The sequence below is a fragment of the Nicotiana sylvestris genome, chromosome 3, assembly GCF_000393655.2.
Source record: "Nicotiana sylvestris chromosome 3, ASM39365v2, whole genome shotgun sequence".
Lineage (NCBI taxonomy): Eukaryota > Viridiplantae > Streptophyta > Magnoliopsida > Solanales > Solanaceae > Nicotiana > Nicotiana sylvestris.
The window spans coordinates 208,890,273-208,962,361 of record NC_091059.1 but is presented as its reverse complement, the minus strand read 5'-3'; the positions used below and the strand labels follow the sequence as shown (position 1 = coordinate 208,962,361).

At 36.3% G+C, this 72,089-nt stretch overlaps 2 protein-coding genes, 2 long non-coding RNA genes and 1 pseudogene across 8 annotated transcripts in view; 3 read left to right on the top strand and 2 right to left on the bottom strand.

The window, feature by feature from the left end:
* Window positions 1–19,886: 19,886 nt before the first annotated feature.
* Window positions 19,887–25,508, bottom strand: LOC104219150 (uncharacterized; annotated as a pseudogene).
* Window positions 25,509–35,318: 9,810 nt separating this feature from the next.
* Window positions 35,319–38,937, top strand: LOC138888782 (uncharacterized). The gene is made up of 2 exons (XR_011406338.1): window positions 35,319–35,702; window positions 38,791–38,937. It is a non-coding gene; the product is annotated as an uncharacterized lncRNA (long non-coding RNA).
* Window positions 38,938–42,325: 3,388 nt separating this feature from the next.
* Window positions 42,326–42,852, top strand: LOC104219151 (uncharacterized). The gene is made up of 2 exons (XM_009769789.2): window positions 42,326–42,466; window positions 42,520–42,852. Exons 1-2 carry the CDS (start codon window positions 42,326–42,328, stop codon window positions 42,850–42,852), a joined length of 474 nt encoding a protein of 157 aa, XP_009768091.2.
* Window positions 42,853–56,246: 13,394 nt separating this feature from the next.
* LOC104218652 (uncharacterized) lies at window positions 56,247–59,205 on the top strand. Of its 4 annotated transcripts, none has more exons than XR_011405937.1 (5): window positions 56,247–56,683; window positions 57,148–57,264; window positions 57,485–58,487; window positions 58,605–58,767; window positions 59,007–59,205. It is a non-coding gene; the product is annotated as an uncharacterized lncRNA (long non-coding RNA). The 4 variants fall into 4 exon arrangements; XR_011405938.1 differs by having other exon boundaries at window positions 56,249–56,683; window positions 57,148–57,662; window positions 58,380–58,487; XR_709039.2 differs by having other exon boundaries at window positions 57,148–58,487.
* A 12,850-nt stretch (window positions 59,206–72,055) lies between these two features.
* The window catches only part of LOC104218653 (coiled-coil domain-containing protein SCD2-like), a 12,211-nt gene continuing 12,177 nt past the window's right edge, over window positions 72,056–72,089 (bottom strand). For both annotated transcript variants that reach the window (XM_009769193.2, XM_009769194.2), the window contains exon 17: window positions 72,056–72,089. This exon is cut by the window's right edge and continues 390 nt beyond it. The gene's annotated coding sequence lies outside the window, so the exon portion shown is untranslated.

Below are 72,089 nucleotides of genomic sequence, written 5' to 3'. Positions count from 1 at the left end.
TCATATACTCAATTTGTAGACCAAGACAAAATTTTGTCTTTCCAAGATCTTTCATTTCAAATTCTTTCTTTAAACAGTCTACTGCTTTAGGAAGCTGCCTGGGAGTTGTAATGATATTTGAATCATCAACATACACATAGATTATAACAAATTCAAATCCAGGTCTTTTTATAAAGATACAAGGACAAATTGAATCATTCTTGTACCCTTTTTTCAATAGGTACTCACACAGGCGATTATACCACATGCGCCCTGATTGTTTTAATCCATATAAGGATTTTTGAATCTTTATTTAATAAATTTTTTGGAAACATTAATATGCTTCAGAACAATTTAATCCTTTAATGATTTTCATTATATGCATATCAAGTTTTCATGTATTGCCAGATTAAAACCTGAAATGATTATATCCACCATAAGAAAACATGTCTCCATATAATTAATGTGAGGATATGTACTAATTTTCTTGTGTCACAAGTCGTCTTTATGTCTATCGACTTGAACTTTTTGCACAAGAACACATTTATACCTCCATTGGCTTTATACTTTCAGGTGTTGGGACTATCCGCCCAACTTCACATTTTTAAAGTGAAGTCAATTTTCATTGCGTATTTTTCATTTGGCCAATCATTTATCTGTCCAAATTTCATGACAGATTTGAGCTCAAGATCCTCGTCAATATTAATAATATTGAGCGCTACATTATGTTAACAATATCGTCGACGATCATTTTATATCGGTTCAATTATTACACAATAAAGACATAACTTATTGAGATCTCTTTATCTCATTATTTTCAGGTACCTGAGCCTCTCACATGAGGTCTTATGAAGTGTTATGTCGTGGTGCTCTTCTAGAGCACTTGCCTCCTTATTATGACCATTTTGAATATTTGTCCCTCTCCTTCTTCAAGGAGTTTTATCTTTGGAATCGATTGGTCCGTTATGCTTCATGCGTGCCATAAACTCTGTCCCTCATGGACTTTATTCTATTTGGAGCATTAGCAGCTGAAATATGACATTTAGCTTTGGTCAGCAAATGCGTCTGGCAATAATTTGTAAATGAATTATCACTTGAACTTCAAGTTCATATTTTCTTGTACGAGGATCTATATGTATTCATAATAATTCATTTCACTTATCACTTTCTTAGCTGCCCATTTTCTCCCCTAATGTTGGGATCACCAACACATTTCCCAACCTTTTTTGGGAACTCATCTTTGTGTATTTTGGTGGCATAATTAAATCATATAACACATCCATATTTCTATATAGAATTTATTTGGTTCCTGACCCTGAACCGATTGTGATAGGGAAATTTTTTTATAACTTGGCTAGATGCGTACAAGTGTTGTTGTATATTAAAAAATACATCTCATACCAAATTTCGTTTTTGGGAGTTTTGTTCTCATAACCAATGATTTAGCTATAATTGGAGGCATACAATTTCTGCTAAACCAACTTGGATTTAAACCAGTATTATTAAGATAAATTATCATAATTTATATTCTAGAACTGTGCTCTAATAACTTGAGCAACAATCTTGCAAAAACCAAACTGCAAGTTGATAACAAATGCACATGTGACCATAAAATAGATACATCTATTAAAATCATATAATAGTAAACGGTCTGCATGGCAGGTGACTGTGTCCATATATTTATCACCTTTTATTTGTTCCAGAAATCAAGTGATTCAATCCCAACCTTAACTGGTATATCATGAGAATAAGCAACACAAGATAATTCTTGAAGAATCTTCTATTCTTCAATATATGCCAATGTAATTCTCAATTAATTTTTCGCATCATAATTGAACCAGGATGGTCAACCGGTTATGCCAACTAATATTTGTTTTAGCAAACCTCTAGTTTACTCGTAGCATATGATTCCATCATAATGCTTATATTTGTGTAGTACAAATAGAAGAAAATCGAATAACCTTTCATATTTACCCGGTATGATTATAGAAATATGAAGATATTCAATCTTCCTTTCATTTATAGTCTCAATATGCCAACCACTTTGACTTATACATTTGAAACTCAAAAATTTTCTTTTGAGACTTTACAATATCAATGTCATGAATAATTCTATTCATCCGCGTAGTGACAAATTAGTTTTTCCGAAGCTCTTAACAACTTTTGTACTACAAGATCTTTTATCATACCATTCATATCATATGGTAAATGTCTCCTTCACTGAGAAAATTATATCATAATAAATTGTCATGGTCAAAATTATCATAAGCAAAATCATTTCTTGCTTTAATTTTGCCTTTAATAATTTTTATAAGGCATGCCAAAATATTTTGGCGTATCACATGTACGAGACCAATGACATATTCATGTAACCACACAATAATATTTATTCTCTTTATTTCACTCAAACCTCCCTCAAATGTGAGTTGTGTGCTATTCATCCAATCATGCCTTGCATGTCTTTATTCATTACTTTTATCACATACTACCACATTCACCTTTAGGAATGAGTCTGCATTCTCAATGCTTATCACAAGTCACATTCTCTTCAAGGAATGAATCATAATCAACGATGTGCTTCTGTCACGACCCCAGTTCGCCCTCCGTGAACTGTCGCGACGGCACCTAGTCTCTACGACTAGGTAAGCCTAACAAATGCGGAACATAAACAAAACTTGCGGAGGAAAATAACCAAAAACCAAAAGTAATTGAATGGAACAATAGTTATAATGCCGCTCAGCATATACAACACAACATTCTCAAAACCAAGTACACTATCCCAAAACCCGGAAACTCATGGAAACACAAGCCTTTGGATTTTCTAACAGTCTAACTCTAGAATATCTAACAAGAAAGAAAAATACAGAAGGGCAATGTTTAACAGCTAGAATAGAAAGGGACTTCTCGGTTTGCGGACGCGGCAGATGTACCTCAAAGTCTCTAGAGTAGTCGCCTCCCTTAAGGATGGTAGGCCTGAGTAGCGGTACCTGGATCTGCACATGAAAAACATGCACAGAAAGAGCATGAGTACACCACAGCGGTACTCAGTAAGTGACAAGCCTAACCTCGGTTGGGTAGTGACGAGGAAGGTCAGGGCCCTACTGAGGTTAAAGAAAATATAAACATCAACAGTAAAGAACAGAACAGTATAAATAAGTATGGTAGTAAAATAACACAGGATGTACAGGACAGCAACAACTACACAGAAACAAGGTAAATATGGAAAGGAAATACAACTCAACACCAATAATAACAATCGGGGATCTCCCAGGATACCGTCCTGTAGTCCCTTATGTACATATCCAGTGGAGCTCCCGCGATCCCGTCCCGTAGTCCAACTCATAGTGCGCGGGGATCTACCGGAATCCCGTTCCGTAGTCCCAAATGTAAATACTCAGTACTGAGGGAATCTACCGGGTACATTTCCGTAGTTTCATATAATTGTGCAGGGGGATCTACCAGAATTCCACATCCGTAGTCCTAAATTAAATAGACAAGGCGGAGCTACCGGAATCCCACATTCGTAGTCCCAAAATAAACAGACAAGGGGGAGCTACCGGAATCCCACATCCGTAGTCCCAAAATAAATACACAGCAACAACAGAAAAATATACAGAAATGGCAAGACTTCATATTAAGGCAACAAGTGATTCTAGCCTAGCATGCTGCACAGAATTCAAGTAAGGCAGGTTGAACAAATAAAGCAATTAAGTCACTTAGACATGTTTTCCTAAGCTAATAACAGGCTTAATAGTGCAAGTAATAGAGACAGGAAAACAAACATACTAGTAATTACTTAAAGAAAATTGAATTTCCAACAATTAGCACAAGTACGCACCGCCAGCTCACGTACAAGGCATTTCAATTACCAAATATACCAATCCTAAGGGAAAGGTCCCCCACATAAGGTTAGACAAGCCACTTAACTCTAACCGGCTCAAAATCAATCCGAAACCACGTTCTTGCCACGAGTACTCAACTCCAAATGACCCAAATCTATTCAATTCAATTTCATAATGTAAATAACACTTCAAGTAACTGATTCTACGGTTAAATTCTAAGCTAATACGCGAAATTATGTAAAATGACCAAACTGACCCCCGGGCCCACATCTCGGAATTGGGTGAAATTTATATTTTCAGAAACCTAATACTCTCACGAGTCTATACATAGCAAGAACACTGAAATCGGAGTCCAAATGACCCCTCAAATCCTCCTTCAAAAGTCTCTTAAACTCAAGCCCTAATTACCCTTTTTCACCACTAATTAGGTCCTTAATCACATAAAAATGAGTTACGAAGTCAAGGATGTTACCTCCAAGTGATTCCCCTTTGTTTTCCTCAAAAATCTCTCTTAAAAGCTTCAAACCCAGATGAAAATGGTGAAAGAATCGCTCAAATTCGCGAAGGCAACTATTTATATGTTCTGCCCAGGGATTTCTGCATCTGCGGTCCCGCTTTTGCTGACCAAAGGTCGTACCTGCGACTTTCACTTGAAGACCAGAAACCGCATCTGCGATTACCCTTTCGCAGATGTGCCACCGCTTTTGCAGTATTCCTTCCGCAACTGCGGAACCTAAAGACCCTCCACAGATCCGCTTCTGCAATGGCTCCGTCGCTTCTGCGGCTCCGCACCTGCGGAACCCAAACCGCAGGTGCGGTTATGACAGAAGACCAGTTGCTGCAGCAAAACTTCAAACTCCAAATCTTTCCGTCAACCATCCGAATTCACTCTGAGGCCCCCGGGACCTCAACCAAAGGCATCAACAAGTCACAAACCACTATCCAAACTAGTACCAATCCTTAAAACACCTAAAACAACATTGAAACCTCGAATTAACCATGAATTTAAGCCTAAGAACTCCAAATTTCTCAAAATACGCTTTCGATCAAAAAGTCTATCAAACCTCGTCCGAATGACCTGAAATTTTGCACACACGTCACATTCAACACTACAGAGCTACTCCAACTTCCGAAATTTCATTCCGACCCTCGGATCAAAATCTCACTATCGGACCGGAAACTTCAAAAATTCAACTTTCGGCATTTCAAGCCTAAATTAGCTACGGATCTCCAAAACACAATCCGAACACACCCCTAAGCCCAAAATCACCTAACGGAGCTAACAGAACCATCGGATTTCCTTTCCGAGGCCGTCTTCACACTATTCTAACTACGGTCAACTTTCCAACACTTAAGCTCTCATTTAGGGACCAAGTGTCCCAGAACTCTCCGAAACTCAAAACCGAACATCCTGGCAAATCAAAATAGCATAATTAAACTTGGAAAAACAGTTAATAGGGGATTAGGGCGTTAATTCTTAAGACGACCGGCCGAGTCGTCACAGCTTCATACCAATTTGATGGTAAACATTGTCTTCACATTTCGAAGGACTATTTTGAGAACCCTTATTGTTCTTATTTTATAATCATAGTGATGATTATTATTATTTTGATCATTGGAACACCCACGTTTATTGTTCAACCACACGTCTTCATTTAAACTTATTACGCACTGCTACCACATTCACTTCAAGAATGGAGCAAATCAAGTGGGACACTCTTCATGCCTTTAATGAAAAATATATTATTTTCTTTAGTCATCATTATATCATCAATATGGTATAGTGGGACTCAAACCCAATGTCTTACCAATATAAAGACATGTTAGGCCATAATAAATTGGGACTCAAACCCAACTCTTAACATTATGGAGCATCAGGACTTGATCCCGATGTCTTACCCTCAATCAATGGCATAATAGGCAAACAATATTGAGATTCATTCTCAAGCCTTATTTTCAATCACATGCCAAAAAAGTTGTACATAGCTAATTTGCAACTTAGCAAATCAAATTTGTTTTCTTAAATAAGTGTACAAATCTCAAATCATCATAAAGCTTTATCAATTATTTGTAACATCTATATGAAATACAACCGTTTTTAGTCAGAATATTTCTTCTAAATTCTATTAGAGTTTAAATGGATCATAAAATCATTGTCATAATATTTATTGAGCTTCCCTCAAAAATATTGTTGTTTTCGGAGTATACCCTACCTATTGGATTTGATTTAACGCCATGACTTTTCTTCACTCAATTCAATCAAGAAATTAGTGAATAAATTTATCAAAAGTACAACATATAGGTAACAACACATATATAGTACTAATACATAAATTCAACATTTATATTACCCGAAAAGTGGCATTATAGATAACAACTTACTAGTTCTAGCTTATGCATCATTCATATAAAATACTTGAAAATGGTAAGTCAATAGCAAGCATCAAGTAGATCATGGATACTCGAAAATACTTTTTCTAGTAGTCATACTAATCACTGTTTTCTTTCAAATGATACAATTATAAATTATGTAGTATACTTTCTCAATAGCTGGTTTGTTTTCCAAATTACAAAGAAGTAATTAATCAACCTATATAAAGATGTGAAGTATTTCTTGTTTTCTTCAAGATGATTTATGCTTCTAATCAGTATCACCAATTTTTTTTATTCCTTTTTTTGTTCTATATGCAAGTGCAAAAACCCAAAAGGAAAAAATATTCATCCAAGTTAAAGAAAATATTAAAAGCGGCAGGACAAATTGAAGATAGTTAACACACAAATATGCATAAGATAACTTATATAACATATCATTGGTTACCATGGCATGCATCATATCAACAATTAACTGCTACTATGATTTTTACATATAGAACTTCGAAATTCATTCCATTCATGTGATATAAAAGATGTAATATTAATATGTGCTTATGTAATACAAGTGTAGTATGAAGTTGTGTGTGTATGAGATTTTAAAGGAATGGCAAGTATAAGATAAGCATACCTTCTTACATTTCATTACATATCATATGTAGTTTCTCTTTACATTTAATCATGTGATGATATGTATATGAAACAAGAAAATAAAAGCAATTTAGTAAAATATGAACAATAAATAGAGATAGAGAGAAGGAAGAGATTTTCTTCTTCAATTGTGTGTATTTTCCTATCTATTACAAGGCCTTTATATAGGCTTGAAAAATGAAGAAAATATGTCATGGAATATATCATTAAACATAAAAAATATGTCATTGAATATGTCATTAAGCATTTGACATGAAGATCATGGAGGAAGAGTAGACATCCACCAGATATTTATTATAACAAAATATATGTACTCCTTGGTAACAGATAGAGTGCACAAACAACCAATCTAGCTTAACCTTTATATTAATCTGCCAAACAACTGTTGCCCCTCATACTAGGTAAGGTGAGCTGGTTGAGGCCGTGGACACGTCTAACATCGTTCCTGAGAATCTACAATCTCAAGGAGTGGCCAAGTTACGAAGCGGGTCCTCGCTGGCAGCGAACAACAACTTGAGGGAGTTTCTGACACCATCAATACTTTTTGACTTTATATTATTTTTATGATAGCGCGTAATTGAGGACAATGCACATCTTAATTGAGGTCACGATTTCTATAATCATCTAGGTTTGAAAATCGGACTCCTAATTTACTTAGCTAATGTAATTCTTGAGCTTCTTCTTCCCTCTAATCCTTTAAGTAGGCTTAAGATTTTTCCAATCTACGGCTCAGGGTATTAGCTATTATGGGACGAAGATATTTTTTCGTTGTAGTACTTAGTGGAGACCCTTTGACTATTGTAGAACTGAAAGCTTATTACATCGTATATCCGACGGAATTTTCGAAGTTCTTACTCACTTATTACATGGTTTCATTTGACTCTTTACTTGTTATTTTGTCATACATATATATAATGGTACGAGTTTATTGTAGGTGTCTTGTCTTAGCCTCGTCACTACCTCCTCGAGGTTAGGCTCAACACTTACAGAGTACATTGGGCCAGTTGTACTCATGCTACACTTCTGCACTTCTTGTGTAGATCCCAGTGTTGGTCCTAGCGGTGCATAAAGGAGATTGCTCGGATTTGATCTATCCTGGAGACTTGAGGTAGAAATGCACAACGTTCGTAGTCACTAGTCCTCTTCTATCTTGTTTTACTGTTTATCTTATTTCAAACAGTTGTATTTCATTTCAGACTATATTCGTAGTATTCTAGCCGCTCATGTACTTGTAACCCCGGATTTTCGGGATTATTTTAGATTGCTTTATTTATGGATTCATTATATGTATTTTAGAGGATTTCAGTCACTAATTAATAATATTCTACCTTTAATTTGTTAAAATTGATTAATTCTTTAGCTAATGTTGGCTTGCCTAGCAAGTGGATGTTAGGCGTCATCACGGCCCCGTGGTTGGGATTTCGAGTCGTGACAATTTGGTATCAGAGCACTAGGTTGCCTAGGTCTCACGAGTCATGAGCAATCTTAGTAGATTTTTGAGGATCGATACAGAGACGTCTGCACTTATCTTCAGGCTATAAGGCTTTTACAAAGTTTCACTTCTTTCTTTCTCTATCGATTTTTGAGGCTTTTATATAGACGTCTATATCGATTTTTGAGGATCAATACGGAGCCCCAGGTTGCAGCCACTATCAGGGGTAGGGGCCGAGGTAGAGGCAGAGGCAGAGCTCAGCCATAGAGCACACACAACAACACCTAATGCAGATCCTCATATCAAGCAGGGGGAGGAGATCCCAGTTCCGGCCATTCCAATTGGACCAACTCAGGTCCTAGAGGGGTTCATTACTACCCCAGTACTTTAGAATGCCTTGGTTTGTGTGGTAGGCCTTATTTATAGAGAGTGTGGCCTAGGCCGACGTATTTCCAATAGCATCAGCCGTCTATCAGGATGAGGGAGGAGACCATAGAAGTGCTAAATTTCACTTAAGATAATCTTCACTTCCAATATCAAGTTTCATATGTTTCTTTCATCAATTATGTGACAAACATTTAGACATGCAAAACGACAGAAACCATATCATAATCAAGTTATCTTCCATAATTTCCAGATATATACATATATATATATATATATACATATATATATATATATATATATATATATATATATATATATATATATGTGTATATATATATATATATATATATATATATATATATATGTGTGTATATATATATATAGCCTTAAAACAATCTAACAAACGATAACAAAATATCTCCCCCTTTCAACTGCTACCTTGTAATCTTTCATTCCAACATCATAAGTTCACAACCAACATATAACTAACCTTAAACACAACCGAAAGGATGTTAAACATACTTACATAGTAGATACAATTCTAATCCTAAACTTAACTTAGCTAACTATCATACTTATTCACATCACAATACCATAGAAGGGTTATTCTTCACTTTTGGCTAATTTTAATGTTGGGCTATGGTGTATTTTGTTTTGTAATTTGTTTGGAGACTTCGGGAACTGTTTAGGATGGTTTGGAGAGTATGAGGATAGAAGGAGGTCAAAAAACGAGCAAAGATCATCCCAAAAATAAGATAAAAATATGTGAATATCGGCCATCGAACAAGTGGGTCCCACAAGGACTGCTTGTGCAGTCTCACAAAAACACAAATATCTCTATACTCTGATGTTGTATTGACCAACGGTGTAATGTGTTGGAAACTAGGTTCGTAAATTTTTAATTTTATGGGTGGATAACCTCGTAAATCTAAGTATATGGGAGAAAATCTTAGTGATATTAGACCCAAATATCAGTAAAACTTAGGAACGTAACTTGTGTCGACTTTCATCGACTTTTGTTCCAAAACTCACTTGATTTCAAAAACTAGCACATGACTATCATACGACTAAAGTAACTGATAAAATAACATTTTTATCATGTTAAGTACCCTAGTCTCACCCCAAAAGTATGGGTTATAATATTCCCAACTTGTCAACTTTCGACGAAATTTATTTTCTTCAATTCGTTTAGCTTCTAAACCTTCCAATCCACTTGGTACGTGTTGTTCATAATCTTAAATATTTTGTAACCTCCAAGGTAACATGATTAACTTATTTTATAAACTTTCAAAGATGATCTCATTTTCGAGCTTACATCAGTTGACTTACGATGTACTTTTATGTACGAAAACATGGGGTGTATCAATAGGGCTTTAGGAAACCTTTCCTTTTGTTGATTTCTTATCGTGCGACTTTATCTCGGCTCGAAACCTTTATATCCAGTTCCTTACTACCCATTGTATGTGATTTTGATTACTTGACATCAGTTGGGCACCGACGACGTGTGATGATATACAGATGCAACATAAAAAATATGCGGATGAGTTGTCGTCTATTGCGGACCTAATATTGGTGTTGACCATGGGTTTGGGGCCTTAGACATTGTATTTTGATGGTTTACGTATTGGTCTTGACGTTGTGTGGGAGCAGACTATAAGGTGATTACTTAAGTTTGCAGCCATAGCAACCATTAGGAGGATTACTTGGTTCACGATTTAGAGTTTGGCATTTGTTCCATCGAAGGTGAGGCATTTGGGCTATGGATGTTCAGGCATTTGTTCCATCGAAGTGTCTCAAAGCTTTTGAGGAATTGAAAGAAAAGCTCACCACGACACCTATTATTGTTACACATGATTGGTCCCTTCTATTTAAACTCATGTGTGACACCAGTGGTGTAGTTGTTGGGGTGGTACTGGGTCAACGGCATAACAAGATCCTTCATCCTATCTACTATGCAAGCAAGACACTCAATGGAGCACAAATGAATTACATTGTGACTGAGCAATAGTTGTTTGCCATTGTCTATGCTTTTGAAAAATTTTGGGCCTATTTGTTGGGATCAAAAGTGATAGTTTACACCGATCATGCTACTCTCTGCTATCTTATGGAGAAGAAGGATGCTAAACCAAGATTGATTAGGTGGGTCCTTTTGTTGCAAGAGTTCGACTTTGAAGTCAAGTATCAGAATGAGACAGAAAATCAAGTTGGGGATCACCTATCTAGGCTTGAAGAGGTAGGGAAACCAAAAGAAGACCTTGAAATTAATGATGCCTTTTCAGATGAGCACATATTGGCATTGTCTAGCACATTCACTCATTGGTATGCCGACATCGCTAACGTTTTGGTTAGTGACCTTGTTCCTGACGGATTAGAAGCTTATCAAAAGAAAAGGTTCTTGCAGGAGTGTAGGCAATACTATTGGGAGGAACCTTTTCTGTTCCATATTTGTGCCGACAACATCATTCGGCGGTGTGTTTTAGAAGATGAGGTAATACCAATTCTCCAGGAATGCCATGGCTACTATTGGCCATCTATCTACCAAGACGTAAATCAAATGGTCAAGGCATGTGATCAATGTCAAAGACAAGGATCAATTTCTATAAGACATGAGTGCCTATGAACTTTGTAATGGAGGTTGAGATCTTTGATATGTGGGGGATAGACTTCATGGGTCCCTTCGTGAGCTCTTATGGCATGACATATATCCCGGTGGCTGTGGACTATGTCTCCAAATGGGTTGAGGAAATTGCCTTGCCTAATAATGAGGCAAGGAGTGTGACCGTTTTCTTGAAGAAGAACATATTCACGCGGTTTGGTACACCCAGGGCCATCCTTAGCGATGGTGATTCTCACTTTTGCAACAAGGCCTTCATCGGGCTGCTTGAAAAGTATGGAGTCAAGCACAAGGTGGCCACACCTTATCATCCACAGTCGAGTGGCCAAGTTGAAGTTTCCAACAGGGAGATCAAAAACATCTGATAGGTTACAAGTACTTTGGGCATAAGTACTTTACTTTATGTTTTAATGATCTAACAAACTTACCATCCAGAACCAGATAAGGAACCTGTTACATATTTACAGGACCTTGAGATCACAAAGTTCCAGGTTGGCATCCAGCGTGGGATATAACTCAACTCTTCAGAATGGAAGGAACAGCTGAGGGAACAGGTCCCTATCAGTTCCTGAGGAGACTGTATGAAGTCAACTCTCCAGTTGGAAAGTTGTTGCCTGCACACGCTACTGTACAGGAATAGTGCAGCAGTCAACTTTCTGTGGAAGGCTTTTTACCTACCTTGCTTACATCATTGTAAGTGATGTCACACATGTATAAATACAATTAAGGAAGGTAAAACAACTTACTTCATGAGAGAACAAGATAAGGAATCTGATACAATTAAGTTCCCTTACATCCCGAATAACTAGTCAAGATGTCTGGTTCAATTCTCAATGAAATCAGATAAGGAAACAATAGATGGACCAGATAGGGATCAGTTTCCCTCATCATTGTACAGTCAACTCTACAGCTGTAAAAGTTGTTGCACTGTACCGTCTGGCAGTAGTACAGCAGTACAACTGTATCTTGCTAAGGCCAAACTAAAGGACACTTTATTGCATCATCCTTGATGACATCACACACATATTATTAACATAAGGCAAGGGATTTCATCTCTCCAACACTTGCAAAATCAAAATAAAATATTCTCTCAAGTGCCAGACACAACCTCTCTCAAAAACAAAGTTGTTGAAACCTCAAGGACCAAATCCAAGATTGAAGATATCTTAAGTACTTAGGTTTGTTGAGTCTTTGTTATTTGTTCTTCATTTGTAACTCCTAATTAGCTTAGTTAGAAGCATTGTATAGGTAACCCTTTGTAAAACTATAAACTTTCTGAGTTTGTATTGTAACTAGAGTTAGTCATAAGTTAAAGTTGTTGTAACTAGTGAGTGACAAAGTAGCTTGTGGTAAGAGTATCATAAGTTAGTTGAGTTGAAGTCTTTGTAATAGATTTATTACAAAGTGGCTTGTAATAGTGTTGTTACAAGTTAGTGAGTGATTAAGTCTTTGTAATAGAGTTCTTACCAAGTGGCTTGTAATAGTGTAGCTACAAGTTAGTAAGGGATTAAAAGGTTAATTCCTAGGTTACAATAGGTTGTAATCTAAGGATTGCTCAGTAGTGAAGTTGAAATCCTACAAGGATAGGTCGTGGTTTTTAATCCTGTTGAGCTGGGAGTTCTCCACGTAAAAATTCCTCTGTGTTCTTTATTTACTGCCGATTTACTATAGGAACAAATAGAGAACCCGATTCCCTATACTGACAGTCTGTCGCTTACAGTAGAAATTGATAGAGAACCTGGTTCTCTATCAGTTTGGTGGACGCTTAGTTTCTATCAACATCCTAGAAAAAACGGTTAATGTAAATAGGACTGACTGGTCAAGGAATCTAGATGATGCATTGTGGACATATCACACAACATTTAAGACTCTCAATGGCACCTCACCGTACCTTGGTCTTTGGTAAGGCATGTCACTTGCTAGTGGAGCTTGAACATAAAGCCACGTGGGCATTGAAAAAGTTGAATCTTGATTGGGCCGAAGCTGCTAACCTATGAATGATACAACTCAATGAGATGGAAGAATTCCATTTTCATGCCTATGAGAGTGCAGCCATGTACAAGGAGAGAATGAAATTTTTTCATGAAAAGAAGATTTTGAAGCGGGAATTCAAATCAGGTGACTTGGTCTTACTCTTCAACTCAATACTCAAGTTATTTTCGGGAAAACTCAAATCCAAATGGCCTGGCCCATTCAAATATGTGAATATGTCCCACTATAGTGCTATTGAATTGCAGTTGGAGGACGGAACTCAAACTTTTAAAGTAAATGGCTAACGGGTCAAGCATTACCTCGGTACCACAGGAGAAAGGTACTTGGTAGAACAATTTGCTCTCAAGGATAATCCTACACCAGCCCCCCACCATTGAGTAGCCCAAATGTTGCGACGTTAAATCAAGCGCTTCTTGGAAGATAACCCATGTGTGGTAACAATATTTTGCTAGATTTTAATTTCCGTAGGTTTAGTTGTTAGTCTTGAGCAGTTTGACGTGTGTTAAAATACAGGTAGCTCAAAATACAATGAAGCATGATGCAAGGACTGAGGAGAATGAAAAAAAGAAGGACCCGTGATCTATGGCAGCTATTCGATCGCATAATGGCTTTGGACCACATAGTGGTCACAAACACAGTCAGAAAAAAATGCAAGTTTGGTCCTCAAAAATGCGGTGGCATCTCTATTTTTGCGGCCCGCATAATAGTTATATGACTGCAGAATGCATCGCTAAGGGAAGTTGAGTGACCCAACCATTAAGTGTTTTGCAATCCACTTGTCCTCCGCAAAATGCACAGGTATTAAACCCTAATCCTTTCGCATATCAGTCGCGCACCCTCACTCTCACTCACACACAAGCACTGCACAACACAAATAAAATCTAAAACACAAAAAAAGGAGAAGAACAAGAAAAGACATTGGATTAAACACACAAAATCACAAAAAAGATCAGAATTGTAGAAAGAACTCACCTGGTTCACATCTCAGAATAACTTCTTCAATTGCTCATACATCTGGTATGTAATTTCCCTCCCTCTCTTTCTTAATTACGTTGAATAAGGTCATATGTTTGCACCTCTTTCTTTCCCCTTCTTCTCAATTCTTTGTTGTGGGGATCGATACGTGCATAATTGATTCGAATCATTTTTTTGGGGGGGCACACTAATGCTGGGGGTAGAATAGGTTGAGAGACCTAATACACAAGCTAGGAGTAAAGACCAGGGGGTTGGGTAATTTTTCCATGGGATGAGTTTGTAGAGAGTTTGTAAGAAAAAGGGTCGACCATTTGAGTGAGGGAGACGGTCTTTGCGATCCGTATAACAGGTTCGCGGTCCGCAAAGTCGTCACATATTGGTGCCCTAGGTGGCCTGTTGAGAAGGACTTCTGCGGTTGAGTTTGCAATCGCAGACTCATTTTTCGGACTGCAAAATTTTCGCAAACCGAGGTAGATAAATTGCCCCATATATTGAGCAAAAATACGACCACTCTACGGTCGCATAGCCTGTTTTCCGGTCCTTTTTGCGATCGCATAATTGCGTTGGCCCCTTAATGATTTTACTGAGCTATGGGTTTTGCGGTACGCATAGTTATTATGTGATCACATAACTCATCGCAATTGCTCTTGCTTCCTTCATACTCTCTCAATATGTTTCTCATGCTGTATCAACCACTCAACCATTGTTTCATTGACAGGAATGGCACAAAAGATGTCTCTCGCAATGCGATCACCGCCCGCTAGACGAAAAGAATGGGCTGCTACCCTGAACCAACAAGCACAAAAATCCAAATGCCCAAGGCTTGAAACACCTGAAGCACTTCTAAGCACTCCTCCCAGTCTGAAGAGGAGGAGGCACAGACTGATCTCATGCCATCCGTTAACCTACATGCTGGAACACGCTGGAAGAGTGGGGAAGATCTTAGATTTGGGACAGGATCATGGAATTTTCACAGAGATGGGTTAGCAAAGAGAAAGATTCTTGAAGAGAAGAAGCTAGGCTTAAACGGTCTAAAAGAGCATTACCCTCATGTGCTTAGAACATAAAACAAAGGCAATGGGAGTTCTTTATTAAAGTCCTGGTGGAGTATAACGAGACACTCGTGAGGGAGTTCTATGTTGCTTATGTTGCATCCAGAAATGCTGAGTAGAAGCGGAACCGGGTATTCTTGTAGTCTGTCCAAGTACTCTGTGATGTCGCATCATTCAATGACATATATTTTTAGGATTGGTCGACAGGAATGACTGAGTATGATGCCAAACTTGACAATAAGGAATATAAGCGTGCCTGGATTGCTTCTATCATAGCCGAGGGGACCCCTTCCTGGATAGCTCCGCGCCAAAAGATTCACAAGCGGGATCTCACCCAGGAGGGCCGATATTAGATTATTTTTGTCTGCTCCCGACTGATGCCTACTAGAAATGAAACCGACATAAACATCGAAAAGGCAATCCTCATTGCATGCATCATGACGGGCATAAAAGTTGATGCGGGAGAGATTAAATTCAAGGAGATTGGGATCAGAGCGAATCAGAAAAAAAAATATCAGTTCCTTTCCCGTGTTTGATCACTGCTTTGTGTAAAGCTGTAGAAGTTCCCCCAGTCCCTAAACATGACTGAATTGAAATGGCTCTCCAAGATATTGATATCACTCGAATAAGTGATGCAACAGAAAAGGTAGTGATCAACCCACCAGAGACTTCACTCGACCCTCCCTCAGACTCAGCAGCACCTGATGCTCCCTCACTGCCTGACACTCCCTCCGCACCAGCTAGCTCTACCTCCACTCCTAAGCAAACCACTGCACAGCCACCTGCTGCCTTACCAGCTCTATCAAAGTTGGGACTACTAGCCCAACATGCCAATGCCAAGGTAGACAACTAGCAAAGGAACTCCCAGCTCTCATCAGGCAAGCACTGGCCCCTATCCAAGCCTCCATGAGCGTTCTTCAACAACTACATCAATCCTATGAAAATCGACTCAAGCACTTTGAAGTGCGACTTGAGAGGGCCGAGAGAGGCGAAGCTGGAGATATGACTCAACTTTAGAAGGATGTCGCTGAGCTGAAATCAAAGTTGCACAAGATGCAGAATTTGGAGTTTGACTTGACCTCTTTTCTCCAAGAGGAAGGTGAGCAGGGGGGACTGGTACTTCCCACATTCCAAGCTTGAACCTGGATTTCACAAACCTTATGATAGCTCCGGAAGCCCACGGTACTGAGACTTCAAAGGCTCTGAATTTCATCGTACACATTGGCACTCATTCAAAGGAGGGATCCGGAGAGTCTGAGGGGGAGACTAATAAGGGAGACAGTGAGTAGGAGGAAACTGATGAGGAGGTATTGGTTAAGGAGACTGAGGATCAACATGACAACATAGGCAAACAAGTTGTTGTCTCTATAGATACACAGGATGAAGAGGAAGCAGATGTGCAGACAGCAATTGCACACTTTATTGTGGACATGGTCGCCAAGGTCAATCCATCGACCATGCAGCTATCACTGGGAGAGTCTAGCAGCTCACAGGTCCCAGACCCAGCTCCACAATATCCCATTCTAGCCTCATATACCACCACACAGTCCGAGGTTCCACCTTTTGCTTCCACAGTACCAGCATTTGACCCCACAGTTGCCCTGAATGCTTCAGCAACACCTAGCGCCTAGTGCGCCCAAGGAAGCCCCTAAACTTTTATTTTACATTCTCTATGCATTGGGGACAACACATGTTTTTTGGTTGGGGTAGGTTAGTCAGATTTTTGTGAGAAACATGTACATAAACTCTTTACTTTAATAGTGTAGATTCGTAGATAGTAATGAATTCCTCTTGGTTTTCTTTGACGTCAGGTTCTTTTCCAAGGGTGTAATAGTAGAACCATAGTGATAACACAGTATATTTTGACTCGTTTGGTGTTGATTGTTCTAGCTTCAAGCATGTAATGATTTTTTGTTGAATAAATTATGCCCTTCCAATTTTTATAAAAAAAAAACAAAAATGGTTATTCATTCTTGTAAACTTGAGGCTCTCCCTTTGACTTTATGCTTACTCAGAGTCTCAATTATCATGTGATGAAGCTTTGAGTTGCCCTACATTCACTTGAGAGCTGAAATGATATGTGGTCAAACAGTTCATGCATTGTGAGTGAGTGAGGATTTGTATAAATAATGCATATGTTTAACTTGTAATGTCTAGAACTTGCCCGGTTGGTTTCTTAATGCAAATCTCAAGTTAATGATTGGGTGTTGAGATGATCTTAGGCTCTCTTTGTGATTGCTAGCTAATTTTGACCAAATTGACCTCCCTGGTACATCAATTACCCTAGTTACTCTCGTTGAGCCTTTAACCTTTTATTTGGATCCCACATTACAAACTTTTACCCCTTGTGAAATAATTTCCTCTATTGAACCCCATCCTTCCTTGAATGATTAAGAATGATGTTAAAAGCCTAAGTTGGGGGTGCGGATATAAAGTGGAAAGTGGTAAGGTTGATTACTGTGTGTAGAAGAAAAAAAAGAGAAAAGCAACAAAAACCTCAAAGTTATATACTCTCTCCGTTTCAATTTATGTGAAACTATTTCCTTTTTAGTCCGTGCCAAAAAAAATGACTTCTTTCCCTATTTAAAAACAATTTACCTTTATACAATGATTTATAGCCACACAAAATATATTTGCTTCATTTTACACCACAAGTTCAAAAGTCTTCTCTCTTTTCTTAAACTTCGTGCCCAGTCAAATTGGTTCACATAAATTGAAACGGAGGGAGTATATAAAGATACTCAAGCTCCAAAAAGAAAAACAATTAAAAAAAAGGAGACAAATGGAGTGGAGTCTTGTTAAAACTGAAGAAATACTTTGAGATGGTTCTATGTCGGTAACTCGAGGTCAATGAGTGCTATGTACTAAAGAAGCAAAGAGTATGTAGAGTTCAAGGAGGGTATAGCCACTACTACATTCCCAAATATTCATCCAACCCATCCCAAAACCTACACTACAACTCATGAAAAGTCCTTGGTGATCTACAACCAATCATTCCTGAGATAACAACGAGTTAAAATAAGGCAAGCATATGGACTGATACTTGTGGCATGTAGCTTTCGTTCTTAGTGCAAGAGTGTTTGATTGCATTCCCTGTAAGTATGTGTGAGTTGGGAATTTTTTTTATTGTGAGCACGCATGACCTGCAAGATTTGGTAGAAGTTAGGCTCTTGAAGTAGAATACAAGTGCACACTTAGTTATGGATAGCTTCTGTCATTTTGCTTGAGGTTCATAGTTTACAAGTTGATTAGTCGAATTGCTAAATGATCGTTGTCTTCCACGGAGGGTGAATAAAAGAAGTTACATACTTGTTAGCTAACAGTCAAAACCATCTACAGTCATTGTTGTTTTGTGATATGTCGGAAATAGAGTAGTATAGGATACAATGATTTTGTTTTAGTTTCTTGAAGACAACCAAGAGTCTAAGTTGGGGGTATTGATGTGCCATAGAATTTCGGCACTTTTGCTACTAATAACATAGATTCTAGCTCTTCTTTTAAAGCATTTTTAGTTATTTCTTATGAAGGTTTGGTGCTTTGTAGTGTACTAGACTTGAAGAACCAAAATCATGGAAAAGAAGTAAAAAACCCATAGAAGGGAAAAATGCGGCAAGTCTGCGACCGCGGAAATGATATGCGGACCGCAAACCTACCACTGACTGAAGCAAGTTTTTCAGCTATTGAAGGGAAGAATATGCAGTCCATTACGTGCCCGCATAACGCTTCTGCGGATCGCATAATGACCGCAAATTTGAAACGATGTTGCGAGGAAAAAAAATAATTTAGATCATATCAATCATTTTTAAAGTTGCTAAGGGACTGTAAAACTTAAAAGAACAAACTATGTTGGTTTGGGCTCGAACCCTAGAACCAAACTCGAGAATTGCAGTGCCTTAACCAACGGACCAAGTAACAAAAATTTATCAAGTGGCGTCATTCTATATTATTTATAAGGAATTATAATTTTTGCATATCATTTATATGTGTATTTTGGTGAAATTTTCCAGCGAAACAGTATGACGTAACACCACTTAGCCTAAAGTAAATCCCCCTGAGCCTACAGCAGTGGTAACTATAATAAGACTATCCTGTACTATGTGATCACTGCAAGTATGGTCTCGGACGCTCTTGGTGTTGCATAACTCCAGCGCTGTCTCAAATGATTTTGTTTGTTTTCTTGGAAGTTTTGGTTGAGGAAAATGAGATTTCACACCAAAATGTAGTAAATTCCTTCAATGGATTATACTCTAAGGGGTCGTTTGGTTGGGAAACACGTTATCCCGGGATTAGTTATCTCAGGATTGTTATCCCACCCTCCCGTAAGGATAAAAATAACACTACAATCCCGGAATTAGTTATACCACGATTTTATCCCAATCAAATATGGGATAAACTCATCTCAAATTTAATCTCGGGTTACTTATCACTTATCCCTTGTGCCAAACCTGCTTCTGGGATTCAAATTGGCCCTCACAATAGTCTTTCTTTGGCATAAATAACAGTGGTCAAGATTTTCTTGCATACTAACATTTCAAAGAGGAAAACATTATTTCTGATTATGATTCCAAACTAATAAGCATAAGAAAGGAAAATGAAATAAGCCAATTTCATTGGTCTGCATAGAGTAAATATACATAAGAAGGAATTGCATCAAAATGAGGTTAAGTTACTCTTCAGAAAAAGCAATTTACTTTTCCTGAGTATTATTTACCTCAAAGAACACAATATCAAACATTTCCTTTGTTTTCACTTCCTTGAATTTCTATATTGTATCACCTATTTTTCTTTGTCAGCCAACGGAATGATAAGCAGCAGTTACTAGCCAATCCTTAACTGGTGAATGTCATTGAAGTCCCAGTAAATGACCAATATAACCTGTACATAAGCCCAAAACAAGGAGAGCTTGATAAAAAGAATGATTTTTTTTCAGAATTTATCAATCAGAAATTCCATCTCGGCGATGAATTTCCTGCACTTAGATGGGGTCTGGTTTGCAGCTCCAAGTTATTCCGTATGATGGAAGCTATTGTCGGGCTGTAATAGTCGTTACTCCTTTGAGAAGTTGCCCCTTGTGAATAGACCTTTCTTCCTTGCATAGTGCTCCTCTTCTGTTCTTGCGTTGCCTTACGAGCTGCTGAATTTTTTGAAGTCGGACCCCATCTATTGTAGTTAACACAACTTTGGCTTCTTCCTACTTGTTGAAACCTTCCTCCTTTAGGAATTGGATAGTTTCGGCTTTCAGCAGTTTCTACAGAGTACATTGTCGTCTCTCCATCGCTACTGTATTCATTTTGAGCTTCCAATACTTCTATGAGAGAGGAACTTGATTGAACCTCACTCTGGGCCCCATTAACAAATCCAGTCGAGGAAACCTCAGCGCCACTAGATTTTTCTTCTCTCGCTTTATTGATAAAATTATCATCAGCGTTGGATAAGTTCTTTTTAGCAGGCTGTTGTGACTCACCAGTTTCAATAATCCTTGGTGGAAAATTAATATCCAAAAGCTAGATTTGAGTACTACTTTCCTTCTTCCTAGCTGGTGTTGAAGTTAACCTTCGTGACTCAAAAATTTCACGAGTTGGAATTCCCTGGACATGAGTGATAGCATGCGGATCAGTACTTACTGCTTCCTCTTCCAAATTAGTGGCAACAGCAAAACAGCTTTGTCCCGGATCCTCTCTAGGTCTCGACATTCGGTTTGAAGATGATGGTGTCCCTTCATTTTCAGCTTCAGTTGACTAAAAAACATGTCGCATCGTGAAGGAAGCACAAGAATGCTCACTCTTTTGACAAGAAGACATCAGACGAATCAGCGGTAACTTGGGTTTGTTGAGGTCGTCAAGGCTTCCTTCCCAATGTTGGTTCAACCAGTCGCATATGATAGGGATGGGTATACCAAATTGCATAGGACAGTCTTTCCATGACGATAATGGGGACGATGAAGTTGATGAGGATTTTGAGTTAGGAGATGTTGCTAGCTTCATAGGATCACATACCATAAAGGCTAGATTGCCATGAACATCAAAACCAGCAGAACCCGGCCTCCATATTATTCCATCAGTTGACAGCTTTATAAGATTGTCAGTGGCTATTACCACTTTTCCTTCGCCAACTGTCAACTCCTTTTTCTCGCTATAACCTAACAGATAAACGACATTACCCATCTCCAGATTAGGTTTGGAACAAGTTTTCAGGTAGTGAGGTTGATGAACATTCGCATTTGTGTCTCCATCCATGACATCAAGGCCCACTATTGTCAAATCCAATATAGAGCTGGTAATAAAGAACTTGCAAAAAAAAAAAAAAAAAACTGACCAGGGTGAAAAATAAATATACAGGTGATGATGCATAACATTAAGAAGCAGCTCACTCTATAAATATCTAGTAGGGGATTTTTTGAATGTTTACCCTCACCAAAAAGAAGAAGAGAGGGGAACAGGAATGCAAGTATGCAATATTGAAGCGCGTGTGCACTAAATGAGCAAACCCTCAGAGCTGTGTAGTGTGGAATCATATAAGAGGCTTGTGGACAGATGTCAAACCGTTTACTTAGAATAAGGTAAGTGATGGGCAAACAGACAAAATTTGGAGGGACTCTCATACTCCCTTGCGTGGAACATATCTTGATTTATTCATATACAACTACAGATGTCAGACGCTACTGTTGCTCGGTACAGATCTGGAAGCTGTTGTAAAATCAGTCTTTAAAGAACTATCAAGAATGGGAGCTGGATAAGTTAAGTAGATTGGAGGAGCGTAGCTGGGGCAATGAAGGTAAAAATTCTCTAAGATGGACAATGACAATAAGGGTACTTTTATATTTAAGTCAGGCTACAGAAACTTTGAGTCTCTACTAGGAATGCAAATTGACCATTGAAATTAATTTGGAAAACCAAAATTCCCCTCAAGAGTAGCATGTTTTGGTGAATTGCGGAACATGAGACTTGTCTTACTCATGACTTGTGATAATTTGAGGAAGAGAGAGCTTCCGCTTACAATTCATGAAAATTGAAGTTGTCAATCATCTTTTTCTTCACTGTTCAGTTGTAAGTCAGATGCCGTACTTGTCTCAATTTGCTCAGCTTAAAGTTGGTAATGCTTGAAGACTTAAAACAATCCTTATGGCATGGGGCTGGAAAGGGGGAAAAGTGCAGAACAACTACCAAAATATCTAGGAAGCAATTCATTGATGAATCTTTTGTGCTATATGGAATGAAAAATTCAGAGGAGTTTTAAAGACAGAAAGCAGGCAGGGCAGCGAATGAAGTCTTGTCTTTGTTTTTTTTCCCTTCCAGCGTAAAATGTGGAAATATTCAGTTTAGACGCAGTGCTGGAATTGAGTTGTAATATATGTCACAGATCTCTAATTCTTTTCTGAAGTTCAAGTGTAATATATGCCACAGATCTCTAATTGAGTTGTAATATATGCCACAGCTAGTTTGGAGTCTTGAACAAAGAAAGAACTACATCAAAACAACAGCAACAACAATATCTCAATCCCAAACTAGCTGCATTTAACCATATGAATCTTATGTATCTATTCCATTATACAAAGCAAAAGCTACTATACAAAGATAAAAGTCAATAAGAGGAAAACCTGATAAAGTAACAACAACAAGAAACCCAGTGTATTCCCACATATGGGACGTGGGAAGGTAGTGTGCATGCAGATCTTACCGCTAACTAGGGAAGGTTAGAGAGGTTGTTTCCAATAGAAACTCGGCTCAAAAAGGCAAGGAGGAGAGGAAGAAGAAAAAAAAGAAAGAAAGGGAGAGAGAAGAAAAGGAGGGAGAAAAATCCTGATAAAGTACCATAGATAAAAACTTTTCACCTTTTGGAATCTAAAAATGAAAACTACTACAACAACTGCACCTCAATCACAAACTAGTAGGAGTCAACCATATGAATCAAATATATGTATTCCACTTTATAAATCAAAAACTACAATACAAGAATAAAACCAACAACTACAATAACAAGCCCAATGAATGTTGAGTTTTGGATTGTTGAGTTTTTGTTTAAGATGAAATAGCCTTAAAATGAGAGTGAATGGGAAATGGGATTTGGATTTGGATTTGGATTTGATCAAATGATCGATCGATTGATTAATTATTTGGACCAAATTTATTTGTTAATAGTGAATATTAACATGATATAATCCGTGTTTGTAACGGATGTTTTCCAATCCGTGTATTGTGTTGCACCAAGAAAGCAACAAGATGCCTAGTGCACCTCCCATCATGGCCAAGTGCTCCTCCCACCAAGCAAGTGTTCATTCCACCATGTAAGTGCTTCCTCCATGATATCCTAATGCTTGTTCCACCATGGAGGGGCGGATTTCTCTCACATGACTGCTATAAATAGAGCAGAAGTTGTAGAGAAAGAAGAACACACCGGAAAAAAAAAACTCGAAACACTCAGTATACAATCTGTATATAATTGATATACACTCTGTATACACTCTGTATATAATTGATATACACTCTGTATACACTGTGTATACACTGGAAAAACGAATTGCAATCTGATATCCTCTTCAGTAAGAATTCAACATCGGCTATACATTGCATTCCTTCCTATCAGAATTTCCATTCGACTTCTGAGTTCTCCTCTCTTGTTCTGCATTGTTTTAAAACTACAAACAAAGCAACTGTAAGTGTGATTTGCTGCTGAACTTTGCGTTCGCTGAAATACTGGGGTTTGAAGTACCGCTACACCAGTGTGTAATTCGTTCTATCCTGGGAGGAAATAATCCATAACCTTGGGTACTAGGAGGGAATTAAATTCCTTAAGGAAACACTGTGAATTCAGTGGGCTCGAATTAATTTTTGTTTCAGTTATATCATTTATATTTACGTATATTAATGTTGTAGGTAGCTGATAAAGAGGATAATATATATCTAAGAGTGGAAAAGTTAAAACTTGATCTTCTATCATTACATATTTATACCATATAAGAAGTACTATACAGGAAACAACAACAATAATGAAATCTCACAAGTGGGACATGGGAGGTTAAAGCGTAGGCATACCTTATACCTGCATATTGACCCTCGGCTCAGACGTAAGAAATAAAACCAATTAGAATAAAAACTAACCTGTGGGGAAAAAGGCAAGCAACTACACCATTTTGGAGACAGATCTCAGCAGATTCAGCAGCAGAAGGAAGAATAACATGTGTTGTAAGCAGTAGATTCCGGTGGATCAAGAAACCAGTGCCCCTTGCACCTATAAGAGCCATAGCAGGATCTTTGCTTGAAAAAATAGTACCTTTCATTTTCTTAGACTTGCCACCCCCATTACAAAAACACCAAGAATCCACCAAACCCACCATTATTATAACTTTATTTCAAATGGGGTTCTTTTAAATCATGAACAGATTGTAACTTTAAATCCAGAATTGAGACTGAAATAGCAGTTTAGCTCAAAATGCCACCCCCATTACAGATAAACCAAGATTCTACTAAATCCACCATCATCACAGCTTCAATTTAAATGGGGTTCTTTTAAATCAAGAAAAGATTGCAACTTTAAATCCAGAACTGAAGCTGAAATAGCATTTTAGCTGAAAATGTCTCCTCCATTAGAGTTAAACCAAGATTCTACTAAACCCACCATTATTGCAGCTTCAATTCAAATGTGGTTCTTTTAAAACAAGAAAAGATTGTAACTTTAAATCCAAAACTGAAGCTGAAATAGCATTTTAGATCAAAATGTCACCCCATTACAGAAACACCAAGATTTTACTAAACCCACCATTTTTATAGCTTTAATTCAAATGGAGGTCTCTTAAATCAAGAAAAGATTATAACTTTAGATCCAGAATTGAAGCTTAAATTGCATTTTAGCTCAAAATGCTTGTTTGTGGTATCTGCCAGGTAGCTTCAGACAAGTCTATAATTAAGGGGTGTGGTAACTAATTGAAATAATAGATACAAATATAGAAAGAGATTGTATTGCAGAGAAATGGGGAACATGTAGCTCAAAATATGCTTAAAAATGGGATTTTTCAAATCCGAAATAATAAGGGAAAATGTTAAATCTCCTGTTAGAGAGAGAGAGAAAGCACAACGATATGCATGAGACAGGAAACCGCAACAATAGCATGTTTGGCCAAGTTGGAGAAATTTGCTTATTTTGAGAAGTGCTTTTGAAAAAAGTGTTTTTGAAAAAATTATTTTCGGAGAGAATCAGTTTGTGTTTGGCTAATCAATCTGAAAAGCACTTTTGAGAAATAATTTGTGTTTGGCCAAGCTTTTTAGAAAGTGCTTTTAATTATCAAATTACGAATAAGGACATTAATAGATTTACTTAATAATTAATATTATAAATAAATAAATAATATCAAAATTTTGTTATTACATGCAATAATTAAAAAAATCATTTTATTTAAGTAAAATATGAAAATAAAATTAAAAAGTACTTAATTCTTTTAATATAAGTTAAATATATTAAAATTCCTTCAACAAATATAAAAGCATTCATCCCTAAAGTCACTATATAGTAGAAAGTTTCCTAAAAATAAGAAGAAATATTTATAAATTAATATCCTAAGTATTAAGTTTAAGGGTTATTTTGGTATATATTATATTTTATTAACGGCATTTTAGGTAAGAAGAAAAGCCAAAACTGCTTCTGTTTCTGCTCTTGGAAAGAAGCTACTTTTTTCTGCTTCTCTGAAACTGCTTCTGCTTCTTCCCAAAAGCACTTTTTTTCCCAAATAAGCTTGGTCAAACACCTCAAATTAGGGGGAAAAAAGTGCTTTTGGGAAAAAAAACACTTTTTTGTCTTGAGAAGCTTGGCCAAACATGTTATAAGTCTTTTTTTTAATTATTTCTTTTGTTCAAAATTTAGAATAAGCGAAAAAAGATTTAAATAAACAGAAAGATTGAATTAGTTTAATCATCAAAGAATGAAACATAAGTGATGGTAAGTGGTAACATAATATACTATTGTGGACAATATTAAGTAATCAATAGTAGTATCTGTTTAACTTAAAAAAAAACATATATACTATTGTGTTGCTTCTTTTTCTGTCTATCTTTTTCAGAATTACTATTATTTTGGTGCATTTAAGTTGTTCACGTTTGTGTCTTCTTCTTTATTGAACATTCTCCCACTCAACCCCCACCGTCAACACTTTTCCAAGGAAAACACTGTATATTGTTGCCAATGTTGTAGAAAAGAGAAGGATAAACTCCAAAAAAAGGAGAACGAGATGATAATAAATTAGATGTGAGGATCAACCCTTTAAAATATCCCATATGGAAATAGATTCTTTTTTTATTCCATCTCTGTGAACTTAATTTTTTTTAATTAAGATTCATGTTATATTTGTGATTTTTGGTTTTAGCAATTTCAATAATGAGAAAGTAATTTCATAAGGAGAGAATATAGGAAAAATGACATTGTATAACCGTTCTCAAAATAATAGCCTAAAAAATATATTTTTTATCAATATACATTCTATATGTTATATAAATTTATATATTTTTTCGACTATCAAATATATATAATTTCTAGCACGGGCTAAAAATAAAAACGCCAAAGAATATACTCCAGCTAGACCCAATAACACCAATTGTTAGGAACATGGTTCCGTTAAACGTCTTGTTCATACTTAATTCGCAAGTGTACACTGAATGAGGAATTGTAAAATTGGTACACATTATTGGTTCATGTGTGACGTGCATGATAATGATTGTTCATCGTTAAAACATGTTAATTTTCGCAGTTGAAAATTGAAAAAAAAGAAGCTAAGAAGTACAAAAGATAAGGAATGACTCCTATTCTTTTAGGTCACATTTGGTATGGTGGCTAAACAAAAATAATCCTAAAATAAAAGTTGAGTACCATTGTATCCCTTATTTTGTTACTAATCCTAAGATAAGTTATTCCAATATTAAAAATAGTACCAAAATAACCTATATATGCTAGAGAGTAGAATAATAATCCCAGGATAAAACAGTAAAATTGACAATCCCAAAATTAATATAACATACCGGTCAATAAGAAATAATACTATAATAACTAGTCACAGTATAACAAATTACAACATAACTTATCTTCAAACCAAACAACCCATTAAAGTTTAAAAGGAAACTCTATGAAAGGTAGGACTAGGTTCTTACTTTAGAAAAAATTTCAAAAATAACCCAGAACTTCCAACGTCATAACTCAAAACTCCCAAACGTCGTAACCATTTAACAAATCACATGTAAGAACCCTATCTGTCAATGATTCATTAAAATTGATTGATTCCAACAGCTCAATTCCACATCGAACGTTGCCCAAACCACCACCTTTTCACATGCAAAGCTTGCTCCAACTAATTTTCCCTCTCACTCTACTCTTAATATGACTCTCTCAAAAGATAGGAACACAGAGAGGAAAAATATTGCAGTAGAAATTGTTCTTTAAGCTAACTTTCCTCCACTTCCCAACTGACTTCCTTCTACCTTTATCCTTTTAAGCCGCCAAAAGTATGTTTTTTTCCTTTCATAAAATTTCTACGTATTATATTGAGGGAGTAGAGTAGAGAAAGGGAAAAGTGCACAGTAAAAATTGAACAGACAACTATTGTGTTTAACATAATACTGTTTACTGGTTTCTTGGAATGTTACTTTAACGAGTTGCAAGATTCGATTCGAAAGTCTTTGGAACATTTTAACTACATCCTTCCAACTAGAAAGAGGAGACAAAGGAGAATCTAGATATAAACATTTGCTACTTAAGCTCATTACTTCAGGAAATTTCAAGTGCCCTCGGATTTCTCAAGTGCTGCCAAAGAAAAAAACAATGATCATGTTAACATCAAATCCAGCTTCTCAAACAGCAAGTATTGAGAAGTGATAAACCAAATGCAGCACCTTGGAAGATGGAAATATCAAGAATATTATATAAATTTTAGCAGCTATATTAGATAGAGATGAACTAAGAGTTCCTTAAAAATGATCCTATTGGACCTAAAAGGGTTACTCTCTCCGTTCCATTTTATGTGAACCTATTTCCTTTTTTGTCTGTTCCAAAAAGAATGACCAATGTCCTATGTTGCTCAGACTCTCCAAAAGTGTTGCCGTACTCATGTCGGATCCTCCAAAAATGCACTAAATTTGGAGGATCCGACACGCACCCACCAATATTTTTGAAGAGTCCAAGTAACATAGCCCATTTCTAAATTTGGAAACAATTTAGCTTAAACTTTCAATTCTACTCTTAGTGATAAGCTTCTTTTTTTTTTTGAAATGGAAATCCTTAATAATAAGCTTTTATAACCACACAAATACAATGGACCCCTTTTTGACTTGTTTAGGACCACAAATTCCAAAAGTTTTTATTTTTTCTCAAATTTCGTGTCCAGTCAAACAGGTTCACCTAAATTGGAACGGTGGAGTAATCACGTTTGTCATTGATTACAATGGATATTGATAAAAGCATTAACTATAATAGTTTTATCTGGTTTTCCCAGGTTCACCTCTCTGCGGAACATGAGTATAGTTTTTCTAATTGTTCTTTTGATGAGTGCATCAGGTAACCATGTGGTTAGCATTTCCATATTGGCTTGGTCTTAAGTAGCATCATAATCTACTTTGTTGAGGTGATGCTGACTGCTTGACTAAAATAATAGGGGTAGCACAATTTCCAGATGACCAGTCAAGGCACATGTTTATAGGAAATGCTATGGTGCTATGCTATAGATTGATTGACTGACTGCCTAATGGAAGTGTACAAGAGTTTGTGGCCAGGTTATTCATTTGGAGCTTCCATGATAAGATGAAGGAGACTGGTGAATTGGCTTCCTTACTGGAGCTACACTTCTATAACGAAACACAATAACTCTATATAGAAATGCTAGTCTACACATGTAACCAATCAACTCGACAGAGGGCTGCAGGTTATTCTAAGAAGAGGTTCTATCTGCTGAATACATGATTAAGAGAGGAGAATAAGTCAAGAACAAGTAGTTTATTCACCATTGGTGGTATCAAAATATTCAACAACTGAAAGTGAGTTTAACTCTGTGAGCTCACATCATGAATTATGTCCACAAAGTGATCTTTCACCTTAATGCAAAAAAATAATAGATCTGGAGGATAATTGCTGGAGAATTTTACATGTAATTATTGTGAAAACCCTCTCTATTGACACTGCACAATATCCTTAACCAATACTAAGGTGTTCAATTAGATTGACAAGGATACATTTATTAAATAAATATAGCCCTGCCAATTGGCATTATAGGCTAAGTACACATTTATGCTCCAATATCAAGCCAAAAGATTTGTCGCCACAGACAGTCAATGGACCAAAAGTTCTTATTTCGAGCATACTATGTTAACCTACTCATTCAAAACAATGTGTGTATTTGTAAAGAGGGAGAGAGGAAGATTGTACTGTTGTAGTTGAGAAGCTTCTCAATGAGGTCAACATGTGTCATCAGCATTCTACGACAGCAATATCGAACCAAATTCAGTGCATCAAGTGCATCCCTACAGAAAGAGATAATACATATTAAGAGATCCATGAGAATATCACTGAAAGTCAAAGGATTTTCCAGGGTTCTGCCAATTTCTTTCTGAAGCAAACAATTGGCGCATGGTTTTGTATAATTCCGCCTATGCAGAAGCATCCAATGATTTGAACTTTATGGGTTCAAGTTCAGAATCCTACCACAGTCCAGTTGATTTATTGGATTCGAATCTACTTATTTAGTGAATTTTTTAACACTTATACAAGGTTTGAGCCAAAACTACTAGATTAAATGAACCCATAACATTAAGATTACATCCGCCCCTGTGCATATGTAAGATTTACATCCTAAAGCTTCACATTATCTGTCACAAGCCCGGAAATGTTGACTAACAATGTAAAAGATAGTCCACTTATCAGCTAGTTTGGAATCGAGAGATAGTTGCTGCCTATTTCAGCTAGATTATCAAAAGTTTTCATTTTTAGTAATAAATCGTTCCATGATAGGAAACATTTGGACCAACTCAAGAGCCAAAAAAGACCCAGTGGCAGTTATTGTTGTTTTTTTTTATTTATTTATTTTTTTTTTGGGGGGGGGGGGTGTTAAGGGGTCAGGGTATGTAGGGATTCTTACCCTTCGGAGTAATCAGCTTGGAGAAGATCAAGATATTCATCCCATTTGTTTCCAATGACCTAATTATGTAAATCAGTTGAACAGAATCAATTATTCGAAAATAATAAGTGAAAAGCAGCTTCTTTTCCTCGGGAAATATATACAGAAGAAGCAACTTATTTCGTTTCTTCTGAAATAATGAAGAATAAGAAGCAAAATTACCTTGCCGCAGGTGAAACAGCGCACCGGAATGATCATCTTGCCAAAACCCTAGTTGAAGGTCTGAACTTTGAAGCTTGAAGGTTTAGCAGCTACGCCTACGTCCCTTGGTAGGAAATTTTTTCATTTCATACAAGTAAATGGGCCTGGGCTTTCAGTCGTTCAAACATAACTCAATATTAAGAGCCGGTTTGGCCATACAATTTTTTTCACTTTTTTCAAAATCATTGTTTGGCCATAAAATTTTTAATTTTCACTTAAAAATAAAATTTAAAAATTTGGAAAACTTCAAAAGTTATTTTTCAAAATTTTCATTCAGATCACTCATAAAAATTCAAAAACAGCCCAAAATGGTATTCATGTTCAAATATAACTCTAATTTCCAAATATTATTTTCACTTAAAAGAAATTCACTTTTTAAATTTTTTTACAATTCTTATGTTCAAATGCCCACTTAAAATGAACATGCATTAGACTACACAGGTCCAAAATTACCAACGGACCAAGCAACACAAATTACCAAGTGACGTCATTCTATATATTATTTATAAGGATTTGTTAATTTTTGCATATCATTTATGTTTATTTTGGTGAAATTTTCCAGCGAAGCGGTATAATGTAACACCGCTTAGCCTAAGGTAAATCCGCCCCTGAGCCTACAGCAGTGGTAACTATAATAAGACTATCATGTACTATGTGATCACTGCAAGTGTGGTCTTGGACGCTCTTGGGGTTGCATAACTCCAGCTCTGTCTCTAATGATTTTGTCTGTTTTCTTGGAAGTTTTGGTTGAGGAAAATGAGATTTCATACCAAAATGTTGTAAATTCTTTCAATGGATTATAGTTATACTCTAAGGAGTCGTTTGGTTGGGAAATAAGTTATCCCAAGATTAACTATCCCGGGATTAATTATCTCGAAATTGTTATTCCACCCTCCTGTAAGGATAAAAATAACACTACAATCCCGGAATTAGTTACACCGCAATTTTATCACAACCAAACGTGGGATAAATTCATCTCAAATTTAATTTCGGAATTAATTATCCCTTATCCCTTGTGTCAAACGAGCCCTAATGATGTTCCTAACCTGCTTCTGTGATTCAATTGGCCCTCACAATAGTCTTTCTTTGGTATCAATAACAGTGGTCAAGATTTTCCTGCATACTAACATTTCAAAGAGGAAAACACTATTTCTGATTATGATTCCAAAGTAATCAACATACTAAGACAGGAAAGTGAAAGTGAAGCCAATTTTATTGGTTTGCATAAAGTAAATATACATACTAAGGAATTGCATCAAAATGAGGTTAGTTAATCTTCAGAAAAAGCAAGTTACTTTTCCTGAGTATTATTTACTTCAGAGAACACAGTGTCAAACATTTCCTTTGTTTTCACTTCCCATTACACTTGAATTTCTATGTTGTATCACCTATTTTGCTTTGTCAGCCAACAGAATGATAAGCAACAGTTACTAGCCAATCCTTAACTGGTGAATGCCATTGAAGTCCCAGTAAATGACCAATATAACATGTATATAAGCCCAAAAAAAGGAGAGCTTGAATAAAAGAATGATTTTTTTCAAAATTTATTAATTAGAAATTCCAACAGGGAGATCAAAAACATCTGATAGGTTACAAGTATTTTGGGCATAAATACTTTACTTTATGTTTTGATGATCTAACAAACTTACCATCCAAAACCAGATAAGGAACCTGTTACATATTTACAGGACCTTGAGATCACAAAGTTTCAGGTTGGGATCCAGCGTGGGATATAACTCAACTCTTCAGAATGGAAGGAACAGCTGAGGGAACAGGTCCCTATCAGTTCCTGAGGAGACTGTATGAAGTTAACTCTCTAGTTGGAAAGTTGCTGCATGCACACGCTACTGTACAGGAATAGTGTAGCAGTCAACTTTCTGTGGAAGGCTTTTTACCTACCTTGCTTACATCATTGTAAGTGATGTTACACATGTATAAATACAATCAAGGAAGGTAAAACAACTTACTTCATGAGAGAACAAGATAAGGAATCTGATACAATTATGTTCCCTTGTATCCCGAATAACTAGTCAAGATGTCTGGTTCAATTCTCAATGAAATCATATAAGGAAACAATAAAGGGACTAGATAGGGATCAGTTTCCCTCGTCATTGTACAGTCAACTCTACAGCTGTAAAAGTTGTTGCACTGTACCGTCTGGCAATAGTACAGCAGCACAACTGTAGATTGCTAAAGCCAAACTAAAGGACACTTTATTGCATCATCCTTGATGACATCACACACATATTATTAACATAAGGCAAGGGATTTCATCTCTCCAACACTTGCAAAGTCAAAAGAAAATATTCTCTCAAGTGTCATACACAACCTCTCTAAAAAACAAAGTTGCTGAAACCTCAAGAACCTGATCCAAGATTGAAGATATCTTAAGTCCTTAGGTTTGTTGAGTCTTTGTTTTTTGTTCTTCATTTGTAACTCCTACTTAGCTTAGTTAGAAGCATTGTATAGGAAACCCTTTGTAAAACTATAAACTTTCTGAGTTTGTGTTGTAACTAGAGTTAGTCATAAGTTAAAGTTTGTGTAACTAGTGAGTGACAAAGTAGCTTGTGGTAAGAGTATCATAAGTTAGTTGAGTTGAAGTCTTTGTAATAGATTTATTACAAAGTGGCTTGTAATGGTGTTGTTACAAGTTAGTGAGTGATTAAGTCTTTGTAATAGAGTTATTACAAAGTGGCTTGTAATAGTGTAGCTACAAGTTAGTGAGGGATTAAGAGGTTAATTCCTAGATTACAATAGCTTTATAAGATTGTCAGTGGCTATTACCACTTTTCCTTCACCAACTGTCAACTCCTTTTTCTAGCTATAACCTAACAGACAAACGACATTACCCAGCTCTGGATTAGGTTTGGAACAAGTTTTCAGGTAGTGAGGTTGATGAGCATTTGCATTTGTGTCTCCATACATGACATCAAGGTCCACTATGGTCAGATCCAGTATAGAGCTGGTAATAAAGAACCTGCAAAAAAAATAAAAAATAAACCCTGACTCGGGTGAAAAATAAATATACAGGAGAATTTCTCTATGGTACCAATTGTTGCTTCATGAATTTGCTTCACTAATAAGCTTTACTTTGATTTTTATGGACTAGTACCAAGATCCAGTCTTAGACAAGCGGATCTATTTTAATAGCCGGAACAGTAACAATGAAAATGGCTATATATGACATTAAGAAGCAATCCCTTATCAGAAGCAAAATAGAGTTAAGAAGCATCCACTCTATCATAATAAGGAAATCTAATGCCAGATAGCAGAGGATTTTTTGAATGTCTCCCCCCACCCAAAAAGAAGAAGAGAGGGAAACAGAAATACAAGTCGGCAACATTGAAGCGCGTGTGCACTAAATGAGCAAACCCTCAAAGCTGTATAGTGTGGAATCATATAAGAAGCTTGTGGACAAATGTCACACCGTTTGCATAGAATTAGATAGATGATGGACAAAAAGACAAAATTTGGATGGACTCTCATACTCCCTTGCATGAAGGAGCATATCTTGATTTACTCATATGCAACTACAGATTTCAGACGCTACTGTTGCTCAGTACAGATCTAGAAGATGTTGTAAAATCAGTCTTTGAAGGACTATCAAGAATCGGAGCTGGATAAATTAAGTAGATTGGAGGAGTGGAGCTGGGGAAATGAAGGTAAAAATTTTCTAAGATGGACAATGACAGTAAGGGTACTTTTACAGTTGAGTCAGGCTACAGAACCTTTGAGTCTCTACGAGGAATGTCGATTGACCATTAAAGTTAATTTGAAAAACCAAAATTCCCCTCAAGGGTAGCATGTTTTGGTTGAATTGCGGAACATAAGACTTGTCTTATTCATGACTCGTGATAATTTGATGAAGAGAGAGTTTCCACTCACATTTCATGATAATTAAATTTGTTAATCATCTTTTTCTTCACTATTCAGTAGTAAGTCAAATGTTGTACTTGTCTCAACTTGCCCAGCTTAAAGTTGGAAATGCCTAAAAACTTAAAACAATCCTTATGGCATGGGGTTGGAAAAGGGGGAAAGTGCAGTCACAGTAGCCAAAACATCTAGCAAGCAATTCATTGGTGCATCTTTTGTGTTTTATGGAATGAAAAATTCAGAGGAGTTTTAAAGACAGAAAGCAGGCAGGGCAGCAACTGAAGTCATGTCTTTGTTTTTTGCCCTTTCAGCGTAAAAATGTGGAGATATTCAGTTTAAATGTTGTGCTGGAATTGAGTTGTAATATATGCCACAGATCTCTAATTCTTTTCTGAAGTGTGATATCAATGCATGGAAATCTTTCTTAAGCCATTTGAAATACTTGGTATGTTCTTCCAATAGATCAAAGAACGTAACCCACATGATAACCTCAATTCAAGACCAGCAATTTTTCAAGATCAGATATTCTACTATATAGAAGAGCCCCAAAGCAAGTAGGAGACCGTCGACATCCCTGCTTGCCGACCAAGGGCTATTTGGTCATTTTAGTCCAGTTGTATATTGAATTATCTATTATGACCCTTATGAGTGTTACTGAATGATGATTAGAATATGGATTCTAAGGTCAATTTAACCTATCCCACCTAGCAGTCACCGCTACAGATGTTGCCTTTATGTATTTTCTCACTCTTTGCTTTTCTAAATTTTTTCTTCCTTCAGTTATACAAGTTTCAGTCTGTTTCCTTTGTCTATTTGTACCACTTTTGTATTCATCACTTAAATTCATCGGTTCTTGATGTTGTGTCAATTTTTTTTACAGGAGAAATTGGAGTTTCGGCTGAATTTCTCTGCCGCCCAAAGTCTCCGCTACGTCTAACCACAAATTAAAGTTGGTATCTTCTTCTCCAGTTCTATTTCCGCAATTAGCTAGAGGAATATCTTATATTTTTATTTTAAGGAACTGAATTATCGGTTTATGAAAATGGAGTTGGTGGTGATATCTAAGCCTTTGAATGCTTCGACAACTTCGTCAATTGGGTGGTAAAGTGAGTTGCCGTTGAATTTCAAGAAGATAATGAGAAATAAGGAGAGGTTCTCGGTGATGAGAGTTAAGTTACGGTGGAGCAAACTGGTAATTAATTATGGATCCCTGCTTTCTCTGCTTTTTCTTTTGTTTGTATTTTCGTTAAGGTGATTTTAATCTAAGGTTCGAAATTGAGTGTTTGTGCATTCTGTCATTCTACTCTCATTTTAGTGATGGAGTAAATGAATGAAAGGTCTTCAAATGCACATAGGATTTTACTGAAGTTCATATGGGAATAAAAAAGCAAGGATTGCGAGGCAATTGCTTGACAATGTTGTGGGTAGCTCATATTGCAAGGTCAGGAATGAACCTTATAAATCCATGTTCCTAAAGAAGACTATAAGAGCTTTTGTTGTTGCCTAACGTTTTGGCATACTATAGAAACTTATTTAATCAGTTGATTTAGACAATCTAATCTAGATTTAATAGTTATCTTTGTATCTTCTATTTTTGCGCAATTCCAAAATACATTTGGTTTTATTCTGGAGAATAATATAAATCATATGTTCTTATATGTTGTTTTAGAGTGTTGTGCATATTTATAATGTTGAAACACCATCTTTATTATTCCAGCACCAAATATATTTTACTGTATCTTTCTATTGGCACAATATTCTCTTTTCTCTAATTTAAGTTACTGCATCACTACTTATATAAGGTTCTATTACAGTTAGATTTAATTTATATACAAGACCTTTTTAGAGGTTGCATAAACATTTCTACTGAGACTAAGATGGGTTTATTAATAGTTTATGTTGAAGTATTTTTCGGTTCAATTAATTTTTAACAATTACTGCAATCATTTATGCCTGGATATTATGAAAAAACTTAAATCTATGTTGATCAAACTCCAAGAGTTGCTTTTTCTTTGAATTCCAAGATTACTGAGAGGGCTAAAGTCTTTCCCAATTGCTTATGTAGTTTCTTTTTGGAATTCTTTGCTAAAATCATAGTACACTTTAGTTGCATTTGGATATAACAAAGAAAACAGAAAGAGTGAGTGAGCCTGAGGCAGAGATTGGGAATAAGTAGTATTACGGTTCTGCTGTATGAAAAGAACTATTAATATTCAGAAAGCCCACGGTCAATATGTTTTATTTGTATTGCAAGGTTTCAACAAGCTTTAAACTTTGTTGCCGTGAGTTTCTCATTTCATGTATTATGTTGATGTTGTGATTGTTGGATAGAGATAGTTGAAGAACACCAAAGTGCAACTCCATCTTTTGTTCTTTGGATGAGGAAGTCAATTATGTCATGATAAAGAAATGAACCTTAGGTAATTCAACATGTCAGCACCATCTTTAGGATAAGCAAGATACTTGTTGCTGATATTTCTACATTGCATACATATCAAGGGATAAAAGAAGCTGGCAAATTTTAGGTTTGTTGTTAATGCATAGATGATCTGAAATACTTTTTAAGCACACATGGACCATTAGTTTAGATTCTTTTGAAGCATCTTTTGAATAATACCTTCTGACAAGGGCTAAATCATGATTCAATTCTTAACTTGTACTTTACTGAAGCATTCTGAATTTTAGACAAGAAAGTTTCCATAAAGAGGAATTATAAGCATTCAAGAATAGCATGTAAATAACCTCTGTAGCCATGTTTAGGGAAGGAAATTCATCAAGATTTCACCTTTCGAGATACCATTTAAGTTGTTGCCTTTGGAATTAAGTGAAAGTTGACACTTTGATGCATACGACGTACTCATTTTCGATGAAACTTTGATATAGATAGAGCTAATATACTATTCTATCTATAGTATATTAGATGCACGTTGATAGGTTGGTAGAAGCAATTATGTTTTCTCGAGGAACGTTATTGAATGCTTAGAAGTCCACAAATATTCTCAAAAAATTTCTATCTTTCTTATATACAAGAGGATGTTTAGAAGATGGAGAAAAAGATATTACTTTAATAGTAAAGGCTACTAAGAATATTTATTCTGCTGGAGTAGTATCTTGAATTCTTGACAGAACATATTTTTAGTTTATAGTGGTGATCGCTGGCTAATACATGAACCAATCAGATGGGTTGATTTAGAGAAGAGAGGCTACGAACCTTTGTTTTAGGAGTGAGTGAAATATAAAATAGTTAAAAATGTCTACTACTATATTGTTAATAGTTTCCAGGATTAGCTGTTTAAAAGATAATTTATTTAGCTTAAGAGTTTCATATAAGTACTAACCTTCCGTCTTGAAGTCTTCTTCTGAATAAACATTTGAGAGCCCGGCCATTTTGTGACTGACTACTGAAAGGAGTTGCTGGTAGACTGTTAATATTGGACAACTTTCTACACCAAATAGCAGACCAAAACTTAATTATGTTGGTACCATTGTATATACAATATGTTGCAGAAGTACCTCCCCTCTTATTAACTATCCCTTCTAAATAATGTACTATAAGTCTATAATTGAGTCTAGCTTATTTAAGTTTTCAGGTTTACTTCCTTAATTTTGTATTTATTGCGCATGACCTACCCATAAATATGGTACTTAATTTTTCTGTGTTTCTTTGGATTAATTGCTTTCAAGTAATTATTTTTGCTCTTCCATTTTGGTTGAGCATTAAGTTTATAATGCTAATCCAGGCAAAACATCGAAAGTTGGGACCATACCTCAGCCAACACAACCTTACTTCGCTCTGACCATACTCTTAACTAAAACTTTTGAAGTGTAATTCTATATTGATTTAGGATATGATTGTAATACTTACTACCGTTTTATCCGTTAAACTCGTGTATCATTTATGGGATACTTGTTTCTCCAACCTCCTTCAAGATCCCCTGATATTTCTGTCATCACCACTTCCATCCTTAATGTTATTATAATCCCGCCTATCCTGTATACAAACAAAATCAACCCCTCTATTGATTTCTTTGAGGTCCTTTTAATATTAGAATCAGATGTTTGGATTTGGGGGAACAGAAATAGCTACGTATAAGCTGATTCGTTCATCCTTGGGACAAGCTCTACTTGATATTTTTCTCGAACTGAATAGTCGTGAGTCGAGATGGTTATCTTTAGCCTTACAATATTTTCACATATTTCTTTATAATTTTGGTCTTAACATTTATTACTTTATGTGTTGATATACCTATTAATTTCAATATTTTCAACTATTTCTGCAGGTGGGATTAAAATCGTAAAGGAAAGATCAAAGGATTAATCGCCTTCACACCCTAGACTTGACAAACAAGAAATTACTATTATAACTTATAACGGAGAAGATGCAAAAAAAGATGGAGAAACTTCAAGATGACATGAATAGCATAAAACAGCAACATGAAGTGCAGCTAAGTGTGCCAATGGATTGGATTCCCTTGAGTTCTTAGATAAGGATATCAAGAGTTCAATGCCTGCAAAATGTTCCACTTCTGTAATTTTTATGTGATTTGCATTGCATATGTATGATGCATGTATTAATATTTATATAAAATTTTATTAACGTTATGCTTTGTGCTTCTTTCTAAAACTGTACACTCTCAAGTGTTTGGTGGCTTAACACCATATAACAACTCGATCAAACATCATATTAGTATTTATTTGTTCGGCGTATCTCAAGAATTAGTGATAACTAAAAATTCTGGTACTATCATTTTTTGATATCCAAATTATATCATAGATAAAGTTCCTTAGGAATGCAATCATTATATCAAACGTTATTTCCCCTCTAGCATAAAATTTAAACGAAAGGTACAAATAATTGAGAACCAACATATATTATTTTTTTCCGTAATTAACTTGCTTTCATAGTACCACCAACTCAATATTTGTAGGTACTAGGTACTCTACCTTCATGGAGCTTAGCAAACTTTCTTGGCATTTGCTCTTTTTCAATTTTTTAAAGTTTCAAAGAGAAAGCAGTGTCATTTTGAGAACCAGGATCGACAATGATTTTCTCGAGCGCATTGATATGGTTTTTAGTTTAAATTTTAACTGTATGTCAAAATAAAATATACTATAATTTGAAGTGGCACGGGCCAATCCCATCTAGTGTACATACATAGCAAAAGGTCGTTCACCAAATGAACATTTTATGGCAAGTATAAGGTCAAAAATATTATCGTCCCTTGTCAAAGCTTAGTTATCCGTGAATGAGAACTCGTTTTGCCTGTTGGCTGGTAGCTCCGTGGTTGGTTAGCTCGAAGCTACTTTTGACTCTTTGATCGTCAAGAAATAAAGATGCGATTACCTGAGATGAGGTTGACCTTCTTTCTGCCTTAGAAGAGGTATAATTTACGCTAGTGCTCTATTTTTCTATAAAATTGAAATTTTTAGGCAATACCTATGAACTTAGCTCAGACTGAATCTGCATCCGCCTCTGTAGATGTTCTATAAGAGCGGACCTTTTTTCCAGTCCTATTCTTTTCTCTTAAGTTCCTTTTGGAACACCTCATGTTGGGACTATCTGAACCATTAAATATATTATTCGTTAAATGGAGAAGAAACTTCAATCTTGAATCTACTTCGTAATCTTCTTTAATATCTATTTATTTTCTGATACATACAACCGATATCCAGCTCCAAATCATATGATTGACTAGTAGGCGTTTGGACATAAGAATTGTAAAATTCCAAAAAATGTGGGAAAAAAATTCAAGTGAAAATGGTATTTAAAATTTGTAGTTGTGTTTGGACATAAATTTCAGTTTGGATTGTTTTTGAATTTTTGTGAGTGATTTGAGTAAAAATATTGAAAACAGTTTTTTCAAGTGAAGATTAAAATTTTTATGAACAAACGTTGATTTCCAAAAAAAAAGTGAACTTTTTTTGGAAAAAAGGAAAAAAATTTATGTCCAAACGGGCTCTAAATTATGAATATTTTCAAATGTACATATTTACTGCAAAATTCTGTTTCATAGGGGGAAAACCCCAATTTGCAAAAGCACATAAGCACTCTCACTTCACTTGGAAATAACACTAACTCTTCATGAAACTGTAGCATGTTTTCTTTTACAGGGAAATAGACAACCAAATTACTAATTCATCATCCTACTTTCTCCATTTTTGACTTAGAAGTGATGTGAGGTTCTTTTCTTTTTCCCTTCCCGGGGGAGGGAAATGTTACTTAATTAGCAGAAGTATCAGGTTGGAGTTACCTAAAAATGATTCATTTGGTGGAATTACAAAGCACAATAGAGGAAAGCTTTCCCCCTTTTGGAGTCATGAACAAAAAAAAGAACTACATCAAAACAACAGTAACAACAATATCTCAATCCCAAACTAGTTGCGTTTAACCATATGAATCTTATGTATCTATTCCAGTATACAAAGCAAAAGCTACTATACAAAGATAAAAGTCAATAAGAGGAAAACCTGATAAAGAGCCCGTTTGGACATTAAAAAAAATTCACTCTTTTTCGAAATTTTTTGACTTTTTTCCGAAATCAGTGTTTGACATTAAAATTTTAAATTTTCACAAGATAAATTTTGAAATTTTTTAAAAATTGGAATAACTCCAAAAGGCTGTCTTTCAACAAAACTTCAAAAACAACTCAAAATTATATACATGTCCAAACACAACTCTAATTTCAAAGACTATTTTCACTTGAAATTTTTTTTTCACTTTATTTTGGAATTTTACATTTCTTATGTCCAAACGCCCACAAAGTAACAACAACAAGAAACTCAGTGTATTCCCACATATGGGGCGTGAGAGGGTAGTGTGCACGCAGACCTTACCGCTAACTAGGGAATGGTAGAGAGGTTGTTTCCAATAGAAACTCGGCCCAAAAAGGCATGGAAGAGAGGAAGAAGAAGAAAAAGAAAGAAAGGGAGAGAGAAGAAAATGACGGAGAAAAAAACTGATAAAGTACCATAGATAAGAACTTTTCACCTTTTGGAATCTAAAAATGAACACTACTACAACAACTGCACCATAATCACAAACCAGTAGGAGTCAACCATATGAATCAAATGTATGTATTCCACTTTATAAAGCAAAAACTACAATACAAGAATAAAACCAACAATTACAATAGCAAAGCCAATGAAATTATACAAGTGGGGTGTGGGAGGTTAAAGTGTACGCAAAACTTATACCTGCATGTTGCCCCTCGGCTAAAAAATAAGAAGAATAAAACCAATTAGAATAAAAACTAACTTGTAGGGAAAAAGGCAAGCAACTATACTATTTTGGAGGTGGAACTCAGCAGCTTCAGCAGCAGCTACAGAAGGAAGAATAACATGTGTTGTAAGCAGCAGATTCCGGTGGATCAAGAAACCAATGCCAGTAGCAGCTATACGAGCCATTATAGGACCTTTGCTTGAAAAAATGGTACCTTTCATTTTCTCAGACTTGCCACACCCATTACTAAAACACCAAGAATCCACCAAACCCACCATTATTACAACTTCAATTCAAATGGGGTTCTTTAAATCAAGCACGAGATCTATAGTGAGGATCGAGGAATTTCAATCTGTGTTTATTCAAATTGAGTCAATTGTAGAAGATTATTTGCAAGCCCTAAGTTTTTTGTTCAAATGATGATTGATGAATCAACTAGCAGTACTCTGAATGGGACAACTAACGGATTGATTTCCATGGATCAAACTCTCGACTATACACATCCACTCTGTTTGCATCCTTTAGATGCACTAGGTTCTCCCTATGTAGGAATTCAACTGATTGGGATGGAAAATTACACACTATGGAGTCGTGCGATGAAAGTTGCGCTTTTAGAAAGAAATAAACTAGGTTTTGTGGATAGATCTGTTGTGAAGAAGGATTTTGAAGGTGAATTGCAAAAACAGTGGGAACGGTGTAATGCAATTATGGTTTCATGGCTAATGAGCAATGTGAATGTAGACTTACTTAGTGGATTATGTTTCGTTCTGATGCTTTTCTGGTTTGGAAGGATCTCGAGGAGAGATTCGATAAGGTAAACACTTCTCGAGCATATCATTTACATAAATCAATTGCTACTATAACACAAGGAGTTCCTTCTGTTTCCGTGTATTACTCTAAATTGAAAGACCTTTGGGATGAGCATGATTCTATAGTACCTCCTCCTTGTTATGAGAGTGAACAATCTAGGGAATACATTGTGTACTTGGAGCACCAAAAGTTATTTCAATTCTTAATAGAACTGAATGATGGATACAGCCAGGCTAGATCTCATATTTTGATGATGAATCCTAAACCTAACGTAAATCAGGTTTATGCAATGGTAATACAAGATGAAAGTTAGAAAATGCTAGCTGGAGGACATTGTGCAATGATAGAGAGGATTGAACCAACTGCTCTTTATGGTAGTAAAGGTACAAGGCAGCAATATCAAAAGAAGTATAATTCACAATGTGAATTCTGTAACATGAAAGGGCATACCAAAGCTGAATGTTTCAAGTTGATGAAGTGTGATTACTGCCAAAAAAACAGACATCTCAAGGAGAACTGTTACAAACTTAATGGTTTTCCACCAGATTTCAAGCCAAAGAAACGGGCTAACAATGTGACTGGGAATCAATATGGTACTGATGTCTATGGTCAACAACATGTGGCTAGCAATCAACAGACATTTGCCTTTGGCCAGCAACAGCAGCAGATAGCAGCTCCACAGTTTACACCACCTGTATTCACTCAGGATCAATACAATCAAATCTTATGCATGTTAAACAAGTCCAACATTACTAAACCAAGTGCTCATATGGCAGGGGCAGGTAATGGCACTTGTCAATCAGATGATACTGTTTTTAAATGTATCATAGACACAGGTGCCACCAACAACATGATTAGTGATGAAGGTTTGTTACAATCTGATACCGGTATGCCGGCTGATGATGCAGGAAAAGTGCAATTGCCTACATGAGATTCTGCATAAATTTCACAGATTGGAAATTGCCAACTGACTGGAGGTGACATTATCCGGAATGTCCTATGTGTGCCAGCATTCAAGTTTAATCTTTTGTCTATGTCTAAGCTGACAAAGGAACTGAATTGTTGTGCTATGTTCTTTCCTGATTTTTGTCTATTTCAGAATCTCTATACTGGGAAGGTGAAGAAGACTGGTAAGGAGTAGGATGGACTGTATGTGATGTATTCACAAAGGATTAGGAGTAATGCAAATGCTAGGAAGTCTCTAGCTGTTCAACAGAAGTCTCTACGTTCAACAAAAAATAAGTGTAGATGTTTGGCACAAGAGGATGGGACATGTTCCTATCTCAATATTGAGAAAAGTCTCTACTTTTAGTAATGATGGTTTTGCTATAAGTCATTGTGATGTATGTCCATTAGCAAGACAAACTAGGATTTCTTTCCCAATAAGTCATAGCAGAGCTGATGATGTTTTTCAGTTGATTCACATGGATGTATGGGGTCCTTACAAATCTGTTACCTATAATGGAATGCAATAGTTTCTTACTCTTGTAGATAATCATACTAGATGGACTTGGGTTTTCTTTATGAGAGTCAAGTATAATGTTATTCTGTTACTACAAAACTTCATTACAATATACATAATCAGTTTGATGAGAGGATTAAGGTTCTGAGGTCAGATAATGGCTCAGACTTCTTTAATCACAATTGTAGCACTCTTTTCTCATCTTATGGTATTCTACATCAGAGTTTCTGACCTTACACTCCTCAGCAAAATGGAGTAGTGTTTACATCATTAATAGAATACCCTCTACTGTGTTGCATAACAAGTCTCCTTATGAGATGCTTTATCATAGAGCACCAAGTTTCGATCATATGAGGATTACTGGTTGTCTATGTTATGCTACTAGACTTCCAAAGCAAGACAAGTTTGGTGCAAGGGAAATCAAGGCAGTGATGATAGGATATGGAGTTCATCAGAAAGGGTACAGGTTGTATGACCTGGATAATAATACTTTCTTTACTAGCAGAGATGTGGTCTTTTTTGAATCCTTTTGTCCTTTTCAGTCCTCACAAACTTCCCCATTCCCAATTTCTCCTATTGTATCACATATGCCCTCTTTTGATGACTCAGTACCCTGTGTTTCTATTCCATCACAATCTATGTCTCAACCTACAAGTACAGATGATGCAATCTACTCTCAAATAGAGCCTTTGCCTATAAGATGCCTCTCTCCCCTATAAATCATGCTATTGATCTTCAGGATGCTTTACCAATTTCTAAAGTTTCTCCTCCTATTACCAGCCCCACTAACAGGGGAAAGAGGACTATTAAGCCACCAATATGGCTTAAGGATTATGTAGTCCCAGGCAAAGGGCCTCGGTCTTCTACCAAGTGTTTGTATCATATTGCAGATGTGGTGGCCTACAGTGGTTTATCTGTTCAATACCATAGTTTTATCTCTAAATTCTCATTAGAGGCTGAACCTAAGTCTTATGCAGAAGCAGCTAAGTATCCTAGATGGATTGATGCTATGAAAGCTGAAATACAAGCCTTAAAAGCTAACACGACTTGGGAGGTGGTGTCACTGCCACCTGGTAAAAGGGCTATTGGTTGTCGATGGGTATACAAAATAAAGTATAAAGCTATAAGTGAGGTTGAAAGATTCAAAGCAAGGCTTGTGTCCAAAGGCTATAGCCAAAATGAGGGGTTGGATTATCAGGAAACCTTTTTTCCTGTAGTGAAAATGATGACTGTTTGATCAGTTATTTCAGTTGTTGCCTCTAAGAACTGGTCCATACATCAAATGGACGTCTACAATGCATTTCTGCAGGGGGATCTTAATGACGAAGTATATATGACCATGCCTCAAAGTTTTTCTGGTACTGAAGGTAAACAGCAGGCATGCAGGTTCTTAAGTCCCTCTGTGGACTCACGCAAGCCTCCAGGCAATGGAACATCAAATTGACATCTGCTCTGCTTGCACAGGTTTCACTCAAATCCATCTCGATTACTACTTATTTACAAGATGCTTAGCTGGGAAAACTGTCATTGTCTTGGTTTATGTGGATGATCTCTTGATCATTGGAGATGATGCCACACTTATTCAAGATACTAAGGATGTATTGCAGAAGAATTTCAGGATCTCTTGATCACTGAAGATGATGCCACACTTATTCAAGATACTAAGGATGCATTGCAAAGGAATTTCAAGATTAAAGATTTGGGTGAGCTTCGATTCTTTTTGGGAATTGAGTTTTCCAAAAATCAACATGGGATTTTGATACATCAACGCAAATGTGCGTTGGAACTTATTTCTGATATGGGTTTAGCAGGTGCTAAACCTGTGGCTGCACCAGTTGAACTCAATCAAAAGTTAACAACTACTGAATTTGACGCGCATCTAGGCTTGGAGAATTATCCATCACTTACTGATCCTGGTAGCTATCAACGACTAATTGGGAGGATACTTTATTTGACAGTTACTCGACCAGACATCTCCTATGTTGTCCAAACTCTTAGCCAATTCATGCATTCCCCTAAGACTTCTCACATGGAGGCTGCTATCAGACTTATCAGATACATCAAGCAAAGTCCTAGCATGGGAATTCTTATGTCATCTTCTACTTCTTCTCACTTACAGGCTTATTGTGTTGCTGATTGGGCATCATGTCCATCCACTAGAAGGTCTGTTACAGATTATGTGGTGAAGTTAGGGGACTCCTTGTTGATACCCAATTTTTTCCTATGTATTTTATACCCAAAATATTTTCAAAATAGCATATATGTGCATATATAAGCCCACCCAAGAGTTTTGGTATTTTTTTGTGATTTTTAAACCAATTTACTGCCTATTTTAATACCACAAAAATCCAAAATCATTCCCAAAATTATCATTTTTAACGAATAACTTATTTCATTCTCATATTTACACCAAAATATAATTAATATGATTTTTGCATATTTTTACAAATTTATTCGGAATTTCTAAAGCTTAATTGCATGAAATTGCAATTATGGCCTATGTTACAATTAACCGCATTTTATAATTATAAAATCATTTCTGGTATTTTTGGATTAATATTTATATATTATTAATTAGTTATGTATTTTCAATTTATTTTTAAATCATTTTTAGCTATTTTATTAATTAAAAAGGGGAAAATGGCTATTTAAAATCTGACCCCTTTTATTTCAATTCTAGCCCAAATTGACCCCAATTTTAAATCCAATTGCAATACCCAATTAGACGACCCAATTCCCATTTAACCCGACCCAAACCCAATTAATCTAACCTGCCCGCTTCCCATCTTTAAATCCTGACTGTTGATTGTTTTAATCAACGGCCCTCGTTCTTTCTTTCCTTTTTTAATTCCGCCCCAGCCCCTAACCCTAATCATTTCTCCAAATTAGCCGCCCCCGAATTCTCTCATCCTCTCAAATGCTCTCTAACACTCGAAACCCTAGCCGCCTCTATCGTCGTCTCCGACTAGTTCTCACCGGAGTCCATGGCTTCTCAGGCCATGGACGGCCTGTGCTCTCTTCCCTTTACTCCCAAACCATGATTATTCAAGGTTCTTCGAGGATTCGATCTTCAACAGACTTGTTCAGGTCCTCCGCCAACCTGAGTTCCTTTGGTTTCTCCGGCTCCGTCCCGGCATGTTCGAGCTTTGACAAGGCTTAGCATGGCCCAGACTCGTTCAGAGACCAAACCATTCCAGGCCTTCTCGTCTCTAGGGTTTCTCGGAAACCCTAAAAAGCTTGATTCGAGGTTTTTCTTTCCTAATTTTCTTAGATCTGTAGCAGATCTATGCTCTATTCGATGTTTCAACGATTTCCCCTAATTTTCCCTTTTTAAAATTAGTCTGTTCAAATTAGGGTTTTCAAAAAAATCCTAAAACGATTCTTCTTCTTCTTCTTCTTCTTCTTCTTCTTCTTCTTTCTTTCTTTATGTGAATCTGTGTGCTCATGCCATGCTTTAGGGGGTTTTCGTTTGTTTCTTATGATTTGCTGTTAATATGCATGTCTCTCTGCCTTTGTTCTATTACTGCTTCTACTGATTTTTCTATAAGCATGTTTATACGCCTATCTTGCCTGTCCCTTTACTATTTCTGCTACTGAAAGTGTTTACTCTTACTGGATTTATTTTGGGTTATTGAACTTGCTTCTTTTACTACTTCCTAAACTTCTATGGCATCTCTTCTCTCTTCTGAACTGGTTGAGTTTTAGTTTGCACTCTACTGCTTTCGATTGCTACGTATGTCTGTGTATTTCCTCAGGGAATTCTGAAAGAGTTCCCCAGGCTTGTTGAGTTTGCCTTCTCTTTTTGTGTGTCCTACTCGGATTGAAATCCTATTTGGGGATTTTGCGAGCTTTTCGTTCTAGGGTTCTACTCTAGAAACCCTAGGCTCTCAAATTTGTGCTGAGTTCATAGACTGAACTGAAACTTACTTTCCTTTTTGCTTATGATTCTAAAACTGTTTATGCCAATCTTTCTTTCTTGCTTGATACTAACATGCTTATATACGAGGGTTTTGTTCTTTTTGAATTGATACTATTAGCTTGTGATTGATTTCAATCTCCTTTCACTGAGGCTCGATTGATTTGCTACTGATTTTTTACAACTTAGCCTTTTCCCTATTTTCCTGACTAAGTTCATTCAAAGCTTTTAAAACTTTCCGGCTATTTGATTACTTTGTTTCCTTATTCTTTCAAAATTGTGTACTATAGTTTCTTACCTTAAATAGACTCTGTATGAACCTACCCTTTATTATGCTACTCTGAAAGGTTTTCATTATTTTCCTTTCCTTAATTACTCATTCTCGTTTGAAATCAAATCCCTTTGACTAAGGGAGATTCTGTTTGATTGGCAAAAAGTTTATTTCCTTGCCTTTTTGTTTACTCGTTTTTGCACTATAAAAAGGGACACACACTTCAGACTTCAGAAAACACGACACAAGCTCAATACTTTCTCTACTACTATTTTCTCTACTTCTAATACTGAACACTTTGCTCTTCTTCTCTTTTACTGCCTGAAACATTCTTGAGTTCTTTTTGAACTCTCAAGTGTTTTTGCTGAAGACTTAAGTCTGCTCTGATTTCTGGCTGGCTGCTTACTCTGTTATTCTGCTGTTTATTTACTTTGCAACTGGTATGTCACTCTTAATTTAAATAATTCTCATCCACTATGTGTTTACTTCTTAGTTTGTTATGTTCTTCTTTACTATGTTTCTGCAACTTTGTGGCTACTTTTCTTATGTGAATTCCCTCTCATTTTTCCTCTTTGTATGAGAGTATGGTTCTAGCCATGACATCACTCTGTTATTGTTGCCCATGACTTTGAACTGGGTTCTTTGAACCCCTTAACTCAAACCAATTCCCACTTCCCCTTTCCCCTTATGTGTGCTTTGAGCCTAAGACCTTGGTCCGGCAGTGTCCTAATCACTGTCCAGACCTTGGTCTGACCTTCAATAGGTCTTGCTCTCATTTGTTTGGCCAAATAGGTTGGTCAGGGGGTGTGTCAGCCAGCCTTATGACTGGGTATGACCACTAATCTATTATGACTTCCCCAACCCCTTTTCACACTTACACTCATTCTTAGCAATTAAGTTCTGCCCCTCTCTTGCAAGCCATGCTTTGGGACCCTTGAGTTCCTACTGAACTTGGATGCCTGAGGGCTGGCTCTTCCGCACTGACTATTCTTTTAATGGTATCCTGGGTGTAAGCAATGCCGAGAATCCTTGAAATTCCTTGGAACTCTGAAACACTTTGGATAAGAGAAGGCTTTGGAAATCAGGATTCGGAATTGGTTAATCATATAATATTAGACATTAAGATTGAATTAGCTTCCTCGGATGCAGTTGTTGGTCTTTGATGTATTTTTATCTTTTCTTTTGGTCTGTAATAACTTGTACAAACCCGGGGAATCTAGTAAAAGGGTATGGGAGGGATTTTACTTTCCTGCATCAACGGGTAGAAACCATGCTTTAGGGTTTTAATTCTTTTTAATGTTTCTGATCCAATCCCATAGAAATCATGCCTATAGGAGACGATATTTAACTTTCTGCAATCTTGCATATAGATATCATGCCTATAGGAATGTGCATGTTCACGATATTAGGCAAATTTTTAGGGTTAATCAAATCAGCATCTATTTACAAGTTTGTTAACATGGTTTAAAACAAATGACTCGTAGAGATCATGTCTATAGGAAGTTTTTAAAATCAAACTTGCCTCACTCGTCTAAAAGCAGTAACGATTTCATTGACTAGCGGACAAAAACCAGTGGTTCGGACCTCTTCTCAGATTAGTACAACTCTTTCTAAAACCTAATCTTCTGGTAAACTTGCATGTTTTCTGAAACTTACTGCCTTTTCTAGTAGTTTGATGAACGATTTCCAACTCAGTTACATATCACTTTTCTGTATTTTATCATTTTTAATAAGTTCTGCAGCTCGAACTCATTTTCTCCTTAAACAACCTGCCTCTTTTGAAACTTGTTTAAAATTGCTCTTTCTCTACTAATCTGCAATTCATTGGTCTGTCTTCTGGGAACTATTCTACGTCGTTTTGTTAAGTCTGTGGCTTGCCTTTTCTTCAAAACTTTTCTGTCTATTTTCAAAAGAATCAGTAATCCCACTCGTGTTAATTAAGTGCCTTAATCTCTGACAATTGTATCCGAGTTGCCTAATGCAGACTTTCTGTCTAAATATATGTGTTGAACCAGTCCGCTCGCCGCTTAATTTTTAACTTAAGACCAAATCAGTATATGCTAAGACATGCTAAACTACGTGTTGTCTGATTTAAGGGGTTTATTTGAGCCTTGTTTGCTTGTTTACTCATCCCTTTATTTGATATTTGTTTTGAATGTCGAAACTAGAATTTTATCCTTTAAACTCCATAAAGGCCCCATCCCTTTCTTCCCTCTTAGGATTAGAAGTCCTAATACCCCGGGACTGATAGGTCGGGACGGGTATTAGCATGCAATAAGTAAATGAGACTAAAAGCACTTTAACACCTTAACGGGGTGGGAAGGGTAGAATATGGATATGATGACCGGTGCGCTAATATCACGTGCGACCCCTCTTCTGAGAAGTGATTGCTGGATATTGCATTGAAGTGATCCATATTAATCATAAACCTAGGACCCCCTCCCTTTTATTTGCTTTCAACTCTTCTTGTAGGACTATTCAAATCTCTTTTTCATGAATTTCTGCCTTCTCTACTTATCTTTGAAAATTTTCAACTTGGTCGCAATCTTATGTGCGAATCCTTATTTGAGCCTTGATTGTTTACTTGTAAAGTCACAATTGCAACATGGCCGGGAACCACACTAGTGGATCTTGAGGGGTGCCTAACACCTTCCCCTCGGGATAATTTCTAGCCCTTACCCTAATCTCTGGTCTCTTCATCTCAAACCCTTCTTAAAGTGTCCTAATGCACTATAATCATTAGGTGGCGACTCTTCAACTTCTAAACCCAATTCTCGAAAGGGAATAGAGTTGTCCTCCCAATGTCGTATACCCGATTTCTGACCCTACGGTTAGAGGAAAAGGGGGGGCGTCGACACTCCTTAATTTCTTGGAAGTCTAAGAAACAAACCACCATCTCCAGGAGTTCAGCTGAGGCAGAGTACAAGAGTCTAGCTTCTGTAGTTGTAGAGATCATGTGGCTTGTTGGTTTGTTCAAATAGTTAGGTGTGGAGGTTCAGTTGCATGTCCCTATTCATTGTGATAGCAAATTTGCTATCCAAATTGCTGCTAATCTGGTGTTTCACGAACGTACTAAGTACATAGATATTGATTGTCATTTTATTCGCGAGAAGATTCAACTTGGTTTGATTCATGCAGTTTATGTTTCTACTACAGAACAATAGGCAGATATCTTGATGAAAATCTTGACATCTTTGCAACATCACTATCTGCTTTCCAAGCTAGGAATGAAGGATGTCTTCATACCTCATAGCTTTAGGGGGTGTAAAGGATAATAATAGTAGTATAGATAATAATAGTACAGCTATCACCTAACCATTGTATAGTTAACTTAAGTTAGTTAGAACCATAGTTAGTAAGTTGGTTGTTAGTATAGTTAGTTAGGTATTAGTTGTATAAATATAGCTTTCCACTACTTGTAATGACAGTTGTCATTTTAATTGAATACATTTTCCTCTGTTCCATTCCTTTCTCTATTCTTTCTTCTTCTTCTTCTTCTTCTTCTTCTTCTTCTTCTTCTTCTTCTTCTTCTTCTTCTAAAATGGCTACCGTGATCTTGTCTCAATCTGATTGAATTGGACAAAGTTTACCGAGGGCCTCAAATGAGTTTCGGATAGGTTTGGGTTGTATTGCGCTCGTTTTTCTTATGTTTCGACGATGTTTTTTCAAGAATAAATGATATCATATTGAACAAATGAGCTCCAATTTCTTTTTTGAGTGAAGCATTAGACCATTATCGTAATTATGGACCCGTAGCAAAAAGAATCGTCGAATTTGGACATCGTATGAGGATTTCATGGTCGTTTTACTAAGAATTAAGTTGCCAGATTTTCCAGAGTAATTAAGAAATTGTCATTGACGACGTATTTAAAAATCTGCACTATTTACAAATATTAAAACCTACATATCTCATTCATTAGGGATTGCTCTGATGGTAAGCAACCTCCACTTCTCTGATGGTAAGCAGCCTCCACTTCCAACCAAGAGGTTGTGAGTTTGAGTCACCCCAAGAGCAAGGTGGGGAATTCTTGGAGGGAAGGATGCTGAGGGTCTATTTGGAAACAGCCTCTCTACCCCAGGGTAGGGGTAAGGTCTGCGTACGCACCACCCTCCCCAGACCCCACTAGTGGGATTATACTGGGTTGTTGTTGTTGTATATCTCATTCATTATAAGGTCAAATTGAGTGATTCAAAAACCTAACCTAACTTGACTAGAATTTCACAAAGAATCTATTGGAGGCATAAAATACGAGTTTCGGGATCATTTGACATGAGAAACGAGGCAGAATAGCTGGCAGAAAAATATATAAAATAAGGGGTTGTTCATTCGATCATATTTTGAGTTAGGTAGCTCGGATTTGGGCGATTTTGGAGGAGATTTTCACCATATGGATTGAAGTAAGTGTTCTCTACTCGGTTTTGGTTATATTTCATGAATCCATCTTCGTTTTTGGTATTTGATTGATGATTTCAAAGTGAAATTAAAGGAGTTTGGGCTTGAGTTTTGGAGAGTTATAGGTAGGGATTTGAGGGACCAAACAGAGTCTGATTTTGACAAATTTTATATGATTAGACTCGGGAGAGGACGGGATTTATTATTCTGTCATTTTTGACTGATTTCGAGATGTGAGCCCGGGGCCGGATTTTAGCCGATTTCAGATTTTTGGCATATTTTGTAGTTTTTATTGTGGAATTCGATTCTTCAGCACATGGTGATGGTATTAATCTTATTATGGTTAGATTAAGAGATTTTGGAGACCGAGTCCAGAGACGAGGGTATCTCGGAGTAGGATATGCAGTTGAGGTAAGTAACCGTTTTAACTCTGGCTTTGAGGATATAAACCTGGAGATTTGATATCACGTGATTATTTGGAGGTGATACCTGCGCTAGCTGACGGGTGTGTGGGTGTATACCTCGAGGAATTGAGACTTGGTCCGTCTCATGAGGCCTCATGGCCATCATATGTGTTTACGTAGTTACTTATTATCAAACTTTGTCTGCCTTCATGTTAGAGATCATGCTTAGGCTTTATTCATGCTCACATTATTTGTAGTCAGTCATAGAAATTATTGTACATGTTTACCTCAGTCTCTATTATTTGCTAATATGTTGTGATACTTGATGTGGTTGTGTTCCTTTATTTGTTGATGATGGTGAGGCTAGTGAGGTACATGATTGAGTAAGGCCGAGGGCCTGGTTGTGAGGATATTATTATTATAGCGCGTGAGTTTTCCACGTAGCACATGAGTTGACCGTTTGGATATAGGTATTAATACCATAGCGCGTGAGTTATCCGCATAGCACGTGAGTTGACCGTGCGGATCCAAGTATTGATATTATGGCACGTGAGTTGTTCGTGCATCACGTGAGTTGTCCGTGCTTAGTGCTTGGGCTTTAGGAGCCCCTTCGGAGTCTGTACACACCCCAATGAGCATAGAGTGTTGAGCGTATTGAGTGTTGAGTGTTAAGTGTTGAGTGCGAGTGCTGAGTGATGGAGTGACATTGTTGTGAGGTTGCATTTACTTTTGCTGTTGCTGCATTTTACCTGTTAAATTTCTTTGTGGCATTTACTGAGTTATGGAATTTACCTGTTTATTTTTTTAAATTATGAAAATAAATAATTGAACTGTTTTACCTATAAGCTCGTCACTACTTCCTTAGTTATTTCTGTTACTACTGAGTTGGTTGTACTTATACTACATCCTGCACTTTATGTGCAGATCCAGGTGAGTTAGAGCGCGGCGATCATTGAGTTCAGGCCGACTATCTGTGGAGATTGCGAAGTAGCTGCTCGCGTCCGCAGGACCTTGTTACTCATCTTGTCATTTCTTCTTTTGGACAGTTAGATAGTTTATTTATCTTAGTTCATAGTTTTAGACGCTCATGACTTAGTGACACCCCGATATTTGGGACTCGTTTTCGTATTTTATATTAGTTATATTTAGAGTTGGTTTAGTGTATCAGGAATTAAATAATTGCAAATGTTTTATTAAATTCTTGTAATCAAATTAGTAGTAATATTTTGGGAAATAGGCTTGCCTTATAACATGATAGTGCCATCACGACATGGTTAGATTTTGGGTCGTGACAAGGTGGTATTAGAGCCTAGGTTACATAGGTCTCACGAGTCATGAGCAGGTTTAATAGAGTCTTGCGGATCGGTATGGAGACGTCTGTACTTATCTTCGAGAGGCTGCAGAACCTTTAGGAAAACTTCACCTTCTTGAATTTTTATCGTGCAGTATTGATTCATCTTGAAGTGTAACTCTTTGAATTCCTTTCACGCATTCGTATGCGCGCATGAGCGCTCGGTATCAGTTGTGCAACGACAACTTGTGATTCCCTGGATGAGGTGTGAGAGGTAATTTCTATGTGTTGATGTTGGGCCAGTTTAGAGAACTTGAGGCGAAGTTTTGAATGTAGATTGAGCACTAAGGTGTTGATTGTGTGAGTGCGTGCTTGTGGACCTATATGTCTGGTAGTGTCCTTATTAGTGGAAATGGTGGCTGGATGGGCACGTAATGAGTATGATGTGACTGCGAGATGAGTTCATATAATTTGAATGTGACGAGAAGTTATTGCTGAAGGTTTTACCTATTTGAGGCTCCAGGTATGTTTTTAGAATCGTTCGAGGATGAACGCTTGTTTAAGAGGGGGAGGATTATAACGACCCGGTCAGTCATTCGGAGAGTTATAACCCCGTTTCCCCCATTTGTATTTCCTTATGTATTGTTCAACTGTGTTGAGTTGTATCGAGTTGGTAGGTTTGAGTTTGGAGTAGTTTTGGACTGAAATGACCACTTAGTCTCTTAGTTAGAAAAGTCAACAAGAAGTTGACTTATGAGTAATCGAATTTGGATTTGGATTTTTATGATTCGATTAGCTTCGTTGGGTGATTTTAGAATTAGGAGTGTGTTCAGAATATAATTTAGAGGCCCGTGGTAGAATTAGGCTTGAATTGGCGAAAGTTGAAAGTTTATAAGTTTTTAGGCTTGAATTCGAGGTTGATTTGGCGTTTTGGTGTTGTTTTGGGTGTTTCGGAGATTCGACTAAGTTCAGGTAGTGATATATGACTTGTTGGAATTATTGGTTGAGGTCCCGAGGGCCCCGGATGAGTTTTGGATAGGTTTGGGTTGTGTTGCGCTCGTTTTTCTTATATTTCGACGACGTTTCTTCAAGCATAAATGATATCATATTGAACAAATGAGCTCCGATTTTGATGAATTTTATATGGTTAGACTCAGGAGAGGACGAGGTTTATTATTCTACCATTTTTGACTGATTTCGAAACGTGGGTCCGGGGGCCGAATTTTGGCCGATTTCGGATTTTTGGCATATTTTGTAGTTTTTATTGTGGAATTAGATTCTTTATCACATGACGATGGTATTAATCTGATTATGGTTAGATTCGAAGCTTCTGGAGACCAAGTCCAGAGACGAGGGCATCCTGGAGTAGGATTTTATGCGGTTGAGGTAAGTAACAGTTTTAACTCTGACTTTGAGGGTATGAACCCGGAGATTTGATATCACGTGATTGTTTGGAGGTGATACCCGCGCTAGATGATGGAGGTGTGGGTGTATACCTCGAGGGATTGAGACTTGGTCTCTCTCGTGAGGCCTCATGGCCATCATCTGTGTTTACGTAGTTACTTGTTGTCGAACTTTGTCTGCCTTCATGTTAGAGATCATGGTTAGGCTTTATTCATGCTCACATTATTTGTACTCAGTCATAGATACTATTGTACATGTTTACCTCAGTCTCTATTATTTGCTAATATACTGTGATACTTGATGTGGGTTGTGTTCCCTTATTTGTTGATGATGGTGAGGCTAGTGAGGTACATGATTGAGTAAGGCCGAGGGTCTGGTTGTGAGGATATTAATACCATAGCGCGTGAGTTGTCCGCGTAGCACGTGAGTTGACCGTGTGGATCCAGGTATTGATACCATAGTGCATGAGTTGTCCGCGTAGCACGTGAGTTGACCGTGCGAATCTAGGTATTGATATTATGGCACGTGTGTTGTTGTGCAACACGTGAGTTGTCCGTCACCGGAACAAAAGATGCTTTTAGTGGCAATTGTTTAACGACAATACACTTATTGCCACTAATCTTGTTCTCCGAGTTCAAGTATTAACGGCAATTAGATTTGGGTCAGCAATAATTATTCGATTGTGGCAAATGGTATAGTGGCCATTAAAAACTAAAAAATTTAAAGAAACCTTTCCCTCAAATTCCCTAAAATTTCAAATCCCTTCATTCTATGTTCTAAGAATTGCGTCATTCTTTCCATCATCGCCGGCCCTTCATGTTTCGGTGCCATCTCTTAGAATTCCTCAATGACATGGCACTTTCCAGTTTTATTACTATGATAATTGTCTTCGGTCTGTAATTTCTATGCATCTCAAAAGACACCTTTAGGCAAAACCCTAAATCCCTTAGCAGTGCTTTTCCGTCCATAACCAAGTTTGATGACATGTTGCTTTTATTTTGAGGTAAATCATTAAAATCAAAAGTATTAGTTGTTCAATTGCAGGATTTTTCCAGTTTTCTTCAAATTCTTGAGGTTAAAATCAATTTTCACTTTTGTTTTATTTTTCTTTTTACATAAACATTAGTGATTTTATTTCTTCATTTTCTTTCGAGTTATTTATATCACATTTGACATTGTTTGATATGATGTTGGGGAGAAAAAAAAGCCCAATTTCTACTCCTCCACCAACGAATGTGCTGCACAGATTGGTAAAACTTGCTTAGCATTAATGTTAGTGTCTTGTATTTTCTGTGTGCTAGCCTTTATTTGAGAAGCTTTAGAAACAGTCCAAAATAAGCTTTACTTTAAGCACAGTTTGTCCTATGAGATATTTCAAACTGTTGAGTTATGATGAATACTGTGCGTGTCAATGTATATTTTCCTTACTAACAAACGTGGTCTGTTTGAATTGAAAACCTCCCTCAGCTAGGCGGGTCAGTAATGTGGTTATGATTGATTGAAGGATTTCCCATATCAAAGATATGTTGGTGTATGTGCTTTGAACCAGAATTTTATCAGGATCAACTAACTATGTATCCACTGGTGAGTTATCCTTTTCTTTTAAAATTACTACCAATAATTGTAAAGGAATCACACCGTTTTTATCATTTAAGTGAAAATGAATGAGACCAAAATTTGTTAGCTCATATGTTAGTTATCCTCTTCATGAAAAATCTCCAGTGACAAGAATACTATTAACTTAAATTAAGGATTCAATGATGTAAAGAACAAGATACACAATAATAATTGCTTCTATTATCAGCACTCTGCAACTTCACACCTTGGCTCTCTTTCTGCTAGCATCAAAGTCATAATTCTCCAAGCGAGATGCTGAGCGATACATGAGTTTTTTTCTTATGCAATATGAGAAGAAAAGTTGGGCATTTATCTTGGACCTTGCTCATGAATGGGGGATATTTCTACTTTTATACTTTATATATGTAAGTGTTTCTCTTTGATATTTCTATTATGGTATACTTTTTTATTTTTTACATGACTGTTAATGTGATTGATTCTTCCATTTGATCGTGACTATTAATATCCTTATAAAACTTTTAATGTGTTTGATTGAAAGTTACTGCATTTGGAAAAGTGATCTGTAGATACATCTCATGTGAAATTTGATTCTAAAAGAAATAAGACAACTTTGAGCTGTCGGTGATCTGGAAGAATAAATACATTTATAAGGAAGAAGCCTAATAGTATCGTAAGACTTTGTACTTTGATGTGATAAACTTAAAGATGGTATGCATTTCCATCTATGAAGTTTTTTAAGGAACAAAAAAGCTTCGGAGTTCCTCTAAAAAATTCTTTAGGCAAATTTGCATCTTCATCACAGGTGGACATTTCTAAGAATTCTCCATCTAAAAGTTGCTCTTTTGAAGGAAGATGCATGGTGAAGCTGTATCTTTTGGTTCTCCCTTCTTTTTCTTCTCTAGCAGGAAGATAGTGGAATATATAGAAGATTATCTTAGACACTCAGAGGCTATAATTAGTATTAGTTAGTGTTTAAATTTTGGTGTTGCTTGTTATTCCCTATCATGGTTTTTCACCTCTAATGGAATGAAATAAATTGCAATCTCTGTAAGAGTTAGAACTTTGTGTGTTTGACAAGTATCTGCGCCACATTCCAATCATCTTGGTTAACTTCGAATTAGAAAAACTGATGAATTAAAAGAAGATGCTGAAGTGCAAGAAGTACAAAATAGTCCAGAAAGAGATTAGAGCTATTGAATTGTTGGGAGGAACGTAGTTGATACTGGCATGTGAGTGTACCCATTTACTTGTAGTTTCAAAATAGCTCTTTAATTTTTTTTACAGTATGTCTTAAAAGTAGTGATTTTTCTATTTGTGTTTAATGGAATATCATTTCTCTTTTGCAGGTTATTTCAACTTCACTCCTTTCATACTAAAAATTCGACTGCAGATTGAGACTATGCATTTAAACATACAAAAAACCACTGAGTTTGGATTTGTCTACAAGAACAGAAATTTGCTGGCAGATAGAGTTGTTTATCTTCCTATAATGTGCAATTGAATGTCCATGTAAAGTATTTATGTTAATTATCTAGAATGATTAGTGTATTGATGACACAATAACAGCTAGATCAATCTGCTCTCTCAAAATTTATTTAATTGCTACTTAGGGTGGTATTTTAGCTTTTAAATGATTGGTGTAGCGGACAACTTGTAGTTCTTCGCTAAGTATACATTGTTTCTGATTGTTGGTAAAGGAATGTCGTAACCTAGTCATGATATTAATATATTTTTTTTAATTGTTTCAGGTCATACACTATGATATTTAAAACTTTAACATGTGGACGAGTTTCATTGCCATCAAGAGTTGAAGAGATACTTTTTATACTTGCAATGACATCAGATTCAAAGATCTACTTTTCCGTTTATGTTGCTGACACTTTACTACTATGGAGTAGAAGTATTTCTTTGTAATGGATTTAATAAAATACATCATGTTTTTTTTAATTGGGTATTAATATGTTTTACTTTTACAAACTTGTTTACATTTTTATTAAATTTTTAAGGTCAAGTATTATTTATTGATGATGTTTGAATCAAGATGAATGAAAAATAGGTATAACATTTTCCTGGCATTATCGGGAAAATCTTCCTCTAATTATTACCAGCATTAAGAAAGATTTTTAAATGCACGTATAAAGGCAAATCAAGAGTAGTTGTAGTCGCTATTATAATTGTCGCAAAAAATATCCTTTTTGTTGGCAATAAATGGGTCTTTGCCGACACGAACAATGGCCGTTAATATATCAGCTAGCATATTTCAAAGGTAATTTTAGTGGCTATTGTAATTGCCGGTAAATAAATGTCGGTAAAAGTGATAACTTATAGCGGCAATAATTAGTGGCTTTATCAGCACTTGATAAAATTGCGGCTAAAACCTTTAGCGACGCTGAATATAGCGGTAAATAATTAATTACCGGTAAAGGTTTTTGCGGCAATTTTTATTGCCGCTAAAGGAAAAAATAATGGCCGCTAAAAGCCATTTTTGTTGTAGTGTGTGTTTAGCGCTTGGGCTTTGGGAGTCCCTCCAAAGTAGGGCTGCTTATCGGGCGGATTGGTATCGGTTTACCACTTATCGGGCGGTTATCGGGCGGTTTACGGCCTAATTCAAACTATATTGTACGCTACAAAAAAATGACAGTAGAATGGGAGATAGTAGCAAGATAACATTTTTGGGGCATATGCATCAATTTAAGGGCATAAATTCGAAGGTAGATGGTATCATTGACAAGATTTAAGACTTTATGTTAGCTAGACAGTACAATTTATCCATACATATCAGATGGTTCTTCTCTGTTTGTTGTGGAAGCTTATTGTTTTCCCATAATCACGAGCATATACTAAAACAATATAATTTAATGTTAAAGTAGAGACCCCAAGTTCAGATAAAATTTCCTATTTGTGAGTTCATAATTCCAAATTAATAAGCAATTGAAGAATATAATATTACGCAGTGCACAAAAGAACATATCGGAATCTAAAAAAAACATCTTCATGCAGTTCATAATTTTAACATTTTCCCTGACCTTTACCTAAACTGCCTGGAAAAAAATTACAGAAGGGTCAAGGTTTTTTTTTTTTTTTTTTTTTTTTAATTTGATATATATAAATAAAAATAAATTATATATATTCTTAACGTGTTAACGGATTATCCGTTAAGAAAATTGAATAATCTGCCCCCAAATCGATAAACCGTTAATAAAAAAATTTCAATCTGTTCCACGTCCATTAACCCGTTACCAGTAAGCCATTAAGCTTCGGTTCGGTTCGGTTTTCGGTTTCGGATCAGTTTTGAACACCCCTACTCCGAAGTCTGTACATACCCCCAGTGAGCGCAGAGTGTTGAGTGTATTGACTGTTGAGTGTTGAGTGCGAATGCTGAGTGATGGAGTGACATTGCTGTGAGGTTGCATTTACTTTTGCTGTTGTTGTATTTTACTTGTTAAATTTCTTTGTGGCATTTATTGAGTTATGGAATTTACTTGTTTATTTCTGTTTATTTTTTTAAATTGTGAAAATAAATAATTGGACTGTTTTACTTAGCTCATCACTACTGCTCAGTTCCTTAATTATTTCTGTTACTACTGAGTCGGTTGTACTCATACTACACCATGCACTTTATGTGCAGATCCAGGTGAGTTAGAGCGCGGCGATCGTTGAATTCAGGCCGGCTATCTGTGGAGATTGCGAGGTAACTGCTAGCGTCCGCAGGACCTTGTTACTTCTCTTGTCATTTCTTCTTTTGGATAGTTAGATAGTTTATATATCTTAGTTCATAGTTTTAGACGCTCATGATTTAGTGACACCCTGATGTTTGCGACTCGTTTTCGTATTTTATATTAGTTATATTTAGAGTTGGTTTAGTTTATCAGGAATTAAATTATTACAAATATTTTATTAAAGTCTTATAATCAAATTAGTAGTAATATTTTGGGAAATAGGCTTGCCTTGTAACACGATAGGCGCCATAACGACATGGTTAAATTTTGGCTCGTGACAATAATTAAGGGGTGTGGTAACTATCATCGAACTAATAGATACAGATATAGAAAGAGAGTGTATTGAAGAGAAATGGGGAACATGTAGCTCAAAATATGCTTAAGATTTGTTTTTTCAAATCCGAAATATCGGGAAAAATATAAATTTCCTGTCAGAGAGAGAAAGCATAGACAGGAAACTGCAGTAAGTCTTTTTTTCTAGTTATTTCTTTTGTTCAAAATTTAGAATAAGCGAAAATAGATTTACATAAACAAAAAGATTGAATTAGTTAAATAATCACAGAATGAAACATAAGTGATGGTAACATACTATACTGCTTCTTTCTTCTGCCTACCTTTTTCAGTACTATTATTTTGGTGCATTTACGTTTTTCACGTTTGTGTCTTCCTCTTTCTTTCTAACATTCTCCCACTCAACCCCCAACGTCAACACTATGGATATACATTGGTTGGATTGGTTCGGATTTTTCAATTACCAAACCAAATCAATTGTGTCGGATTATTAAATCTAAAGATTAAACCAAACCAATAAAGCTCGGGTTTTTCAATCTCGGTTTTTCTCGGATTTTCGGATTATTCGAATTTTTTCGTTTTTTTTTTCCGGCAAAATCTTCGTAGAACAAAACATGTAATGTATGCTCAAAATATTTCTTTAATCTGTCACGACTCCAGTTCGCCCTCCGTGAATTATCGTAACGGCACCAAGTCTCTACGACTAGGTAAGTCTAACAAATGCGAAAAATAAACAATTCAAGGAAGAAATAATTAAAAACCAAAATAACCGAATGAAACAGTATTTAAGATGCCGCTCGGCATATACAATACAACTCTCAAAACTATCAACATTTTCCCAAAACTCTGAATCTCATGAAACCACAAGCCTTTGAATGTCTACAAGTATCTAACTCCAGAATGTCTAATAAAAGTAAGTACAGAAGGCTTAATACTTAAAGAGAGAATAGAAAGGAACTCTTCGGTCTGTGGAAGCGGCAGATATACCTCGAAGTCTCTGGGAAAGTTGCCTCGCCTCAAGGGTGATAGGACTGAGTTGAAGTACCTGGATCTGTACATGAAAAAACATGCGTAGAAAGGGCATGAGTATACCACAACAGTACTCAGTAAGTGCCAAGCCTAACCTCGGTCGGATAGTGACGAGGAAAGTCAGGGCGCTACTAAGATTAAATGAAATATAAGGAATGACAGTATAGAATAAGACCGTAAAATTAAGTGCAACAGTAAGAAATAACATAGAAGAGAAATAACAACAACAGCTACAACAGTAACAGAATAGTCACGGAAGGAAGTACAACTCAACACGGAGATAACGGGGATCTTTAAGTATCCCGAGAATCTCTTAGTATCCTCAATATGGGTGATGGGGGATCTCTTAGTATCCTCAATATCTATGCTGGGGATCTCTCGATATCCCAAGGATCTCTTAGTATCCTCAATACGTGTCGGGGATCTCTTGGTATCCCACACTACAGTCCAAATATATATATATATATATATATGTGTGTGTGTGTGTGTGTGTGTGTGTGTGTGCAGGGGATCTCTCGGGGTACCGCCCCTTAGTCCCAAAGTAAACACGCAGCAACAACACGAAGGAACACTCAATTTAATTCAATTTCACACCAAGGTAAACAGGTATTTCTAACCTAGCATGCTTCACGTAGTCCAAATAAGACAGCTTAAGCAAATAAAGCAATTAAGGCAATTAGACATGATTCCCTAAGCTAATAGCAGGCTTGATTGCAAGTAAAATAAACAGAAAGGGAAAACACAATTAAAGCTACTTAATGAAAATAAGATTTTCAAAAATTAGCACAAGTACGCACTCGTCATCTCACGTACAAGGCATGTCAAATATCAACAATACCAAATCCTAAGGGGAGTTCCCCCACACAAGGTTAGGCAAGTCACTTACCTCGAACCGGCCCAAAATCAACCCGAAACCACGTTCTTGCCACGAGTACTCAACTCCAAATGGCCCAAATCTATTCAATTCAACTGTATAATTTAAATAACATTTCAAGTAATCGATTCTACAAATAAATTCTAAGCTAATACGTGAAATTAGGTAAAATGATCAAAATGCCCCTCGGGCCCACATCTCGGAATCGTTTATAATTTATATTTTCAAAATCCTCACACTCTCACGAGTTCATTCATACTAAAAGTACTAAAATCGAACATCAAATAGTCTTTCAAATCATCACTCAAGGCTCCCTAGTTAATCAAGCCCTAACCCCCAATTTATCACTGATTTTTCTTAATTTTTCATGCTTAGAATGATAAAAATTACCAAAATAACGAGCTTAAGGACCCAAGGCTTTACCTTAATGAATCCCTATGAAAACCCCCCTTGAAAATGCTCCCCAAAGCTTCTTCCCGTTTGAAAATAGGTGAAAATAACTCAAATTTGCGAAAGGCATCTATTTATATGCTCTGCCCAGCAAATCCGCTTCTGCGGCCATGGGACCACACTTGCAGTCCCGTTTTTGCGTAACTAAAGTCGCATCTGCGACAAATCACTAAAACCCAGCTTCCGCACCTGCGATTACCATTACGCAGATGCGGTGCCGCTTCTGCGCTAAAGCGCCCGCTTCTGCGTCCCTGCTGGCACTCCCCTTTCTGCTTATGCGGTGATACGCCGCCTCTGCAGCTACACACCTACGTAACCCAACAACATGTGCGGTTATGACAGAAGATCAGCAGCTTTAGCTGCTCCAAACCACTCTCAATTCTTCCGACAACCCTCCGAAATCATCCCGAGGCTCCCGGGACCTCAACCAAAATACGAACAAGTCATATACCACTATCCAAACTTATACCAATCCGTAAAACACCTAAAACAACATCGAAAAATTGAATTAATCATGGATTCAAGCCTAAGAACTCCAAAAACTCTTAATTTACGCTTTAGATCAAAACGTCTATCAACCCTCGTCCGAATGACCTGAAATTTTTCACACACGTCACATTCAACACTACATAGCTATCCAACTTCCAGAATTTCAATTGCACCCTTAGATCAAAATCTCATTAACGAACCGGAAACTTCAAAAATTCAACTTTCGTCATGGAAAGGCATGTTCGAAAGCTGAGGTTAAAGAATATTGCATCAGTAAAGGTTTAGTGGCGGGGTTAGTCGGTCGAGGAGGCGACCTAGGAGATCGAGTAGGATATGTGCAGTCGTTATCTTCATCTTTTTACTGCTTCAGGTATGTCTCTATGCTCGTTCGAGGATGAACGAATGTTTAAGTGTGGGAGGATGTAACAACTCGGACTGTCATTTTAAGAATTTACGCCCTGATCCCATATTAACTTCTTTCCCCATGTTTGTTTCGGCTATTTTGATTTGTCGGGATGTTTGGTTTTGAGTTTCGGAGAGTTTTGGGACACTTAGTCCCTAAATGAGAGTTTAAGTTTTAGAAATTGGACCGTAGTTGGAGCAGTATGAAGACGGCCTCGGAATGGAATTTTGTTGCTTCCGTTAGCTCTGTTGGGTGATTTCGGGCTTAGGTGCGTGTTCGGATTGTGTTTTGGAGGTCCGTAGCTAATTTAGGCTATGAAAAATGATGAATTTTGACTTTAAAATAAATTAAGTTGACTTCGGTCAACATTTTGGGTAAACGAACCTGGACCCATTATTTGACGGTCCCGGATGATCCGTAGGAAAATATGGGACTTGGGCGTATGCCCGGAATCGAATTCCGAGGTCCCAAGCCCGAGAAATAAATTTTTAAAGAAAATTATTTTTGGAATATTTATGAGTTTTTGAAAGTGAAATGTGTTTAAACCTTTATGGTATCGGGCCCGTATTTTGGTTCCGGAGCCTGGTACAGGTCTTATATGTGATTTAAGATGAGTCTGTGAAATTTGGTAAGAAAGGGACTTGAAATGACGTGAATCGGACCGTATTTGAGAAAAAATGGAAAAATTTGAAGTTCTTAAGAAATTTCATGATTTTGATGCTAAATTCATAGTTGTTGATGTTATTTGAGAGATTTGAATGCACGAGCAAGTCCGTATGATGTTTTTAGGTTGGTGTGCATGCTTGGTTTGGAGCTCTGAGGGCTCGGGTGAGTTTTGAATAGACGACGGAGTAGAATTAGACTTGGGAAAATTGCAGGTTTTCAGCTGGTATGGGCCCGAAATCACCCAACGAATCTAACGGAACCAACGGAATTCCATTCCAAGGCCGTCTTTATACTGCTCTGATTACGGTCCAATTTCTAAAATTTAAACATCCCGGCAAATTAAAATAGCCGAAACAAACACGAAAAAAGCAGTAAATAGGGGATCGGGGCGTAATTCTTAAAACGGCCGGCCGGGTCGTTACATCATCCTAGTAAGATACAACTATATAAAGTATTTTCCAAGAAAATAATACAAAATATGAGATGTGTCATGGCATTATCTTAAAATATTCAACAATAAAGATAATAAAATTATGTAATATAAATATTGCTAATTAAAAAGCCATAATAAAAATAAACATAATCTAAAAGTACTAAGTCATGCTAAAATAAATTGACTAATAAGGGAGTATCAATTACATGACTAAACGCTAAAGAAAAATAAAAATAGGTTATGCATTTTTATCTAAATTATTGAAAAACAAAAAATAGATATTCAATACATTCCCGTTCGTAATATTAAATTGAATGTCTTTTTTTAGCATTAGTATTGATTTGATTTTGGTTTGGGCTTTTGGTAGCATTATTTAATTTACTAATATTAATGGCTAAGCATTCAAAAGTTCTAAGTCCAACCTGGAAATAATACCTTCAAAGATAAAATTATGAAAATCTTTAAGAAATATTTATAATTACATCACAATAAGTATATTTATATATTAAATATATCTAAAATTTCTATATATATAATGTCGGGTTGGTTTGGTTTCGGTTTGACTTTCTTTAGTTAAAACCAAACCAAACCAATTATGGTCGTTTTTTTTTCCAACACCAAACCAAATCAAACCAAACCATAGTCGAGTTTTTTTTCTCGGTTTGACTCGGATTATCGGGTTGGTGCGGTTTGTCGGTTTCCTTTGTACACTCCCTAGTCAATACTTTTCCAAGGAAAACACTATATATTGTTTCCAATATTGTAGAAAAGAGAAGGATAAACTCCCAAAAAACCGAGAGTATGATTAATGGTAAAAATAGCACGGTATAGCCAGTTTTCGGACTGGTCATTCAAAAATAGCCAGCGTTTACGAAGTCAATGAAAAATAGCCACTATTTTGCTGTAATAGAGACTGGTCCAGCATAATATACTGGAGTTCAGTGCACCTGTATATGAACTCCAACATATTATGCTGGACCGGTATACTTTGTTGACTCTAGTATAATATATTAGAGACTGGAGCACCGGTGCTCCAAACTCCAGTATATTATACTAGACAATTATACTTGTTGGAACTCAAGTATATTATGCTGGAGTTCTAGTGTACTTATGTTGGAACTCCATCATATTATGCTGGAGTTCCAGCATACTTATCCTGGAACTCCAGTATAATATGCTGGAGTTCAAGCATACTTATGCTGAAACTCCAGTATAATATACTGGCGTATTTTTCGGGTTTTGAACAGTGTTTTCTCTCAGATTTATCTTTACATGAAAAGTGACTAAATTTCGATTACTTTTAAAATTGAGCTATCTTTGAACGACCAGTTGTAAATCTGTCTATTTTTGAATTTCTCGCTGATTAATTAGATATGAGGTTCAACCTTTTAAAATATCCCATATGGAAAATAGATTCCTTTTCTTAATTCCATCTCTGTGAACTTAACTTTTTATTATTAAGATTCAAGCTTTATTTGTGAATTTGGGTTTTCGCAATATCAATAATGAGAAAGAAATTTCATAAGGAGACAATATACTCCAGCTAGCCTCAATTCTTATGGACGTGGTATCCGTTAAACGTCTTGTTCATACTTAATTCGCAAGTGTAGATTGAGCGAAGAATTGTAAATTTGGTACATATTATTGGTTTTCATGGGTGACGTGCATGATAATGATTGTTCATCGTTAAAACATGTTAATTTTCGTAGTTGAAAATCGAAAAAGAATAAGCAAACAAGTACAAAAGATAAGGAATTACTCCTATTCTTTTAAGGATCATTTGGTATGATATATAAACAAATATAATTCTAGGACAAAAATTTAGTTTTATCCCTTATTTTGTTACTAATCCTGAGACAAGTTATCTCAATATTAAAAATTGTATAGAAATAATCTATATCTGCCAAAGAATGGAATAATAATCTCAGGATAAGTTATCCCAAAATAAACAGTAAAATTAACAATCCCAAAATTAATACTCCCTCCGTTCCAATTTATGTGAACATGTTTGACTGGGCACGGAGTTTAAGAAAAAGTGAAGACTTTTGGAATTTGTTGTCTTAAACAAATCAAAAGAATATTTGGGTGGTTATAAAAGCTTCTCATTAAGGATAAGATTATAAGTTTAAACTAAATTGTTTCCAAATTTAGAAAGGGATCATTCTTTTTTAAACGGACCAAAAAAAAATAAATTTACATAAACTGAAACGGAAGGAATATAACATACAAAACAGTCAATAAGAAATAATACCAAAATAACGAATCACAGCCAGCATAACTTGTCTTAAAATCAAACCACCCCTAATTAAAGTTTAAAATGAAACTCTATGATAACTAGGTTCTTCCTTACTTTAGAAAAAACTTCAAAAATAACACAAAACTTCCAACGTCATAACTCAAATAACGCAAAACTCCTAAACGTTGTAACCATTTAACAAATCCCATGTAGGAATCCTATCTGTCAATGATTCATTAAAATCGATTGATTCCAACAGCTCAATTCCACATTTGACATTGCCCAAACCACATTCTTTCTTTTACATCCCGTGATTTTAACAATATTGACACTGTTATATATGGTATTTTGAGTGGAATATTGTTGTAAAATAGTTTGTAAATATATATATATATATATAATTTTATATAGTTATTAATATTACTACTTTCAATTATACACATAATATGAGAAAGTTTATGAGATTTTCTTTATTGTAAAGATAGAAATTATTTTCTCACAAGAAAAGAAGGTTATCTTTTTACCATTTTAAAAATTAACCGTACGAAATTTTTTACTCTTTATATGAGATTGGGAAAATTAGAACTTGAGAAAATATATGTATTTTTTATATTGATGTTTTAATGAAACAATAGTGTATGCATTGATTTTATATGGTACCACATGACCATGATAGTAAAGTATATTATAGTATGATATATAAAGTGTATTAAAAGTTAGTAGTATTTTAAGTAATTTGAGATAATTTCTAATTACGTGAGTAATTGATTAATTACCGGATAACGGAAAATTACCTAATTACCTAATAAGTTGGATAAAGATTAAAACTCTCCACCCCACGTAATAGCAAGCCACATTCCAAACAAGTGACTCTTAGTCACTTTTGATTAGGTGGCAATCTAATGTGATTCATTACAAGTTTATGTCTAATATCTTCATTTTCTAACAACACTGCTTTTTATCATCCTATGACATAATTCAACTAGCTGCTCTCTTTGTTTGAAACTATCAAACCGACACATCTCCATGTGACTCTAGTACAATGATCTAGTCATGAATTTTTTCTTAGTTTTGGATCTAGACTAACCGAATGTCAATTATAGGTTGGAGGAAGTACTATAAAGTTGTATATTTGTTTCGGAAATGAACATTTGTCGGGGGCACTGGCTTTATGATGAACAATTGAGTATTGTAATGTATAAGTTCAAATAATACAAGGCAAATATGAGATTTGAACTCTTAAGGTGAAATTTCCTTTGTGAGATAAGCTACTTGGGATCATCATATTTTTTTGACCCCATGAGTGCTTTTCAGTTACTATTTGGAAGAATAAATGATGATTTTGATTCATTTTACAATCTGTCACCAATTTTACGGATTTATATTTAGTCTGTCTTAGTTTGGGTATTCTGAACTGGTATCCAGTGGTAAAATTATATACTTGAAATTCTGATTAGAGGACTCAGGTATGTTAAGGCTATCCCTTCTTTCTTTTTAGCATGATCTATACGACACAAACGAAATGAGCAAATGCACAATTTCCATAAATTACTTTATTCGTTGAAATGCAAGAGTAGTGTATATTCTTATTCTCCCGTAAGTCTTATTATTCTATCGTCTGTTCATGGGTCTCAGAAAATACGTAAGTTGATAAAGTTTGTTTCATGATATTAATCAGAGGTATAATGGTCTTTGATGTATCGAGAGATTTTATTAACGTATTTCATATGCATTTCATGCATTTATATACATCAACCCATGACCAGATGACGTTATATAGGCGTATATATACATATGTATATGTATGTATATGGGATATGGGAAAGGTTATGGCGTTATATACGCACCACCACCTGATCAGCTGGTATACGTTGATGATTTGTCCACAGTGGCCGAGATGATATGATGGGATGCCCTGAGAGGCGTGATGATGTTATGGCATTATACACGCATATATATATATGTATGTATGTATGTATGTATATGGGACATGGGAAAGGTTATGGCGTTATATACGCACCACCACCTGATCAGCTGGTATACGATGATGATTTTGCCCACAGTGGCTGAGATGATATGATGGGATGCCCTCAGAGACTTGAAGATGTCATGAACACATGTACCTATGCACGACATGACATTCTTACGTATATGCATGACACCATAAGTATTAAATGATATACATAGTTATCCATACTTACATGTTGAGTCATATACTCCATGTTTCTTTCATGTCCTTTATATATCCATTTACACGCCTTGCATACTCGGTACATTGTTCGTACTGACGTCCTTTTGTTGTGAACGCTGCATTCATGCCTGCAGATATAAGTAATCAATTTGATGAACCCTCATTGTAGACTAGGTTAGCATTCAGCGAAGGATCGGTAAGACTCCACCTCATTCGGAGTGCAGTCGAATCTATGAGCCATCGCGTCAGAGTTTTACTTCAGACTTATGGGTAGGCAGGTATCCTGTCCCATTTGATGTCAAATAATTTTAGAAGTTTTGCAGACAGAGGTTCAGTTTGTATAGTATGTCAGAGGCCTTAACGGCCCATATGTATTTATGTCTTAAGAATGATAGTTTATTGATACAGTGTTGCCCACTTACAGTTATGCACTATGAGTTGTCGCCATGTTGGCCCACAATGATCATAGAAAGTATGAGTTACAGAATGGTTCGCTCGGACCGGTACGGCACCGGGTGCCAGTCACGCCTCCTTAGGTTCGGGGCATGACACTTTCACATGCAAGGCTTCAACTAATGTCCCCCCTCCCCCCCCCCCCCTCTTATTCTACTCTTAATTTTTACTCTCTAAATTTCAGTCAACTTTCCTCCACTTCCCAACTGACTATCTTCTTCCTTTACCTTCATTAGCTGTCAAAAGGATGTTTTTTCCCCTTTCATAAAATTTCTATTACATTGAGGGATTGGAGAAAGAGAAAGGAAAAAGTGCATAGTAAAAATTGAACAAACACTTACTGTGTTCAACATACACTTAATGTTATTTTAACGAGTTACAAGATTCGAAAGTCTTTACTCCATATGGGAACATTTTAACTACCTCCTTCCAACTAGAAAGAGGAAACAGACAAAGGGAGAAACATTCTAGGTATAAACACTTGCTACTTAAGCTCATTACTTCAGGAAATTTCAAGTGCCCTCAGATTTCTCCAATGCTGCCAAAAAAGAAAAAAATAAAACAAGCGATGATCATGGTTAGCATCAAATCCAGCTTCTATTAACAGCAAGTATTGAGAAGTGATAAACCAAATGCAGCACCTTGGAAGATGGAAATATCAAGAATATTATATAAAGTTTAGCAGCCAGATTAGATAGAGAGGAACAAGTAAGAGTTCCTTAAAAAATCGATCCCATTGGACCTAAAAAAGTTATTCAAGTTCGTCATTGGTTACAGTGGAAACATACTGATAAAAGCACTAACTAATAGTTTTATCTGGTTTTCCCAGGTTCACCTCTCTGCGGAACATGAGTTTAGTTTTTCTAATTGTTCTTTTGATGAGTGCATCGGGTAGCCATGTGATTAGCATTTCCATATTGGCTTGGTCTTAAGTAGCATCATCGTCCACTTTGGTGAAGTGAAGTGACTGCTTGACTAAAAGAATAGGGGAGCACAATTTCCAAATGTCCAGTCAAGGCACGTATTTATAGGAAAAGCTATGATGTTATCCTGAGCCGAGGGTCTATTGGAAACATCTCTATCCTCACAAGGTAGGGATAAAGTCTACATACATACTACCCTCTCCGGACCTTGTTGTTGCTATGATGCTAGTGCTATAGATAAATCGACTGACTGCCTAATGGAAGTGCACGACAGTCCCAAAATTTATCATGGCCTGTAACGATTCAATTCTTCCCTGTTTCAACTTCGAATCACAGGAAAACTGGAAATAAAAGAAAAGCTTTTTAAACACAATTCCTAATAAAGGAATAAGACTACGCAATGCATTAATGCCTAGGACAGTATACGGTACATGGCATAAAGTAATAAATTCATTAGTACTAGTTTTCTCTGTCCAACATTTCGTTGGTGATATCGAGGGCAATGGATGAAGCATAGTCCAGTTGGATATTATTGAAGACAGGCAGAGAACGATGGGGACATAAGTCGTGACGAACAGTGTTCTACGTATATGGTTACATCTCTCACCTAATTTCAGATGTATTTTTGACGTTGTGTTACTTATGTAAAATTATTTGATTTAATAAAGTAACAT

Coding starts and splice junctions, on each gene's coding strand:
- LOC104219151 (XM_009769789.2), top strand. CDS start 42,326: ATGAAAGTTGCGCTTTTAGAAAGAAATAAACTAGGTTTTGTGGATAGA. Junction 42,467..42,519: donor GGCTAATGAGCAATGTGAAT/GTAGACTTACTT, acceptor CTGGTTTGGAAG/GATCTCGAGGAGAGATTCGA.